Genomic DNA, 72,089 nt, shown 5'->3' on the forward strand with positions numbered 1-72,089 from the left:
TGAGGAGACTTATAAGCCATGCATGCTCCTCTGAATCGCTGCTTCCAATAGGTGGCACTAGAGTTCTAGTCCTCTTCCTCTCTGAAGAGACAATTTGAATATTTAATTTCCCAGAGGAGCATGCATGGCTAATAAAAAGTGTCTGATAAGTGGTGAAGGAGGCTGATTTATCTGATGAGATATATTACAAACTTCTTTTTTACAATGCCCTGTATTATTGGTTTATGTAAAGTTTGTTGATAGTATAATTCCGTATCAATATTAATCAATTATTATTTTTCTTTGTACATGTCAACAGACTACTGCTAATTACTTTGATAAGCCAATATATGACCTTGCTTTTTAAAATTAACCCCTCCCACCCCCCCAAGAAATATGTTGATTTCCTGCTGAATATTATTTGGAAGTCTAAAGTCCCCAATACACATAGAGTTAAAAGTCGTCCAAAACGGCCTATGTTGACCATAAAGATAGATCATCAGTAGTGATGAGCGAGCACTAAAATGCTCGGGTACTTGTTGCTCGGGTCGAGCAAATTGGAATACTCGGGTGCTCGACCTGAGCAACGAGCCCAATGTAAGTGTATGTGAAACTCGAGCATTTTCCAGGCAGCTCCCCCCGGCGGTCTGCAGAGGGCCTAAAAATTGCCCAAATTGATGGGAACAGTGCTCAAGTAACAATGGAACAGCATGGGGAAGACCCCTGAAAGCATCTCTGACTCCCAGATCACTGCTGTCAACAACGTTGTCAGAGTATTACGCCACTTTTACGGACTCACAATAAAACATAGAAAAACTAAACCAAAATGGATTTTCCTGGGAAATATGTTAAGGAACATTATTTCCAGGGTAATGACTTGTATATAAGGCAAAATAAATAACCAAAACCAAAAATACTCCTCCACACCTTGGGCTATGTTCATACATAGCGTTTTTGATGCGTTTTTGCACTTTTGCATTGCTTTCAAACAAGACAAACGCATTCATCAGGAAATGTCATTTTAACATTTTTCAACCTTATCTGGCCATGTGGTGTGTGACACATCATCAGACACATGCATACAGTGCTGAAAAGACATGGGAACAGCATGGGGAAGACCTCTGGAAGCATCTCTGACTCCCAGGTCACTGCCTAAAAGTGTGCCCATCATAAGTGATCCTTGGAGCCTCCCGCAATGCACCTGTCATTGCAAATCACCGTCCACGTCCTTGTCCCAGTGCAACGTTCAGTTGTCCCTACCCCATTCCTTGGAATGCAAGCGCAAGTATGCAGGCAGCCACCCACCCACCGGCTGCAATACTATACTGCCAAATTTTTGACAGCTGCTTGCACTTGAAATGTGGCCTTTTAGGCTCGTGGAGGCGGAAGCTTTTCGGAACCTCATGCCGGCGGCGGCCGGGTGTCCATACTCGGTCCCCAGCCGCCACTATATTTCCCGGTATCGCCTCCGCCTTCCACAAACACGAGTCCCACAACATTACCCGTGCCCTCCCCAGTGCACTTACTGGGAAGGACCGCCTAACCACAAACACGTGGACAGGTGAATGTGGCCAGGGACGGTACGGAGCCAGTCCACAACTTTTTTTTGCTAAGAGTTGTATTTAGCTCGGTGAAAGGACTGGCATAGAGGGAAACCATATCTACCCTGCGTGTCATTTCTCCCAGGAAGTCCTGTAATTGAGCTTGTTGCAGAAGCAATGGCAGCCCGTCCAACATCAACTTGCAGTTGTCGGTGGTGCTTTGACACACACACATATTGGAGGAGTACATACAGACTAGTTTTTTTCACATTATTTGGCTAAATCTAGCAAAGCTAATCCTTTTTGGCCTATTGCAGAGTGTGTTAGTCAGTGGAGTAGCCTATCTGTGATGCAAGCTACACCACCTGTGTATAGAATACCATTTTTTTTACTGCACCTAGTGAAGTAAAACCTTTTGGGCATAGCATCATTCTATTAGTCCATCTATACTGACCTCCATCAGGTAGCAAATTCAATATAATTTTTTTCTGCATCTAGCTCTGAAAAAATATTTGGGCTTCTAGCAGTGTGTGGGACTTGTTCTATTAGTCCATCTATACTGACCTCCACCAGGTTGCAAATTGAATATCATTTTTTTCTGCATCTAGCTCTGAAAAAAAAATTGGGCTTCTAGCAGTGTGTGGGACTTGGTCTATTAGTCCATCTATACTGACCTCCATCAGGTTGCAAATTAAAAATATTTTTTTTCTGCATCTAGCTCTGAAAAAATATTTGGGCTTCTAGCAGTGTGTGGGACTTGTTCTATTAGTCCATCTACACTGACCTCCATCAGGTTGCAAATTGAATATAATTTTTTTCTGCATCTAGCTCTGAAAAAAAATTTGGGCTTCTAGCAGTGTGTGGGACTTGGTCTATAAGTCCATCTATACTGACCTCCATCAGGTTGCAAATTAAAAATATTTTTTTTCTGCATCTAGCTCTGAAAAAATATTTGGGCTTCTAGCAGTGTGTGGGACTTGTTCTATTAGTCCATCTATACTGACCTCCATCAGGTTGCAAATTTAATATAATTTTTTTCTGCATCTAGCTCTGAAAAAAAATTTGGGCTTCTAGCAGTGTGTGGGACTTGGTCTATTAGTCCATCTATACTGACCTCCATCAGGTTGCAAATTAAAAGTATTTTTTTTTCTGCATCTAGCTCTGAAAAAATATTTGGGCTTCTAGCAGTGTGTGGGACTTGTTCTATTAGTCCATCTATATTGACCTCCATCAGGTTGCAAATTGAATATAATTTTTTTCTGCATCTAGCTCTGAAAAAAAATTTGGGCTTCTAGCAGTGTGTGGGACTTGGTCTATTAGTCCATCTATACTGACCTCCATCAGGTTGCAAATTAAAAGTATTTTTTTTTCTGCATCTAGCTCTGAAAAAATATTTGGGCTTCTAGCAGTGTGTGGGACTTGTTCTATTAGTCCATCTATATTGACCTCCATCAGGTTGCAAATTGAATATAATTTTTTTCTGCATCTAGCTCTGAAAAAATATTTGGGCTTCTAGCAGTGTGTGGGACTTGTTCTATTAGTCCATCTATACTGACCTCCATCAGGTTGCAAATTGAATATAATTTTTTTCTGCATCTAGCTCTGAAAAAAAATGTGGGCTTCTAGCAGTGTGTGGGACTTGGTCTATTAGTCCATCTATACTGACCTCCATCAGGTTGCAAATTAAAATAAATTTTTTTCTGCATCTAGCTCTGAAAAAATATTTGGGCTACTAGCAGTGTGTGGGACTTGTTCTATTAGTCCATCTATACTGACCGCCATCAGGTTGCAAATTGAATATAATTTTTTTCTGCATCTAGCTCTGAAAAAAAATGTGGGCTTCTAGCAGTGTGTGGGACTTGTTCTATTAGTCCATCTATACTGACCTCCATCAGGTTGCAAATTGAATCTAATTTTTTTCTGCATCTAGCTCTGAAAAAAAAATTGGGCTTCTAGCAGTGTGTGGGACTTGGTCTATTAGTCCATCTATACTGACCTCCATCAGGTTGCAAATTAAAAATAATTTTTTTCTGCATCTAGCTCTGAAAAAATATTTGGGCTTCTAGCAGTGTGTGGGACTTGCTCTATTAGTCCATCTATACTGACCTCCATCAGGTTGCAAATTCAATATCATTTTTATCTGCATCTAACCCAGCCAATAGTTTTAACCTAATACCACAGTTTGGCCACTCAGCTCTGCTCGGTTCCCATCCATTGTTTTTTTGTGCAAACAACTCCAGAGTTGTGAATTAGTTAACCACCAAAATGAGTGGAAAAAGACCTGCTGCTGGTGGAAAGGGGAATAGGCGTGTTGGGAAGGGGAAAAAAGGTTGTGTCCGTGGAGTAGGTGTTAAAGCAACAGTAACATCTGCAGAAGAAAGACCATCTTCCAGCCAAACTAAAATGTCTACTTCTTTTAGCGGACAATGCGATAAGATCCCTTTCTTACAGCCACGCCAATCGCTACAAATTCCAGATGAGGCACAAAAACAGCAGGTGCTTCAACGGATATCAAGTGCTCCTTTAAGTGGGCTCTCCTCCACCTCAACTTCAACATCACAAATTCTCCGGTCCTCAGAGGTGTCACCCCAATCGCACTTGCTTCCTCACAGCTCCCAAGTCTCCAGCTGCCCGTCTGAGTATGAGGTAGAACAGATGGTTGAGTCTGCAGAGCTGTTTACTCATACTATAGCCTGGGAATCAGAGGTCGGCTCCAAAGCTTCTGTGAATCCAGACGAGGAAATGATCTGCACTGATGCCCAGAATCTTTATGAGTCGGATCCAGGACCAGACGCAGAAGGTTCTGACCATAATGTAGACCCTCATTCCCAAACTGTAACTCCTGTTGGTAGAGACAATGAGGAAGACGATGATGAGACTCAAATACCTGATTGGAGCGACAACTTTAGTTTTTTGTCAGGACAGGAACAGGTTGGCTCTGAGGACGACGGGTGTGATAACACACAGGGTGATGATGATGAGGTTGGAGATCCCACTTGCTGTCAACCCACAGTCAGCCAGTCGATGAGGTCAGCAGAGGAGGTGGAGGAGGATGCTAGTGACGACGAGGTCAGGTTGCGCCTTCCTGGACAGAGACGTAGTACTGGAAGCACGTCGACAACTGCATCCTCAAACACAACTCTGCCTCTGGCCACAAGTCGTGGTGGCTCTTCAGGTCGCATGGGTGCTAAGCCTTGTGACTCGCCCCCTGGGCCGTGGGGCACTCGGATCCGGGCAATAGGGGGAACGATGGGAGTAGTAGTGGCAACCCGGTTCCGTGGCTCAGGGTGGTCAGGCCAGTGGTAGTCCGTTACGTGTTGTTGATTATGTCCGACTACGCCACCCGTGGATTTGCGGTCATTAGGAACCGCCGCTGCAAGGCAGACCGCTGGGGCTGATGATATGTGCAGCTGGGATGGTGTGACTCTCCACGGGAAGAGTGCGGCCCCAGGGCAGTGTAGTGGATGGTGGGAGTGATGGTGGTGAGAGTCCCAGTACCGGTAGTGCTGGAGGCGCGAAGGAGCACACAGACAATAGGTTGCAGTCCAGGGTCTTTACTGAAACAGGTAAACTGACCCATAAACAGTCCCAGCTAGGAGGGGACCTGGATGTCTGAGAGCAATGGGGAAATTGGCCCTGGTCAGGGTGAGGGTGTAGGCCTACCGTGCTTTCTGCGCTCCTTCTGGCTATCTCCTCGTTATAGGGTAACAGCCCACGTTTCCGAGCTTTCCATTTATTCTCGCCTGTATGGCCTGCGACGTGGGTTCCTTTCTGCTCCCAGCCTGGTACGGCTTTACTGGTCCCTTCGGTTGTGGTAGGGCCTCCAGGCTACTTAGGCCAAGGAATATACAGTCCCTTGCGGACTGGTTATCTGCTGGAGGATGTAGAATCCTCTCAGTCTCAGACACCAAAGTCTGGTAAATTAAGTCCTCTTTCTGCCAAGACAGGCTCTCTTCGCCTCTTGTCTCTGGCTTGTGGCTCTCCTCCTGCCACACTTCCTCTTAGGTGCAGTGCAACTGTCTGTCCCTGTTCTGCTCTGGGACAAGTCTCAATGCTGAGACAGGCCATCCAGTTCTCTCTAACCCTGCCCCCAGTACCAGCTTTTATAGGGGCAGCCAGCTCCCCCTACTGGCCTGAGACAGGAGGCATTGCATGCTAATGTTCCCCTGACTAGAGAACCTCCCCCTTGCTCTCAGACACAGCTTTAATTACACTTGTGGCATCCAGGCCAGGGTGACACATTCCCCCCTAGTGAAATTTAGTACTCCGGGACTAAACAATAAACAAAGACAATATGCATAACAATAAAACATTAATAGACAGACGACGCACAAATTGAGTTCTTAAGGTCACAGTGTGGCCTGTGACCAGGTGTCCATATCACCAACCCAACGGGGAGCCTTAACCAGGTGGGGGTCTGTCCTACCCCAAGTCCTTTACAGTCTTAGTTCATTCCTGGGTCAGGCTCCGAACGCAGTCCATACAAGGTCCCGGTTATAAAAAGTCCATAACCTTTGAGTCCTTACGGTAGCTGCAAGAAACTGAAACACACTATTAATAATCACGCAGGTAACTTGGCAAACATTTCAACATTTGGCAACAGGGTCATTTACACGTTTAGTACACTCTATATTTTCCAGCGAGCGGGTATCTGCCCTTGTGCTCCTGGTTGACCTACGTAGCCCACTGTCTGGTGGTGGACCAACCTGGCTTTCCCCACTAGCGTTAGGGGTACAGCTAACAGCTGGGTGTACAGGTAGGGCAGGCAGCTGTCTGCGGGTCCTTTGGCTTACCGCAGGCTCGGCAGGCTCACTGTCAGCAGAGGGTTGACTCTCCTGGGCTGCTGGTACAGGCTCTTCTGCCTCTGGAACTGCTTGCTCCTCTTCACCTTCCGGCTCTGGTGTTGGTTGTTGCTGTGCCGGTTGCAGGAAATGCAGGACGGGTACCACTATGGCATCATTTATACGAGTCCAGGACTGAGGGAACTCTCCGAGAACGGTGCTGATCATTTCTTCCTTGTCCTCTGCGGGTTCAAGGTCACTCTGATCCTCTTCTGCACTGCGGAGTTGCTCGGGGCACCTTTTGAGGTGGTCTCTGGAGACGGTGCTAGTGGTTTCTCCTCCGTCCTTGGTGATCACGCACACCTTCGGATTGTCGTGGTCAGACTGCAGTATGGTGTAGGGTTCCCGTTCCCACTGGTCGTCCAACTTATGTAGCCTTCTTTTTCGCTTTAGGACTTGCTCACCAGGTTCTAGGGGACCAGCAGGGGCGTGTTGATTGAAGAGTTTTTCTTGCCTCTCTCTCACCTGGGCCAGGCTCTTCTCCACACTCTCCTGTACCTTCTTGTACTGCAGTTGCCTTTCCGTATCCCAGTCCGCATCCGGGGAGGTGTCCTCAGGTATTAGGACTCCTATCTCCAGGTCTACGGGCAGCTTACCTGGTCTAGCTCGCATTAGGTAAGCTGGGGTGCAGTTTGTAGCATTCACCGGGATATTGTTGTATAGGTCTATCAGGTCCGGCAGTTTTTCTGGCCACAGGCTGCGTTCCTCCAGGGGCAACGTCTTCAGGAGATCAATGACTATATTGTACATCTTCTCACACATCCCGTTGGTTTGGGGGTGGTAAGGCGTTGTACGAATCTTCTTACAGCCATAGAGGTTGCAGAACTCCTGGAAGATTTCAGCCTCGAACGCTGGACCCTGGTCTGTCAGGACCTGTTCTGGATACCCGTGTGGACGGCAGAAGTATTGCTGGAAGGCTCTGGCCGCTGTTTGGGCTGTCAAGTCCTTTACCGGGACCACCACTAGAAAACGGGAATAGTGGTCCACGATTGTCAGGGCATAGATGTATCCAGACCGGCTTGGAGCCAATTTGACGTGGTCCGGAGCTACCAGCTCAAGAGGCTGCGTGGTGACGATGGGCCTCAAGGGTGTCTTCTGGCTGGTGCGGTCCTTCCTCCTCAGGTGACAAGGGCCACAGTCTCTGCACCATTTTTCTACAGCTCCTCTCATGCCGACCCAAAAGAACCTTCCTCTTAGTAGGAACTCCAGTTTCTTCCAACCGAAGTGTCCCGCTCTGTCATGGTAAGCCCCCAGGACCATAGCTGCATCTCGCCTTGGGACCACGACTTGCCAGGTCAGCTCGTGCGTCCGGTGGTTGACAATCCTTCTGCACAACTTGCCTTCGTAGAGGAACAGCTTGCTCTTCTCTTTCCATAGCTGCTTGGCTTCCTCTGGGGCATCTGGATCTAAGCGGGCATCTTCCCGGGTCAGCAGATCTTTCACCAGGCGGATTGCAGGGTCACTATCTTGGGTCTCGGTCCAGCTGTGGTGAGGTAGGGGATTGATCATCACGGTTGTTAGATCCTCCTCCTTCACGCGGTGAGAGTATTGAGCGGCTCCATACCGGTGAAACGCGGGGAGTTCTACCTCCTCCAGCTCTTCTGGGTCTTCGTCACCTTCAGGTAAGCGAGGCATCCTTGATAGGGCGTCCGCGTTGGCATTGGTTTTGCCTGCCCGGTACTTGATCACGAAGTCATAGTTGGAGAGACGGGCCATCCACCGCTGTTCCAGGGCACCCAGTCTTGCATTGTCCAGGTGTGTCAACGGGTTGTTATCCGTGTACACGGTGAACTTTGCGGAGGCCAGGTAATGCTTGAAGCATTCCGTCACGGCCCACACCACCGCCAAGAATTCTAGCTTGAAGGAGCTGTAATTCTCCGGGTTCCTCTCGGTGGGTCTCAGCTTCCGGCTGGCGTACGCGATCACCCTTTCTCTGCCCTGTTGGTTTTGGGACAGTACGGCTCCCAGTCCCACATTACTGGCGTCCGTGTGGAGAATAAAAGGCTGGCCATAATCAGGGTAGGCCAGGATCTCATCCCCCGTGAGGGCCATCTTCAACTGGCGGAAGGACTCCTCTTCCGGTTTATCCCATTTGAAGGGTGGCTTTTGACTTCTGGACTTAGACTGTCCGATCAGGAGGTCCTGCATTGGAGCTGCCATCTTGGTAAACCCGGGGATGAATCTTCGGTAGTAGCCTACCAACCCGAGAAACTGTCTCACCTCTTTGATGTTCAAGGGGCTTGGCCAGCTCTTGATTGCCGTGACCTTGTCAGGGTCGGGGGCTACTCCTTCCGCGCTTACCACGTGCCCTAGGTACTGGACCTTTGGTTTCAGCAGGTGACACTTCGATGGTTTCACCTTCAGGCCATAGCCTGCCAGGGCTTCGAACACCTCAGCCAGGTGTTTGAGATGGTCCTCGTAGGTCTTCGAATAGACGATCACGTCGTCCAGGTAAAGGAGGACCGTCTCGAAGTTTCGGTGCCCTAGACAGCATTCCATCAGCCGCTGGAAGGTCCCTGTTGCGTTGCAGAGCCCGAAAGGCATACAGTTGAACTCACTCAGTCCCATCGGGGTGGTGAAGGCGGTCTTCTCCTTGTCAGCCTCTGCCACAGGAACCTGCCAGTACCCGCTAGTAAGGTCCAAAGTAGAAAAGAAGTTAGCTGATTTTAGTGCGGCTAAAGACTCCTCTATTCTAGGCAGCGGATATGTGTCTTTGTGGGTGATACGGTTGATTTGTCTATAGTCTACGCACATTCTCATGGTGCCGTCTTTCTTTTTGACCAGAACCAAGGGGGCTGCCCAGGGGCTACAGCTGTCTCTAATGACCCCAGCTTCTTTCATCTCTCTTAGCATGCCCTTTGCGTTCTGATAATGTGCAGGGGGTACAGGTCTGTGTCTTTCTTTTATCGGTGGGTGGCTCCCTGTGGGGATGTGGTGTTCTATCCCTTTTACTCTGCCGAAGTCTAGCGGGTGCTTACTAAAGACTCTCTCGTACTCCTGTACCACCCGGTAGACTCCTTATTTTTGGTGCAGGGGAGTGGAGTCAGCACCCACATGGAGTTTCTGGCACCAGTCCTCCTTTTGTTTCTGGGAGCCATTACCCTCCGCCTGAGGAGATGGAGGCAAGGGTACCACGGCCCTGATAGCTTTGTGTTCGACAACAAACAGTTTGGCGAGTGTAGCGTACCTGGGTAAGTGTACTTCCCTCTCCCCAATGTTGAGGATGCGGACGGGCACCCTCCCATGACGGACATCAACCACCCCCCGGGCTGTCAAAATGGTGGGCCTGCTGTCTGAGTACACGGGTTCTACCATGGCTTGGTAGTCTCTACCTCTCAACCCGATTGCAGTCCGACACCAGATCATCATTTCACTTTTGGGAGGCATGGAAATGGGGAATGGGTCACTCAGTCTTGCGCTACCGATCTCACCACCAGACAGTTCTACCTGCTGCCGTCTCATCAGGGCTTTTATCTCCTTGTTCAGGACTCTCTGTTGGCTGGAACTAGCATTCACCGCCACCTGTTGTAGAATTACAATTACCTCTGAAAGACAATTTTCAATTACGTTAGTACCCACAGTTATTTTAGGGTGACTTTCACGACGGTCAATGTCCACAATAATCACCCCCTGTGCCGGCAGTTCAACTTTACCAATTTTAATGGTCATCTCCTTGAACCCCATCTGCGGCACGGGTAAGCCATTACTGGCGATGATGCTCAAGTTATTGTCTGGATACCGTGTGATATCAGCATCAGTCCAATACTGCTTAAAAAGTACATAAGGGATAGTGGTTACTTGCGACCCAGTATCCAGCAAGGCGCTCATGGGGATACCGTCCAGCACCACGGGTAAAACCGGGCGCCCCCCAACGTACTTATTACGCCAATTGTAAGGGCCTGGTGATCTTATGCCTGGGGGTTGGCCCTCTGCCCCAGGTTGGACCCGTTTAAATTACAGTACCTGGAAATGTGTCCGGCTGGTTGTATCGACGGCAAATGGGATGTCCATCCTCTGCGTAGCGGTCTGTGGGCCTCCCTCGGAACGACGGGATCCTCCTCTGTCGACGCCACGGGACATCCTCCGAACTTGAAGCCAGCTCGATGGGTCTTGACGGGTCCACTTGCAACGCCTGGACGGTCCTGGTCAACGCCGCGACGCTCCTGGTCAGCTCATGGACTTGGTGGTGCAGGTCTTTCGACGGGGCTTGGTTCAGGGCCTGTGCATCAGCCCCCACGGGGTCCATAGAGGAGGGCGCTGCCTCCAGGTGGTAGGTGAGAGCAGGGCGCCGGGGGTTTATAGCGCCACTGGTTGCAAATTCACGGAGCACCCTTATGGCCCTGTCCTTAAATTGGGCAAAGGTCAGGTCGGGGTTCTGAAAGAACATGAGGCGCAGTTGGGCCCTGTGGGCGCTAGACAGCAGACCTTCTATGAATTGTTCTGTTAGCAGCTTATCCGTTTCCTGCACACTGCCAGGGTCAGTTTGTTGAATAGCCCTCAAGGCTTCCTGCAGATTTAGGGCATAGTCTCTGATGCTGTCCTGTGCCCGCTGCTTACATCCATAGAACCTCATTTTAATCTCAGTGGAGGTACGTGTGTCAAAGGTACCCCGCAGCCGGGCCAGAATAACCTTCACAGTCCTTTTCTCCTCAGTGGGCCATGATTTTACCTCCCTTTGGGCTGCGCCAGTTAACTGCCCTGTCAATATGCTGACCTTCTGTTCCTCTGTCAGGGGGTAAACGTGGAACAAACTGAAGTCAGTTAGGGCATGGGGCTCCCCTGAGTATTTGGGCAGCCAGGCCGCTCCAGGGATGTAGGGCAGGGAAAAGGGCATCACCGCTGCTGCAGCTGTGTTGGTGGTAGTGGGCGCCTCTGTGTCCGACATCTTCCTCCCCCCTAGTTAAGCGTGGCCTACCTTCCGACGATCCTCTTCTGTAGGCCGCGGCTCCGCTGCTGCTGCTATGGACGAGGACCTGGCGTCGCGTCCTGATGACGTCAGCGTCGCTGTCTCTCCCTTCCAGGACCTTGCGCAGCGTTGGTGCGTGGGGCGGAGCTTCGCATCTCGCGCGGTTTTGACATCCACGCCCCTCTTCTTCCCGCGCGGCGTCCTGAAGATGGCGTCCGATGGCGGGAAGCAGCCGCGGATGGCGGGAAGACGGCAGAAGACGGCGGGAAACGGTCAAAGATGGCGTCCGATGGCGGGAAACGGCTCCGGACGGCGGGAAACTTCGCCACAGGTAAGTTACAAAAGTCTTTTTCAGGCACGCAGTACCCGGTAGTTGCGGGCACGAAATCCTGCCGACTACGCCAAAGCTGACTCGCCCCCTGGGCCGTGGGGCACTCCGATCCGGGCAATAGGGGGAACGATGGGAGTAGTAGTGGCAACCCGGTTCCATGGCTCAGAGTGGTCAGGCCAGTGGTAGTCCGTTACGTGTTGTTGATTATGTCCGACTACGCCACCCGTGGATTTGCTGTCATTAGGAACCGCCGCTGCAAGGCAGACCGCTGGGGCTGATGATATGTGCAGCTGGGATGGTGTGACTCCCCACGGGAAGAGTGCGGCCCCAGAGCAGTGTAGTGGATGGTGGGAGTGATGGTGGTGAGAGTCCCAGTACCGGTAGTGCTGGAGGCGCGAAGGAGCACACAGACAATAGGTTGCAGTCCAGGGTCTTTACTGAAACAGGTAAACTGACCCATAAACAGTCCCAGCTAGGAGGGGACCTGGATGTCTGAGAGCAACGGGGAAATTGGCCCTGGTCAGGGTGAGGGTGTAGGCCTACCGTGCTTTCTGCGCTCCTTCTGGCTATCTCCTCGTTATAGGGTAAAAGCCCACGTTTCCGAGCTTTCCATGTATTCTCGCCTGTATGGCCTGCGACGTGGGTTCCTTTCTGCTCCCAGCCTGGTACGGCTTTACTGGTCCCTTCGGTTGTGGCAGGGCCTCCAGGCTTCTTAGGCCAAGGAATATACAGTCCCTTGCGGACTGGTTATCTGCTGGAGGATGTAGAATCCTCTCAGCCTCAGACACCAAAGTCTGGTAAATTAAGTCCTCTTTCTGCCAAGACAGGCTCTCTTCGCCTCTTGTCTCTGGCTTGTGGCTCTCCTCCTGCCACACTTCCTCTTAGGTGCAGTGCAACTGTCTGTCCCTGTTCTGCTCTGGAACAAGTCTCAATGCTGAGACAGGCCATCCAGTTCTCTCTAACCCTGCCCCCAGTACCAGCTTTTATATGGGCAGCCAGCTCCCCCTACTGGCCTGAGACAGGAGGCATTGCATGCTAATGTTCCCCTGACTAGAGAACCTCCCCCTTGCTCTCAGACACAGCTTTAATTACACTTGTGGCATCCAGGCCAGGGTGACACACTTGCATAGCCTGGGCATTTTTTCAGATCGATAAAGATGACCCAACTAGTGTTATCTGTAACATTTGTCAGCAAATGCTAAGTAGAGGCCAAAAAATACATAGTTTGAGTACTTCATGCATGAACCGGCACATGGACATGAAGCATAAGTTGCAGTGGGAAGCTCACTGTGCTACAATGCGGCCTAGCCGGCCGAGCCAACCACTGTCTGCCACATCTTGTGCATCCGCGGCCTCTTCATCCTCTGTGACTGGGGGGACAGCAGTCACACCTGTTTTGGGACGCAGACCTGCCACCTCTTTACTCGCAACAGCCAGCGTGATTGGCAGGTCATCATTTTCTTTGGAGGTGGTAACACAAGCTGGTGTTGAGCGCTGTCTGACATCGATAGCACAACCTTTGGATCAAGGCAACCTAACAGGTCCGCCTGCATCTTCCTCACAGACCGGCAGTTTGCCGGGGACACCCTTATCAACCCCGTCTAAGCACAATAGTCAGCCCTCAGTCCCTCAGATGAGGACAAGTAAAAGACCATTTCCTCCTAGCCATGAGAAAGCTAAGAGGTTGAATTTCACCATCTGCAAGCTCTTGGCTACAGAAATGCTGCCTTTCCGCCTGGTGGACACAGAGGATTTTCGAGACCTTATGTCTGTCGCAGTGCCAAAGTACCAGATGCCCAGTCGGCACTACTTCTCAAAGAAAGGTGTGCCTGCGCTCCACCAGCATGTCGCACACAACATCACCGCTTCTTTGAGAAACTCTGGGTGTGACAGGGTGCATTTCACCACAGACACCTGGACGAGAAGGCATGGACAGGGGCGTTACATGTCGCTGACTGGACACTAGGTAACTATGGTGACAGCAGGACAAGGGGATGCTGTCCAAGTCTTGCCGTCCCCACGAGTTGTGCGTCAATCCTCTTTATCTCAAAGTTTCTCCACTGCTTCTGCCTCCTCAACCTCCTCTCGGTCCTCCACCTGCACCCAAAGCCTGTCTGGTCATGCCACAAGCTTTCTAACTGCGCAGAAGGGATCCTGAACACCTCCTTACTATGCTGGCAGTAGGGCTCAACGTCATCAGGCTGCTTTTACTTTGAAATGTCTGGGAAATGTGAGTCACACAGCTGAGGAGTTGTGGTCAGCTCTGGAGAACCAATTTCATGAATGGTTGTCTCCACTGGACCTGAAACCAGGGAAGGCCGTGTGCGACAATGCTGCAAACCTGGGTGCGGCCCTTCGCCGGGGCAATGTCACACACGTGCCTTGTATGGCTCACGTGTTGAACCTGGTTGTCCCGCAATTTTTAGCCCACTATCCCGGACTAATTGGCCTTTTTCAGAGGGCACGGTCGCTGTGTGCTCACTTCCGCCGTTCGCATCCCGCAACTCAGCGACTTACATCTCTACAGAAGTCGTTGGGCCTGCCACTTCACCGGCTAAAATGCGATGTGCCTACCCAGTGGAATTCAACTCTGCACATGTTGCAGCGACTGTGGCAGCACCGACAAACCCTGGTGCAATATGTTCTGACATATAGCCTGGGCCAACGAGATCCAGAGGTGGGGAAAATCACGGTGGAGGAGTGGTCTCAGATCAGGGACCTATGCACCCTTCTGCACAGTTTTGAAATGGCGACGAAGATGTTTAGTGCTGACGATGCCATTATCAGCATGACTATTCCGGTGATTTACATGCTGGAGCACATGTTAAACAGAATTCTGAGTCAGGTGGTGGCACAAGAGGAGGTGGAGGAAGTAGAGGAGGAGGAGTTGTATGCGGAAGGGCTAACATCTGCAAGGTCCAGACGGTCGGCAGCACCAAGGCGGCAGGCATGTGAGGGTGGGGGAGATGGTTTTACCAGGGCGCATGGTAGCAGCCAAACTAGTGAGGAAGGTGCAGGAGCCCAGGAAGAAGTGGAGGACGAACTGATGGAAGACTCAGCAGATGAGGGAGACCTTGATCACATTTCTGTTGTGCGAGGTTGGGGGGAGAGGGCAGAGGAAGGAAGCATGATTGTTACCTCGCCACCAACACAACAGGGACTTGGTGCTCCTGGATGCGCAAGACACATGAGTGCCTTCTTGCTGCACTACCTGCAACATGACCCTCGAATTGTGAGAATTAGAAATAATCCTGACTACTGGGTTGCCACACTGTTAGATCCCCGGTACAAAAGTAAATTTGCAGGAATTATTCCTGCCATAGAAAGGGATGCACGCATGCAGGAGTATCAGCAGAGACTGTTGCAGAATCTTACATGTGCTTTTCCACAAAACACCAGTGGAGCACGTAGTGAATCTCACAGTTCCAACTTGCCAACCGTGGGACCGTCGAGTGTTCAGCACTCAAACCGTAACAGAAACACAGTATCTGCTGGTAACATCAATTTTGCAGAATCATTTCACCACTTTTTTAGCCCATCCTTTGCAAGGCCACAGGAGACAAGAAGTCTGACACATAGTCAACGCCTAGAGACGATGGTACAGGAGTATCTCCAAGTAAACATTGAAGCCATGACTGTGTCACTGGACCCTTGCTCTTTTTGGGCTTCCAATCGGGATAAATGGCCAGAGCTCGCCACTTACGCCTTGGAGATCTTGTCATGCCCCGCAGCCAGCGTTCTGTCTGAACGTGTGTTCAGCGCTGCTGGTGGTTTGCTGACAGATAAGCGCACGCGGTTCTCCACTGATAATGTAGACAGACTCACGTTCATAAAGATGAACAAATCATGGATCCGAAATGACTTTTCTACCCCTGTGTCATCCTGGGGAGAGTAAAAGCTTGATGATTGGTTAAAATCACCTCACCAACCGTTTTAAGCTTTCAAATTACTAATCATGTTTATCTGTATCTTGGCTGGAAAATTATTTGGGCTTTGTAGCAGTGTGCAGTACTGATTCTATTAGGCCATCAATACTAAGCTCCACTAGATTTAAAATTACTAATCATGTTTATCTGTATCTTGGCTGGAAAATAATTTGGGCTTTATAGCAGTGTGCAGTAATGATTCTATTAGGCCATCTATACTAAGCTCCACCAGATTTAAAATTACTAATCATGTTTATCTGTATCTTGGCTGGAAAATAATTTGGGCTTTGTAGCAGTGTGCAGTAATGATTCTATTAGGCCATCTATACTAAGCTCCACCAGATTTAAAATTAATAATAATTTTTAGCTGCATCTAGCCCGGAAAATAATTTTGGGGCTCCTAGATGCGCAAGACACATGAGTGCCTTCTTGCTGCACTACCTGCAACATGACCCTCAGATTGTCAGAATTCGAAGTAATCCTGACTACTGGGTTGCCACACTCTTTGATCCCCCACACTCTTCGATCAACCTTTTCATTTTAATAAAGAACAAAAAAATGGTCATTTTTGAAATTATAAGCATTAGCAGGTTATTAGAAACTGAAATCAAACAGTTTTCAACTCAAAACTTTAATCTAGGTGATGTTACATTTGCACATAGGACCCCTTGTTCGAAAGGAGCTTCTGAACTCTGTCGTCCATTGAATTTGTCAGGTTTTGGATGGTTTCTGCTTCAATTGTTTTGCATGAGGACAGAATACCCTCCCAGAGCTGTTGCTTAGATGTGAACTGCCTCCCGCCATCATAGACACTCCTTTTGATGATGCTCCAGAGGTTCTGAATGGGGTTGAGGTCAGGGGAGCATGGGGGTCACACCATAAGTTTGTCCCCTTTTATGCCCATATCAGCCAGAGATGCAGATGTGTTATGTGCAGCATGAGACGGTGCATTATCATGCATGAAAATGATCTTGCTGTGGAATACACGGTTCTTCTTCTTGAACCATGGCAGGAAGTGCTGTTTGAGAAACTCCACATACATTATGGAGTTCATCTTTACCCCTTCAGGGATCCTAAAGGGGCCGACAATCTCTCTCCCCATGATTCCAGCCCAAAACATTACTCCACCTCCTCCTTGTTGGCGCTGTAGCCGTGTTTGCGTGGGGTGTCCATCAACCAGCCATCCTCCACTCCATCCATCTGGACCATCGAGTGTTGCACGGCACTCATCCGTGAACAAAACAGTTTTGAAGTCAGTCTTCATGTATTGTTTGGCCCACTGGAGCCGTTTCTGCTTGTGTGCAGTGGATAGAGGAGGTCGACAGGATGGCTTACGCACAGCTGCAAACCTCTGAAGGACCCTGCATCTTTTTGTTCGGGGGACGTTGGAGGCACCAGCAGCTTCAAAAGCTTGTCTGCTGCTATGACAAGGCTTTTTTGCCGCTGCTCTTTTAACCTGACGTAATTACCTGTAGGAAAGAGTCCTCAATTTCCCTTATCAGCACGCACACGTGTGTACTGTGAATCAGCTACATACTTCTTGATTGCCAAGACACTTCATCCTGATCATCGCACAATGTTGATTGTAGTCATGCCTTGACCTAAACACTCCACAATTTGTTGCTTCTCAGCAGCCGACACATCCTTTTTCTTTCCCATTTTGGCAGAAAATCTAGGCTGCTTAATAATGAGGGACAGCCTTCTTAAGTAGTCTTGTCTTTCATTGGACACACCTGCCAAACTAATTAGCACAGGTGTCTGCAATTGCTTACAGTGATATAAAGAGCCCTGACACACATCACCATCAATGAGTTTAACTGACAAACAAACAAATTCTTCCCTTATCACTCCGAAACACTTTTTGCATAATAATTTGGAACACAGTGTACATGTGCTTTTCCACAAAACACCAGTGGTTCACGTAGTGAATCTTACAGTTCTCACTTGCCAACCGTGGTCTGTATGGAGTTGTTCAATAAAGGGCCCAAAATTAAGAAAACATAGACGGGAGAGGTCTCTATGAATAGGAATTCCTAAGTATTTGATACCCTGTGAGGGCCAGGCAAAGGGAAAGTTGGACTGGATGGAATCCTGTATGGATTTGGGGAGGGAGACATCGAGGGCCTCAGACTTCGCTGCATTGATTTTAAAATTTGACCATGTAACAAAGTGATCTATTTCAGCCATAACAGCAGGGATGGATATATGTGATTGAGTGATATATACTAGGACATCATCAGCAAATGCAGAGCACTTGTACTCGGTGCCTCCCACCTCAATCCACCTAATATTGGGGTGATGGCGAATTGATGAGAGCAGGTGTTCCGTCACTAGGATGTATAAGAGAGGGGACAGAGGACATCCCTGCCTTGTCCCATTGGTGATTATTAAAGGTGATGAAAATGTTCTGACGTGCCCCCTGGGCCTTGGGACACCCGGAGCCGGACCCTTTTTGGTGGATGCTGGTGGTTGTAGTCTCCGTGGCGGCGACCCGGTTCCGTGGCTCAGGGTGGTCAAACCAGTGGCGGAACTATTTATGTGGTTTTGATGTTTAAATGTCCGACTATGCCACCCGTAGATTGCGGTCAGAGTGAACCGCCGCTGCAGGGCAGACCGCTGAGGCTGGTGTTGTGGGTGCAGCAGAGCGTAGTATAACTCCCCACGGGAGGAGTATAGTCTCAGGGCAGTGTATGTGGAGGATGGGGGTGATGGTGCAGGGCAGCAGCAGTAACGACACGGAGTCAGTTATGCAGTCCAGGGCCTTTACTCACAGTTCTTATTATCCAGACCACTTCTGCAGGTAACGGCTGTCCACGTCGTACTGTGCTCACCAGGTGAGGGGCTCAGACAACTCCCAGATAACTTTGGAGCGCTTCACATGACCCCCTTTGTGTGTCCTTTGTCTGGCCTTTCTTACCAACCCTTCTGTCCGGCTGCCTCGGGCCTCCTCTTGGTAAACTTGGCGCCAGTTTCCCTCACCCTATGTGGTGCCTCCCTAGTGGGTGTAGCGAGGGGCTGCGCCACATAAAATGTCACAGCCTCCGGTTTCTAGCTGAGGGTCGTTTCCCGCCTCCACTAGTTTCGGGGACCGGTCTCCCCCTTTGGCCTGACCCCTCCACGCAGGTGGATTCGGGTGTGCGGTGGCGACTCGCCCGTCTGCACCCCTGGGATCCCTTCGTTCCTCATTCCTGGAGCCTTCTCCGCTCCTCTTCCTTCCTTCTCCCTCTTCCAGGCCTGGGCCTCTGTTACTAAGCCCGCCTCCGGAGCAGAGCTCATGCAGAGCCCCTGCTCCCTGTCACTTCTGCTCAGACTTCTCTGCACTGAACTAAGATGGTGCCCACCTTTTATACTCCCGTCTCAATGCACCCAGGAACTGCTTCCTCCCTGCTCCTGCACTACAGGGTTCCCCTTCCTCAGTGTTCCCTCCCCCCACTCCAGCCAGGGACAGGGACTGTCGTACCCATCTCAGGGGCATATTGGTCACCTTGCCCCACGGCAATGTGGTGTAATGCATGCAGGTGTCGGGGTCCTGATCCACACTCCATCCTTACCTGAGAGTGAGATATCACACCTCTGGGTGAGGTGCAATACCTCTGTAGCAACCGAGCCGTCAGGGTGCTACAGTTCCATTTATCTTCAGCCTAGGTGACGTATTGCGATACAGGGCCGTGATTTTGGCTATAAAAGGGTCCCCTAGACCCCTACCCCAAGCTTTTTAAGAGAATAATATATGGCGTGCCAGGAGACTCTATGGAATGCTTTCTCAGCATCCAACGAGAGTACCTAATTACAAATTTTTAACTGCATCTAGCCCAGGAAATACTTTGTGCCTAGTAGCAGTGTCTGCTTGTCAGCGGATTATCCCAGCTCGATCCTTATAAAAGCTTTTTAACTGCAGCAGCTTTAGTGGACGCTACTGGAGCTGGAATTACGCAGCTGCTGGCATGAGACTTGCCCTCCAATAGATCCTTGTGAAAGGATTTAAAGTGTATTCATTCAAATTAGAGAGACAATTTAAATTAAAAAGCTTAGAGCTGCCTCCAGCACAGGGGGGCTCGCTTGACCCACCAGCGGACAGGCACCAGTATTGGGAGAGGGGGGCTGGCCGTCAGGGTCCACCGCGGCTCTGGCACAAACCCGGCGACACGGAGGTGGCACGGGCAGGAGCGGACTGGCCGTGTCGGCTTCTCACTTTTTGGATTTTAGAAGGGCATGACATGCCTATATCTGTGTCTCCCCCTCCTTTTACTCCTCCACCTCTTTCCTTTTCGCATGACTATATGTACTTGTCACTTTTCCATGTGTTAGTTATGTCTTCTGAGCAGTTTGTCAGCTTTTGGACACCTTTGAAGGTGTTTTCTATGTGTTTCTATGTGTTTTTGTTTTCCTGCCATTGGTTTTAACGGTGTTCGAAGGTGTTCGACGAACAGTTCGACGAACAGTTCGGCGAACACAAGGGTGTTCGACGAACCGAACCGAACTCGAACACTACGGGGGTGGCTCAACACTAGTCCCAACCCCATTAATAAGGCAAGAAATCCCACTTATTAAACCTGACAGGGCACACCTGTGAAGTGAAAACCATTTCCGGTGACTACCTCTTGAAGCTCATCAAGAGAATGCCAAGAGTGTGCAAAGCAGTCATCAAAGCAAAAGGTGGCTACTTTGAAGAACCTAGAATATAACACATATTTTCAGTTGTTTCACACTTTTTTGTTAAGTATATAATTCCACATGTGTTAATTCATAGTTTTGATGCCTTCAGTGTGAATGTACAATTTTCAAAGTCATGAAAATACAGAAAAATCTTTAAATGAGAAGGTGTGTCCAAACTTTTGCCCTGTACTGTATATATTTCTCTGCAGTATCTGTGCATCATGAATCGTGGTATGTGTTAAATGGGCCCACTGAGACTCTTTCGCCCAGGGCCCACAAAAACCTGGAGCCGGGCCTGATTAAGATCCTAAAGAAAATTATTCCTGGCCCCTGAGACCTGGGACTATTTCTAGAAATATCTAACAGCAGTAGCGGCAGACAAAACTAGAATGGATCCTCTTGTGCTATATGCACTGCAGTCTGCTATATACACTGCCTGCCTGCCTATATACACTGCCTGCCTGATATCTCTGCAGATGGATTAGTCCTGAGAAGGACTGTTTGTTGAGATGGATATGTGTCTCTAATATAGTTTGGTATACCTACACTAACTAGAAACAAGCAAATCTCTCCCTAGCTCAGCAGCACCTCTCCTTACACTGTCTGATTCCGGAGTGACTGTGACGAGCATGGCGGCGCCAGGTCTGATATAGACCTGATGACGCTGTGCGGCCATCCAATCAATGTAATGCCACAACCAACATGGCTGCGGCATTACAGTGAGTGGCAGACAATCCCTGCATGTTCATTGGCTCTGTAAAGAGCGCCAAACATGCAGGGAGGGGACACGAGCTCTCGTCGAGCAACCCCGGAAATACTTGGCGAGCGCCGAGCATCTTGAGCAGTGAGATACTCGGGCGAGCACCTAGAGGTAGCGAACATGCTCGATCATCACTACTAGACATCAGAAATACAAATAGCAGCAAATCAAAGCCAGCAAAAATCATTCTATGAAACAGTAGCTTACCACTAATGGTGGCAATCCACAAGGCCACTATGGGCCCTTGCATTTAGCCTGTGTTATTAAGACGCTTCAATAGGGGCAAAATTACTTTGTAAGTGCCACAAGACATGGGAGGTATGCCCTTCTACGTCGAAGCTTATGCACTGTGTCCAAACCTGCTTCAACAAATATTTTTTTTCTGGTGGGGGGCCTCATTAGGAATTTTGCTATGGGGCCCCATAATTTCTATGTATGCCCATGGCTGTGGGGGACATAATATCATCAATAGAGAGCTGTCGGGACCATCATAGTATATAAAGGGGATTGTTGAGATGACATACTATTTGTGCGGAGCTGTGGGCACCATTAGAGTATAAATAGGAACATGTAGAGCCTCATACTATATATAAGGGGCAGTGGGGATATAATATTGTATATAGGGGGCTATGTAGCCATTTTACTATAAATAGGGAGCTCTGGGGTCCTCAATGTATAATAAAGGGCTATGGGAACTTTCACATTGTGTATTAGGGGCTGTAGTACGACCATACTGTATATACAGAGCTGTGTGGGCACTCAGAGGACATTATTTGTTATAAATGGGACATTATTAGTTTTGATAGGGGCACTCAGGTTCCATTTCTATTTTTTGGGGGGGGAGAATTGTTAACTTTAAGTGGACACTCAAGGTTATTTGTTGTTCAAAGGGCCACTTGGGATAATATACTCTTCAAAGGAGCATACAGGACCTTTCTATGTAGCACAGTAGGGGCATTAATACTTTCTATGGGACACTATTTAATTTTTTGGGGGTGTAATCATAGTTTAACACAATTTTTTAAATTTTGGGGTCACGATTCCATGCCGCAGGTGCACACAGATTGAGGTGTTTGTGCAGGTTGGGAATAGATGAGGATGGGGCTGGAAAAGTGAGATGTCAGATGTGTTTTCGTTGTAATATCTGCAGACGAGTCGTGGCTGGCAGAAGTTGTCATGGAGGTCTGAACCAGTTAGAAAAGATGGGAAAAGTGAACGACTCCAATGAGAGACAGCGTCAGCAGTGATTCACTATCCGTAACTATACTGTAATCTCTTACATGTTCTGAAGGACTGGTATCTACCACTATATGGTTACTGTAAGGTGGTGATATTGCTCATTTTAGTAATTTTTTTTTTTTTTTTTAATCTAGTAACAACTTAATGTATTTCAGTCATTATGTAGTAGAAGGTGTATGATGGTATCATTGGTGTTTGTATAGATTGTTTTGTTATGTAGTGGTTATGGTGATATTATAATATTATGTATTCGCTGTGTAGTGTTAGTGGGCATTGTGTAGCCATATTGTTTTGGCCTTTTAAATGTATATATCCTCTTTTAAATGGCTGTAGGAGGGTTATATGAGGAGACATGCACTTTGGGGTTAGGACCCCTGATCTTTTAGGACCCTAGCAAAGCTCCTGATGAAGATAAATAGCTAGCTAGATAGATAGATATGTAGCTAGTAGTGATGAGCGAGTATGTTCTGTTAACCCTTTCGGCGAGTATGCTCGGGCCGAGCACCGAGTAGTTAGAGCTGCTCGGTGTTATGTTTGAATCACTCCCATGTGCATGATTTGCGACTGTTTGACAGCTTTAGTACATGTAAGGAATGTCTATTTCTTACACATTCCTCACATGTATTAAAGTTGTAGCCCTTACACAGCCTGGAGGTGTGTTTGCGGTCATTGTCCTGTTGAAAAATAAATGATGGTCCAACTAAACGCAAACCGGATGGAATAGCATGCCGCTGCAAGATGCTGTGGTAGCCATGCTGGTTCAGTATACCTTCAATTTTGAATAAATCCCCAACAGTGTCACCAGCAAAGCACCCCCACACGATCACACCTCCTCCTCCATGCTTCACAGTGGGAACCAGGCATGTAAAGTCCATCTGTTCACCTTTTCTGCGTCGCACAAAGACACGGTGGTTGGAACCAAAGATGTCAAATTTGGACTCATCAGACCAAAACACAGATTTTAACTGGTCTAATGTCCATTCCTTGTGTTCTTTAGCCCAAACAAGTCTCTTCTGCTTGTTGCCTGTCCTTAGCAGTGGTTTCCTAGCAGCTATTTTACCATGAAGGCCTGCTGCACAAAGTCTCCTCTTAACAGTTGTTGAAGAGATGTATCTGCTGCTAGAACTCTGTGTGGCATTGACCTGGTCTCTAATCTGAGCTGCTGTTAACCTGTGATTTCTGAGGCTGGTGACTCGGATAAACTTATCCTCAGAAGCACAGGTGACTCTTGGTCTTCCTTTCCTGGGACGGTCCTCATGTGAGCCAGTTTGTTTGTAGCGCTTGATGGTTTTTGCAACTGCACTTGGGGACACTTTCAAAGTTTTCCCAATTTTTCGCACTGACTGACCTTCATTTCTTAAAGTAATGATGGCCACTCATTTTTCTTTACTTAGCTGCTTTTTTCTTGCCATAATACAAATTCTAACAGTCTATTCAGTAGGACTATCAGCTGTGTATCTACCAGACTTCTGCACAGCACAACTGATGGTCCTATCCCCATTTATAAGGCAAGAAATCCCACTTATTAAACCTGACAGGGCACACCTGTGAAGTGAAAACCCTTTCCGGTGACTACCTCTTGAAACTCGCCAAGAGTGTGCAAAGCAGTCATCAAAGCAAAAGGTGGCTACTTTGAAGAACCTAGAATATAAGACATATTTTCAGTTGTTTCATACTTTTTTTGTTAAGTATATAATTCCACATGTGTTAATTCATAGTTTTGATGCCTTCAGTGTGAATGTACAATTTTCATAGTCATGAAAATACAGAAAAATCTTTAAATGAGAAGGTGTGTCCAAACTTTTAGTCTGTACTGTATATAACACACAACAGATCAGGTTTTCAGGATCTCTTTAGTATTGCACAGGTGAAGGAATTATTATCAAGGCATCAAAAATGCCACAGCTTCTCTCACCTGTTCAAAACTAAGGAGATCTTGAAAACATGATCTGTTGGGGGTTCCTGAGGACTGGAGTTGAGAAACACTGGTTTAAGAAGACAGCAGAAAGCTCTCCACTCAACATGGCCTATGGTGAAAACTGGCCACTCAACATGTAGTTGGTTAATTTTTTTTGGGCAACAAACTTTAAGTGTCCGGGCAGGTGTGATCTCCTGCCCAATTTGACAGCAGGCACAACCACGTGCTTTATGTTGGTGTTATGCTCAGTGAGTATCATGCACTTGTCCTATATTGTACTCGCTGAGCACTTTGAGCTGTTCTAAGTCTAGCATTAAGTCTTGTGTTGTTGAGTATAACATAAACTATTCCAAGCAGACATACTATAGATATAATTATAGTTACCTGTTCGTTATAAATTTCCAGCGTACTGAATGTTACCTGCAAAGAGTCAATGATTATATTAATATATCTATATTGCATCATTCCACTATTAAATTTAGAAAATAGTAGCTTTGTCCAGAACACTAAGGCCCCCATTCATCAAAGCTTTAATGCCAGAACACTGGGGTAAAAAGGCTTGAAAAATCTTTTGCTGTTTTCACGCCAGTTTCTCTCTGCCCTTCTGGTGAGGGAAGGGAAAGGGGACACGATAGGGTTTACTTTACACCAGAAATCTTTCTCCAGTGATTGGAGTAAAATTTATGGCAAGCCGCCAGGAGGCGCATGCTATTTGTCAGATGTGCCTGATTGACAAGCGCATGAATAACGCCAGTCTTGAGGAATCGTGGCCATAATTATTTAGTGACAGTGTTACATTGTAACCTGTATAAGCTTGAGAAACAATTGCATACACTTTGCATTACAAACCTAACAAAGCAAAAATATGATGCTGTCCACACAATGTATACAAAAGACATTTGCCTCTCTATAATGATGAACCCAAAGAAAACATAGAAAAATATGTCAGATAGAGAGGTTCCTAGTTGTAGCCAATCAAACATCTTAGGTGTTGTCCAAGAGTATTACAAAATAAAGTAACTGCTTGTAACAGGCTGGGTGGTGGAACCACTATGCTGTGATCCGAGGAGAGCCTGGAGGGGCGTGACAAGGGACCTCGGATGTACAGCAGCTTGAAGATACCATGATCCTAGGAGAGACTAGGGAGGCGGGACCAGGTGCTACTGGAATGACCTCAGCAGATGACAGCTGACCCCCAGGGGACAGGAGGCAGGTACGGCCAGGGATGGTAGATAGGCCGACACCACTGGTATGATGACTGGCATGCCTGACAAATGGCCAGGCAGGTACATACGGTACATACGGTCAAAATTGGAGTATAAGTAGGCTGGTTCAGGTGGAAACGGCTGATAGACAGACAGGCAGGCGGGCACATTTGGTATACAATCAGGCAGGTGCGGCTGATAGACAGGCAGGCAGGGGTATACCGTCCATAGTGGCAGCCCACGCAGCTGCTATAGGGCCCGTGAGACAGAGTGGCCCAGTGTGTAACAGCACCGGACCTCTCTATCCCCTCATCAGAATTTCAACAGTATCTGCATCATTAGGATGAAGATACAGTTTAAAACACTCAGGCTTGGTCAGAATCAGCAGAGGATTCGATGGGCCCAGAGTTGGGAGAAAGAGGCTCCCAGAGGACGCCTCACTGCTCTGTTAGAGCAGGAGAGGAGGCTCAGCCCGCCAGCTCTGGTTCCAGCAGAACAGAGAGAGGCTGCTTACAGTATGACCACTGCTCTCCCTGCCCCTCCCAGCTCTGTATAATAATACTCCGCTCTCTCCCTCCTGCCTTCTGCCCCGCAATTACAGCAGGAGAGCTCTGCGGTCGGGACCCAGAAGGAGGGGAAGCTGCACCACAGAGAAGACAGAAGTACAGGATACAGGAAGTCAGGAAGAAGAAGCTGGCAAGTGAGTGTCCCATTGCTTTCCAGGGCAGCATGCATCATCTGCAGAGAGGGTAAGTGCATGTGTAATTTGTGTTCATATATGTGTGTGTCTTTCTAATATGTTTCTATGTGTGTCATTGTAGTAGTGGGGAAGGACGTAGCCTTCCTTTGGCACTAAAGAGTTAAAAGAGAATGTTTCCATAGTTAGATCTCTCTGAGCTGCTGTTAGGTCCAGTTAAGGAGTTAGCTGTGATGATCCAGCCAGTAGAGTAGAGGGGGAACTTAGTGCCATGATCAAGCATAAATTGTGTATAAAGCTTGTTCCTGATATAATTCCTTGTGGGCTGTAGTATTGGTAACCAGCCAAAAGATGCCACTGTCCCAGGCACAGTTGATAGTGCAAGTCTGCTAGCAGGATTACAGACATGTATGACAGTGAAGAGTTAAATGTGTGTGAGGACAGGCCATAGAGGGTGTGCACTTTAGGAAACCTATGGTGAGTTTCCAGAAAGAACTCAGAGAGAGTTTGGACAGAGAACTGTACGGGCGGCATGAGTATAGTGGCTGCTAGGGCAAATGGGATCCCCATACTCCAGACAGTAGAATCACCAGAGCGAAGACTCCCTATGCAAGAATCCCCTTAGTCAGCTGGAGAAACTCAACAGGTATTGAGGACCTGGGGGCACATTCTGTCTACAGGCTGCAGAAGAAGCTAGGACTCAAGGCTAGGACGTGGGGAGCAATAGGATCCGGATATACTGCCAATGGTGAGAAAGATTATCTAGGGTTAGAGAATAGAGCCAACGAGATGCTTCACTTAAAGAGGGAACCAAGGTTGAAGTTATTTCCAGTACCTGCCAGAGAAATGACAACCCGTTGGGCCTTATCCATTATATCTGCCTGTAAATATTGTACATATTCCTCTTCCCCAAGTAAAGTCCCAGTTATGGTTAACAACCTTGTGTCCTCTGAATTTATTGCTGCCCTGGTTCCAGAAGAGAAATGCCTGGAGACAGCCGCGACCCGATGGTCCGACGTAAGTGGAGAGCACCACATACACTGCAGCAAATCAGAGGGAGGACACGCATTGTCTGTAGGGTGCTAGAGTGAGCGGGGGCCACAGCTTGCCCATGACTACCTCGCTGGGGCACCTTACATCATGTCTCTGTATCTGTGTACATATGTGTATGTAATGCACATGTACTTAGTACATCCATGTATTCACATATGGTCATATGCGGCATTTCAGCTCCATTACAAGTTTTAAGAAAGGCCCTTGTGGTGGGGCTGAAGTGCCACATGTGTACATACAGGTGAATAAATATATTTAAGGCTCGTTTCACACATCCTGATTTTTCCAGTACCGCAAAAGCCAGTACCAGAGATATCCGTTTCCGACTCCACCTGTGTGGCAACCGTGTGCCGCCCATCTGCCACATCAGGAGCACATGTACCGGTGCCGGGAATCAGTTAGCGATGTTCCCAAGTGTTGGGTGCTGAGCGCTGCCTTCATCTTTGTCCAGTGTCGGCGCAGTGATCAGCGCGGCAAGAGACAATGATGAGAGTAGTATTCTGCACCCACTGTGTCCTGGGGTAAAAATAAGAATAAGAATAAAATAAAAAAAATCTTTATACTCACCTGTCCGAAGGTGTCCCCTACTGTAATCTGACCGCTCACGCCGGGGAGAATGAATCGCTCCAGTGCACCGGCCCCTGACCTGCCCCTGAGGGCTGAGCTCAGTGAGTGTCAGGTCACCACTCAGTGAGCTCAGCGTAGCTCCGGGGCCCGTTTGCTGGAGCCAGTCATTCTCTCCAACTCTTCGGACAGGTGAGTATAAGTCACTGTGGGACGTTTTGTGGCCTGTGCAGCATGAAAAAAAAATGAACATGTCAGCGTGTTTTGCCCACGGACACACTGTCCGTGCGCAGAACTATAGATTTGAATGGGTCTGCGTGTGTCAGTGTCTCCAATACGTGTGGAAACTATCACCACACGTACTGGAAACACGGACATGTAAAAGAGGCCTAAAGTGAACCTGACACATGCTGCCCAAACTGTGGGCTCCATTTATCAAGCACCGGCTGTATGATCCCAGCCAGGAATTTCTGACTCCAAAACTGCGGCATTTCAGAGAAAAACATGCTTTATTAGCAGCCGGAGACCAAGCTGTGCTGTAGACTAGTCAGACAGGTGGGTCCCTGGCGGCTTCCCTCCCACCCGCTGTCATTGATTGACAGGTCTCTGCCTATGGCCATGTTCACATGTTCAATATTTGGTCATACAGCTGGTGCCTGATACATGCAGCCCGTGGATCGTAGGTATCAGTTGTTAACCCCTTTACAACCTTGGATGTATAAGTACACCCGCAGCTGTTAACATGTAAAATGCCGCTGTCAAACTCTGACAGCAGCATTTAACACGATTGCGCTCGGAGCACGTCAAAAGACCCGCCCGTGTCACATGACCGCTGGTTGCTGATGGGTTGGTGAGGGTCTACAGGAGATCCCTGCGGCTGTCATTGCCAGGAGGAAGCCCTGCTATGTGTAACACTGGCGATCAGATGATCGCAGCTTCTAGTCTCCAATATATATATAAAAAGTTTAAATCACCCCCTTTCAACCCATTCAAAATAAAGCCATTAAAAAATATATAGTGTGTATATATATATATATATATATATATATATATATATATATATATACAGTACAGACCAAAAGTTTGGATACACCTTCTCATTTAAAGATTTTTCTGTATTTTCATGACTATGAAAATTGTACATTCACACTGAAGGCATCAAAACTATGAATTAACACATGTGGAATTATATACTTAACAAAAAAGTGTGAAACAACTGAAAATATGTCTTATATTCTAGGTTCTTCAAAATAGCCACCTTTTGCTTTGATGACTGCTTTGCACACTCTTGTCATTCTCTTGATGAGCTTCAAGAGGTAGTCACCAGAAATGATTTTCACTTCACAGGTGTGCCCTGTCAGGTTTTATAAGTGGGATTTCTTGCCTTATAAATGGGGTTGGGACCATCAGTTGTGTTGTGCAGAAGTCTGGTGGATACACAGCTGATAGTCCTACTGAATAGACTGTTAGAATTTGTATTATGGCAAGAAAAAAGCAGCTAAGTAAAGAAAAACGAGTGGCCATCATTACTTTAAGAAATGAAGGTCAGTCAGTGCGAAAAATTGGGAAAACTTTGAAAGTGTCTCCAAGTGCAGTTGCAAAAACCATCAAGCGCTACAAAGAAACTGGCTCACATGAAGACCGCCCCAGGAAAGGAAGACCATGAGTCACCTCTGCTTCTGAGGATAAGTTTATCCGAGTCACCAGCCTCAGAAATCACAGGTCAACAGCAGCTCAGATTAGAGACCAGGTCAATGCCACACAGAGTTCTAGCAGCAGACACATCTCTTCAACAACTGTTAAGAGGAGACTTTGTGCAGCAGGCCTTCATGGTAAAATAGCTGCTAGGAAACCACTGCTAAGGACAGGCAACAAGCAGAAGAGACTTGTTTGGGCTAAAGAACACAAGGAATCTACAGTGGAAATCTGTGCTTTGGTCTGATGAGTCCAAATTTGAGATCTTTGGTTCCAACCACCGTGTCTTTGTGCGACGCAGAAAAGGTGAACGGATGGACTCTACATGCCTGGTTCCCACCGTGAGGCATGGAGGAGGAGGTGTGATGGTGTGGGGGTTCTTTGCTGGTGACACTGTTGGGGATTTATTCAAAATTGAGGGCATACTGAACCAGCATGACTACCACAGCATCTTGCAGCGGCATGCTATTTCATCCGGTTTGCGTTTAGTTGGACCATCATTTATTTTTCAACAGGACAATGACCTAATACACCTCCAGGCTGTGTAAGGGCTATTTGACCAAGAAGGAGAGTGATGGGGTGCTATGCCAGATGACTTGGCCTCCACAGTCACCAGACCTGAACCCAATCGAGATGGTTTGGGGTGAGCTGGAATTCAGAGTGAAGGCAAAAGGGCCAACAAGTGTTACGCATCTCTGGGAACTCCTTCAAGATTGTTGGAAGACCATTTCTGGTGACTACCTCTTGAAGCTCATCAAGAGAATGCCAACAGTGTGCAAAGCAGTCATCAAAGCAAAAGGTGGCTACTTTGAAGAACCTAGAATATAAGACATATTTTCAGTTGTTTCACACTTTTTTGTTAAGTATATAATTCCACATGTGTTAATTCATAGTTTTGATGCCTTCCGTGTGAATGTACAATTTTCATATTCAAGAAAATACAGAAAAATCTTTAAATGAGAAGGTGTCTCCAAACTTTTGGTCTGTACTGTATATATATATATATATATATATATATATATACGTTTGGTATCGCCGCTTTCAGAATCACCTGATCTATCAATATAAAAAAAGAATTAATCCAATTGGTAAACGGCATAACGAGTAAAAGAAATCAAAATGCCAGAATTACAGTTTTTTGGTTGCCGCAACATTGCAATAATATGCAATAACGGGCTATCAAAACATGATATCCACCCCAAAATGGTACCAATAAAAACGTCCGCCCAGAATGCAAAAAATAAGCCCTCACAAGACCCCAGATCCCGAAAAATGGAGACGCTACGGATCTTGGAAAATGGCCCCTTTTTTTTTTTATTACAAACTTTGTTGTTTTTTTCACCACTTCAATAAAAAAGAACCTATATATGTTTAGTATCTATGAACTTGTAATGACCTGGGGAATCATAATGCCTGGTCAGTTTTAGCATTTAGTGAACATGGTAAAAGAAAACCCAAAAAAACAATTGTGGAAATGAACTTTTTTTGCAATTTCACCGCACTTGGAATTTTTTTCCTTTTTCCAGTACACGATATGGAAAAACCAATGGTGTCGTTCAGAAGTACAACTCTGGGAAGAATTGGAGCAAAGAACGAAAACTCAAAAACGGAAAAACCCAAGGTGGTAAAGGGGTTTCAAAATAATGAAAGCGCTGCACACCAGAAGTAATACATGTATGTTAGATTGTCTGAGCAAAAGGTTCTAATGCGTTTAGATTCTGTACAAATAACAAAATAAATCATACTCGCCTGCTGTCACTCTTCTGGATCCAGCGCAGATTGATCTGTGGTCTTCGCCAGCATCAATGATGCCACCATTCTACCAGACACAGGAGCACTGCATTGTGTGATAGGCGGCAGCGGTCAGGTGACTTGAACTGTATGCATCACAAGCTGCACCAGTCCTGTGTGTGGTAGAATGGTGGTGTGTCACCCTAGGCCTGGATGCCACAAATATTAAAGGCTGTGTCTGAGAGCAGGAGGGAGGTTCCCTGGTTACGGACAATTAGCATACAGCACCTCCTGTCCCAGGCCAGTAGGGGGAGCTGGCTGCCCCTATAAAAGCTGGAACTGGGGGCAGTGTTAGAGAGAACTGGATGACCTAGCTCAGGACTGAGACTAGTCCCAGACAAGGAGGGACAGTTCAGCTGTAGCTGAGGAGTCCGTGAGGCAGAGGAGAAACTGCAAGCCAGGGACAGAGGCGACGAGAGCCGCTCCTGGCTGAGAGAATCACTCAACCGGACATTGGGGTCCGAGGCTGTCAGGGTTGTAAGCCCAGCAGCAGAGAACCAACCCGCAAGGGATTGCAGGTCCCTTGGCCTAAGAAGCCTGGAGGCTCCGCCACACAGAGGGACCAGTACAGCGAGGAGAAAGCAAAAGGTACCCAAGGCCCGAGTCGCAAGCCATACAGGCAAGAAGTACACGGCCAGCTCAGGGACGTGGGCTATTACACCACGAAGAGGGGGATAGTCAGAAAGAGCATAGAGAGAACGGTAGGCCTACACACTCACCCTGACCAGTGGGGCTCGCCCGAATGCTCTTAGACACCCAGGCCCATTCCTAACCAGTACTACTGTTGGGTCATTAATAATCCCTACAATAAAGACCCTGGACTGTTTGAAGCGGACTCTGAACTCTTACTATTGCGGCCTGCACTATCACCCCCAGCATTCACCTACCCTGCCCTGAGGCTACACTCTTCCCGTGGGGAGTTATCCTACCCCTGTGCTGCACACCAACACCAGCCTCAGTGGTCTGCCTTGCAGCGGCGGTTATCCCTGACCGCAATCCACGGGTGGCGTAGTCGGACATTCAAAACACTGATAAATAGACTGCCACAATTTGGTCTGACCACCCTGAGCCACGGGATTGGGTTGCCACTACTACCCCCATCAGCACCGTACACCAGATGGCCCGGTTCCGGGTACCCCACGGCCCAGGGGGCGAGTCAGCTTTTTGGCGTAGTAGGCAGGATTGTGACCAACCCACCACAAACGGGTATTGCGTGCCTGAAAAAGACTTTATACTTACCTGAGTGAAGTTTCCCGCCATTCGGGGCCATTTCCCGCCAATCGGAGCCGTTTCCTGCTATCGGGCGCCATCTTCGGGACGCCGCGTGGGAAGAAGAGGGGCGTGGACATCAAAACCGCGCAAGACCTGAAGCCCCGCCCTGCGTTGAGACGCTGCGCAAGGTCCCGGAAGGAGATCCTGTGGACGCCGACGTCATCACCCCGTGACGCAAGGTCCTCGCCCAGAGCATCGCGAGGGGAGCCGCGGCCTACAGAAGAGGATCGCCGGAAGGTAGGCCACGGTTAACTAGGGGGGAGGAAGATGTCGGAAACGGAGGTACCCTCTACCACCAGCGTAGCCGCTGCATCTGTGATGCCGTTTTCCATGCCCTATATCCCCGGAGCGGCCTGGCTGCCACAGTATGCCGGCGAGTCACATACCTTGGGCAACTTTAAAGAAAGCTGTATAGCCTGTTCAAAGTTTATCCCCTGACAGAAGAACAGAAAGTAAGCATACTGATAGGGCAGTTAACTGGTGCGGCCCAGCGGGAGGTAAAGTCTTGGACAGCTGAGGAGAAAAGGACTGTAAGAGGGGTTCTGATCCGTCTACGGGACACCTTTGATACCCGTACCTCAGCAGAAATCAAAATGCGGTTCTATGGATGTAAGCAGCGAGCTCAAGATAGCATCAGAGATTATGCCCTAAATTTACAGGAAGCCTTAGGAGCAATCAATGCAAGACTTGGTGCCCTGGAACAGGGGTGGATGGCGCGGCTATCGAACTATGACTTCACAGTCAAATACCGGACAGGCAGAACCAACGCCAATGCAGATGCCCTATAGAGAATGCCCCACCTACCCGAAGGGGATGAAGACTCGGAAGAGCTGGAGGAAGTAGAGCTCCCTGCGTTCCACCGGTATGGGGCCACTCAGTATCCTCACCGGGTAAGAGACAGAGACCTAACCACCGTCATGTTCAACCCCTTACCCCACCACGGCTGGGCTGAAACGCAAAATAGTGATCCTTCAATTCGCCTGGTGAAAGACCTGTTAACCCAGGCAGACACTAGCCCTGGCCCGGACGCTCCAGAGGAAGCCAAGCAGTTATGGAAGGAGAAAAGCAGGCTATTCCTTTAGGAAGGTAAGCTGTGCAGAAGGCTTGTCAACCACCGGACGCACGAGCTGACCTGGCAGGTAGTGGTCCCAAGACGAGATGCAGCAATGGTCCTGGAGGCCTACCATGACAGAGCGGGACACTTCGGGTGGAAGAAACTGGAGTTCCTACTGAGAGAGCGGTTCTACTGGGTCGGTATGAGAGGGGCCATAGAGAAGTGGTGCAGGGACTGCGGCCCATGTAACCTCAGAAAGAAGGACTGTACCTGTTAGAACTCTCCTGTTAGGTTTTTTCTATCTTGCTGGTCACATGACCTTTTTTGCCTATTTAGTCCTGCTCTGCCCTCCTGGCCTTGCTGGACTTCATTGTAATTTCTACTCTTAAGCTAGCTTGGTGCTAAGTACCTTTCTCAGTCAGTTTAGCTAGGTCTTCGGACCTTTATGTTCTATGTTGTGTGTTTGTCTTTTACTGCTACAATTTCTGCTAGGAGGTGTCCAACTTTATCCCAGTCCCTAGTTCTTGTAGGAATCCCTCCCTTGCATCTATAGGTCTTCGTACAGACTAGCCGAGGACTTTAGCGGGTCTGATCGCAGGATCAGGTTCCCCGTTACACCGTAGGGATCTAGCTTAGTTCTATTGTAGGGACAGATCTCCTTTCTTTCCTTAGTTTTTGTAGCAGATCATAACAGTACCAGGCAGAAGACATCCTTGAGTCCCATTTTCACCAGGCAGCCTCTTGAGCTGGTAGCTCTGGACCATGTGAAATTGGCTCCAAGCCAGTCGGGCTACGTCTATGCCCTGACAATAGTGGACCACTACTCCCGGTTCCTGGTGGTGGGTCCCGCTAAAGACCTGACAGCCCAAACAGCGGCCAGAGCCTTCCAACAACACTTCTGCCGTCCACATGGGTATCCGGAACAGGTCTTGACAGATCAAGGTCCAGCGTTCGAGGCAGAAATCTTCCAGGAGTTCTGCAACATCTACGGCTGTAAGAAGATTTGGACAACGCCTTACCACCAGCAAACCAACGGGCTGTGTGAGAAAATGAATAATATCGTCATTGATCTCCTCAAGACGTTGCCCCTGGAAGAACGCAACCTGTGGCCGGAGAAGCTGCCAGACCTGGTAGACTTGTACAACCATATCCCGGTGAATGCTACCAATTGCACCCCGGCTTACCTGATGCGAGCAAGACCAGGTAAGCTGCCGATAGACCTGGAGGTGGGAGTCCTGACACCCGAGGACACCTCCCCCGACGCGGACTGGGATACGGAACGGCGGCTACAGTACAAGAAGGTACAGGAGAGTGTGGGGAGGAGTCTGGCTCAAGCGAGAGAAAAGCAAGAGAGGCTCTTCAACCAACACGACCCTGCTGGTCCCCTGGAACCTGGCAAGCAGGTCCTGAAGTGGAAGAGAAAGCTTCACAAGCTGGATGACCAGTGGGAGAGAGACCCGTACACAGTACTGCCGTCCAACCACGACAACTCGAAGGTATGTGTAATTACCAAGTATGGAGGAGAAACCACTAGCACTGTCTCCAGAGACCACCTAAAACGGTGCCCCGAGCAACTACAGAGTGCAGGAGAAGATCAAGTTGACCTTGAGCCCGCAGTGGACAAGGAAGAAATGGTCAGCACCGTTCTCGGAGAGTTCCCCCGGTCCTGGAATCGGATAAACGACGCCATAGTGGTACCCGTCCTACACTTCCTTCAGCCAACCCAGCAGGAACCTACAGGAGAGCAGGAAGAACAAGAGGAACAAGCAGCCCTGGAGACAGAAGAACCCATGCCAGCAGCCCAGGAGAGTCAACCCTCCGCTGACAATGAGCATGCCATGCCTGCGGTAAGCCAAAGGACCCGCAGACAGCTGCCTGCCCTGCCTGTAAACCCAGCTAGTAGCTGTACCCTAAATGCTAGTGCGGAAAGCCAGGTTAGACCACCACCAGACAGTGGGTTACGCAGGTCAACCTGGAGCACTAGGGGTTAAATACCAGCTCGCTGGAAGATCTAAATGCAAAGTATATATTAACCAGTATATAGTTAATGTTTTATATTTGTTACCTGGTTATTAATACTGTTTTTCCAGTTTTTCCTAGTACAATGGACTGACAGGTCATGGACACTGAATGGCCGGAACTGTCTTGTAGATAGTTGCACTTGGCGCCCTCTTGCGAAGATGGCCACAGAAGAAAAACCTGTCCGGCGTGGCTCCCTTGTGGCCCAAAGTAGGTAGCTCAGCCTTGTCGCCACGCCCAAGGCCAGGAACTTGGGGTTTATGGAGACAGGTCCCCGCACCATTCGAAACTGCACCTTATTGGGTGATACGGACACCCGGTCACGGAAGCGCCGTGACCTTAAGGACAAAATGTACTTGTAAATATGTTATGTTGTCATTTATACCCTGTATTTGTGTTTCCTATTTAGTCCGGAGTACTAAATTTTACTAGGGGGGAATGTGTCACCCCAGGCCTGGATGCCACAAATATTAAAGGCTGTGTCTGAGAGCAGGAGGGAGGTTCCCTGGTTAGGGACAATTAGCATACAGCACCTCCTGTCCCAGGCCAGTAGTGGGAGCTGGCTGCCCCTATAAAAGCTGGAACTGGGGGCAGGGTTAGAGAGAACTGGACGACCTAGCTCAGGACTGAGACTAGTCCCAGAGAAGGAGGGACAGTTCAGCTGTAGCTGAGGAGTCCGTGAGGCAGAGGAGAAACTGCAAGCCAGGGACAGAGGTGACGAGAGCCGGTCCTGGCTGAGAGAATCACACAACCGGACATTGGGGTCCGAGGCTGTCAGGGTTGTAAGCCCAGCAGCAGAGAACCAACCCGCAAGGGATTGCAGGCCCCTTGGCCTAAGAAGCCTGGAGGCTCCGCCACACAGAGGGACCAGTACAGCGAGGAGAAAGCAAAAGGTACCCAAGGCCCGAGTCGCAAGCCATACAGGCGAGAAGTACACGGCCAGCTCAGGGACGTGGTCTATTACACCACGAAGAGGGGGATAGTCAGAAAGAGCATAGAGAGAACGGTAGGCCTACACACTCACCCTGACCAGTGGGGCTCACCCGAATGCTCTCAGACACCCAGGCCCATTCCTAACTACTGTTGGGTCATTAATAATCCCTACAATAAAGACCCTGGACTGTTTGAAGCGGACTCTGAACTCTTACTATTGCGGCCAGCACTATCACCCCCAGCATTCACCTACCCTGTCCTGAGGCTACACTCTTCCCGTGGGGAGTTATCCTACCCCTGTGCTGCACACCAACACCAGCCTCAGCGGCCTGCCTTGCAGCGGCGGTTATCCCTGACCGCAATCCACGGGTGGCGTAGTCGGACATTCAAAACACTGATAAATAGACTGCCACAATTTGGTGTGACCACCCTGAGCCACGGGATCGGATTGCCACTACTACCCCCATCAGCACCGTACACCAGAAGGCCCAGTTCCGGGTACCCCACGGCCCAGGGGGCGAGTCAGTGGCATCATTGATGCTAATGCAAACCACGAGGCAGACTGCGATGGATCCGGGAAGAGGATAACAGGGGAATATGATTTATTTTGTTATTTTTACAGAATCTGGCCTCCAGGTAATTAGCACCTTTTGTCCGGACAACCATGTAAATAAACTTATAAATGCTCATCTTTCTAGCTTCTGGCATCTCTAGAGTGGCATTCCCTGATACTTCTGTTTACAATGACTGCAGATCACTGGTCTCATGGTCTCGAGCTGAATGCCACTGACAAGCTGCAAAAAATGCATAGTCATCTGCAGCCCATGTGAATAGAAGCATCGGAGACATGGCACTGGAGCTGCCTCCAGCTACAAGGGTGAATATATATTGCTACCTGTGTGCATCATTTTATGTATTTAGGACAACTCCATTAAAGTTTTTTTCTATATAATAAACTTTTAGAACTATAGGACACACTTTTTAGCAAGAAAAAATATCTTGTTTAAAAGTCTGGTGTGACGATACAGCTTGAAATCTTAATAAGCCAGACGTTTAGATTTGTTAATCCAAGAGAAATACCCTATTATATTTGTGTCTGGTCAATAAGAACACACCAGTATTTGTATAACCCTGAAAGCTTTTGCCTAAAGCCCCCACAGCCCCTCCCCACACCTACTCAACCCTCTTCCTCCAAAACCACCTTCTCCACCATTTCTGAAGATCAACTTTCCTCCTTTCTCTCCAAATCACACCTCACCACCTGTAAACTTGACCCAATCCGGTCCCACCTCATCCCAAACCTTACCACTATCTTCATCCCAGCCCTAGCCCACCTCTTCAACCTGTCACTAACAACTGGTGTCTTCCCCTCATGCTTCAAACATGCCTCAATCACACCCATCCTCAAAAAGCCCTCCCTTGACCCATCCTCTGTGTCTAGCTATCGCCCCATATCACTTCTCCCCTATGCCTCAAAACTACTGGAACAACATGTCCATTCTGAACTGTCCTCCCACCTCTCCTCCTGCTACCTCTTTGACCGCCTACAATCTGGTTTCCAACCGCACCATTCTACTGAAACTGCACTGACTAAAGTCACCAACGACCTACTAACCGCCAAATCTAAGCGACACTACTCTGTCCTCCTCCTCCAAGACCTGTCATCTGCCTTTGACACAGTGGACCATTCCCTCTTACTACAGACTCTCTCATCTATCGGCATCACAGACTTGGCCCTATCCTGGATCTCCTCATACCTAACAGACAGGACATTCAGTGTCTCCCACTCACACACTACTTCCTCATCTCGCCCCCTATCTGTCGGTGTCCCCCAAGGTTCAGTTCTAGGACAGCTGCTCTTCTCCATCTACACCCTTGGCCTGGGACAGCTAATAGAGTCTCACGGCTTTCATTATCACCTCTATGCTGATGACACACAGATCTACCTCTCTGGACCCAATATCACCTCCTTACTAGCCAAAATCTCACAATGTCTGTCTGCTATTTCATCCTTCTTCTCTGCCAGATTTCTAAAACTTAACATGAACAAAACAGAATTCATCATCTTTCCGCCATCTCATTCAACCCCCCCAACTGAACTATCTATCAACGTCAATGGCTGCCCACTCTCCCCAGTCCCTCAAGCTCGCTGCCTTGGGGTAACCCTGGACTCTGAACTCTCCTTCAAACCACATATCCAAGCCCTTTCCACTTCCTGCCGACTCCAACTCAAAAATATCTCCCGGATCCGCACATTCCTCAACCATGAATCTGCGAAAACACTAGTGCACGCCCTCATCATCTCCAGCCTTGACTACTGCAACCTCCTGCTCTGTGGCCTCCCCTCTAACACTCTCGCACCCCTCCAATCTATCCTAAACTCTGCTGCTCGACTAATCAACCTGTCCCCCCGCTATTCCCCGGCCTCTCCACTCTGTCAATCTCTTCACTGGCTCCCCATCGCTCAGAGACTCCAGTTAAAAACCCTAACCATGACATACAAAGGCATTCACAACCTGTCTCCTCCATATATCTCTGACCTAGTCTCCCGTTACATACCCGCACGCAACCTCCGATCCTCACAAGATCTCCTTCTCTACTCCCCTCTTATCTCCTCCTCCCACAATCGCATACAAGATTTCTCCCGTGCTTCCCCCCTACTCTGGAACTCTCTACCCCAACGTATCAGACTCTCACCTACCGTGGAAACCTTCAAAAGGAACCTGAAGACCCACCTCTTCCGACAAGCCTACAACCTTCAGTAACCACCGCTCCACCATACTGCTGCACGATCAGCTCTACCCTCGCCTACTGTATCCTCACCCATCACTTGTAGATTGTGAGTACTCGCGGGCAGGGTCCTCGCTCCTCCTGTACCATTCGCTGTCAAATTGTGTTCAAGATTATTGTAATTGTTCTTGTATTATACCCCTTTTTAACATGTAAAGCGCCATGTAATAAATGGCGCTATAATAATAAATCATAATAATAATGTTTAATTATATTCCTTTGGAAACAATCATGTTTACTATGCTAATGGAAAATTGTACTAAATGTCAGCTAGATGTTTATTTACAATAGCCCCTGTGATACCAACTATGTAAATAGATTAGCTCAAACAATGATAGCTGAACCCTGCACCTTTACCTCTTACATGTGACTGATGACCTTGCACAGATGTAAATATAAAGAGGGATGTCTGTAGTGCTGAAGATAGAATCAAACGAGAATCAAGGAGAGTCAGAAAGCCTTTACAAGGAGAATGAAAGACATCCTTCAGGACAGCAGATGGATTGCATGGCATTACCCAAAGAGACACTGATTTGAATTATATATGATTCTAGCCTTAGGGTACGGCCCTGACTGGAACAATTCGGATCTGCTCCATTGACCATCAGAGAGACATGGATACATTTTGGGGAGACCAGGTTGGGACGAAGAAGTCACCTGGCCATGGATATGTTGTTTGGAGTTGCCAGGAGGGACCCACCGGTCGCCTGGAACTCATAGAGACATTCGAAGAAGCCAGATTGGGACCCACTGGTCATCTGGCTCCATGCAAACTCTCAGAGAGGCTAGTGTGAGACACTTGAGTCTCCTGGTCTTGTACCTCGCAGGGCGGTGGAGTTGGTAAACCAAACCTCCGACTCCTCAATTTCCATGACACCGACTCCGACTCCCTCATACATGGCTCATGTTTAAGTGATAAATTTACTGTAGCACAGATTCATCTCAGCTAAAAGTCTAGACCCTTAGATCAGGAATAGGACAGACCTTTATAGGACATTTCATAACTTTCCCAAATTCTTATGAAAAAAATATTCCAAACAAGCTGCATTGAACTGCTGTACCAAATTTATTATATATTTTAGGAGTTGGAGTCTGTCCATTTTATACCGACTCCGATTCTGACTCCGACTCCACCAAAATGGACACAGACTCCAATTCCGACTCCACAGCCCTGGTACCTCGATGGACTGCTAGCTTCCTAAGCTTGCCGCTAGCTTCCTAAGCTTGCGCTATCTTCTCCCAGTGAGGGTCCGCCAGAAGCAGGGGGGCCACTGGTTGAGGTAGTTGGCCCTAGAAGTCTCCAAAGTCGCAGCTGTTCTTTCCCAGGCGGGCGGAGAAAGAAGGGTGAGACTGTGTAATGTTGTACCATCTTGGGTATTATGCTGCGACTCTTCTATGTGTTTATTATCCGCTTTGTGATTCAAGTAATTATTGCCATGCTGTTTTACCCTCACCCTGTATTGTCTGAGTAGCGTTACGCCCACGGAAGACCCCAGGTCTTCACATCTGGATCTTATGGTTCCTGATCAGGGGGGCACAGCATTGCCAACCTCCTTGTTCATTTCTTGGGCAGAGCTCATGAAGCGTTCTGCCTGATCATTTAGCGTACTTTCCAAATGTTCATATTTGCACAATTCTCTTCTGCCTGACACTGATCTGCATGATGAGTGTAGGGCTGCAAGAGAAGCTAAAGTCCATATGTAAAATGTATTTATCTTCCCAACATGGAGGGAGCTCTTGGCCACAAATGGCTCTTCTATTTCCTGCCCCGCAACAATATGTATGAACAGAAGTGGAAGCTTAAAGCAATATGTACTTTGCGTTCCACTTCTAGGGCATTGTTATCATGTACGGCTAAGGTGGGCCCCAGGAATCAATGTCAATGGTGGATGTAAGTGATAGATCATTGGATTCAGCTTCTCTTTGCCTACATCAAGCTGCTCTCAGATGAGGTAGCAAAAATCCTTTTAAGTGGTGTCTACTCCATTAGGAAGTCACAGCACTGCTGCAGCCTGTAATTGGCTGCAGTGGTCAGGTGACTGGAAGGGTACATTGAATGTTTCCCTGATGACACATTCTTCTAGTGTTAAGTCTTCTAAAGGGGCAGACACCTCTTCTGAATCTGGTGGAGACCTCCAGAGCAGTCAGTGCTGAGTCCGCAGGAGTACTGGAAGATGAGTATGCATTTGTTTATAAAAATTGCTGTGGGCAACTGAGAGGAGGACAGTGCATGTGACTAGCCCAGGGGGATGGGGATGACTCGGTACCCGGGCCTTTAGCCTGGCCTTTAGGGATGTCGCGGTGGTCGGCTTCCGGGCCCGTACCCTGGGCCGCTCCTTTAAAAAGGGTTGGCGATTTGTAAAGTTTATAAAAGAAAGAGTTTGTGATGCCACCTGTGGCTTCTGGTGAGAATCACCAGCGCTGCGCAGTCCACTGAGGCTGGTGATAAGGCAGCTGGATGGTATAGCTCCCCACAGGTGGAGCTGGGCCTCAGGGCAGTATAGGAACGGGAATGCCAGACAAAGAGACTCCGCTGGGCCAGAGCAAGAACAGGGACGGACACGATAGTTACTTCAATACCTTTTACTGGTGGAATTTCAGGCACTCCCCGGAGCACTGTAGGGTGAAGGGTAGAGTACTTTGGTGGTTTTGAGGTACCTGTCCTAAACCCTCTACGTAGGCACTGGGGTGGCTGCAGGGCATGAAGATCCCGAGTTGGACCTCCAAGAGAGCCACTCCAGACAGGTTTTTCTTCTGAGGTCACTTGAAAGGGGCACTCCAGGGAGAACAATTATATACATCAAGAGTTTTTGGGCTGCACAAAGTTCTCAGCCACGCAGTTCTTTATGTAAAGAATTAATAGGAAAAATCACAAATTAATAAACATATGCATGAAGACACACAGTAATTCAACATTACCAATTAATACTCAATACCTCAGGGGTAACTATATATATATTTTCAGAAACTTTGACTATTTACTGAGCGTACCTAACAGGAGGTTTACCTCTTGTGCTGCGTACTGATCTGCGTAGTGCAATAGGTGGTGAGGTGTCAGTGTCTATATCCTCAGTTACTCTATCAGTTCTACGTGTAACCATGTTGTAAAACTGCCTTAACCTCTCTCTTGGACTGGCAAGTCTACCATTGGCTGGGCCCTCTTGCTCCGCTCCTGCCGGGGATCCTTCATCCGGGGATACTTCTTGAGCTGGCTCTTCTACAGTCCTTACAGGTTCAACTTGCTGTGGAGGGTTTTCTGGCTGTTCATAGAATTGGAGTACTGGAATGATTACTGCACCTCTTATTTGAGGCCAGTCCGCTGGGAAGTCTCCTAGATCAGTGTGGATCACTGTTTCTTTAGGTTCTTCCTGGGTTGTGAGAGGCACTTCTTCCTGAGTCTTTAGTAGATGTGGACACAATTTTAGATGGTCCCTGGACACTGTAGCAGATGTTCTTCCTCCATCACGACTAATTACCCAGGTCTTTTTGTTGTCAAACCTTGATGGTAACACAGTGTAGGGGTCTTTTTCCCACTGGTCGTCGAGTTTGTGATTGCGTCTTTTCCTTTTTAGTACTGTTTCACCAGGTGTGAAAGGTTCTGCGGGTGCGTTTTTGTTGTATTGAATTTCCTGTTTTTCTCTCACCCGAGTAAGACTGTCCTTGACACAAGCTTGTACCCTTCTGTACTGCTCTTGTCTGGTCTTGTCCCAGTCCTCAGTGGTCATATCAGCTTCAGGTTCAACAACACCAAGCTCCAGGTCCATGGGCAGCTTTCCTGGCCTTGCCCGCATGAGATATGCCGGAGTGTCATTGGTGGAACTTACTGGTATGTGATTATACAGATCCACTAGGTCAGGTAGTAGGTCTGGCCACTGGTTTCTCTCTTCAAGTGGTATGGTCTTCAGTAGGTCGATGATGATGTTGTTCATCTTTTCACAGAGACCGTTAGTTTGTGGGTGGTAAGGTGTAGTCCTGATCTTTTTACACCCGTACAGATGGCAGAACTCTTTGAACAATTTAGCCTCAAAGGCCGGGCACTGGTCCGTCAGCACCTGCTCAGGGTAGCCATGGGGTCTCATGTCATGCAGCATTTCTTTTGCCTTCTGGTAGTGAGCTGGGGGTATAGGCCTATAACGTTCTTTGATTGGGGAATGGTTGCCTGTGGGGATATGATGTTGAACCCCCTTAACCCTCCCGAAGTCAAGTGGATGTTTACTGAACACCTGCAAGTATTCTTGAACCACCCGGTGTACACCCTGTTTTTGATGGGCAGGAGTGGTGTCTGTCCCAACATGAAGCTGTTGACACCAATCCTCCACCTGGGTTGCAGGGTCATTATCCTCTACTTCATCTGGTGAGGTTAAGGACTCCGCCTCATGGATACAGTTGTTGTTGACAGCATGTAACTTGGCAACAGTGGCATAACGTGGCAGTTTAACCTCATCTTCCCCTAAATTGATAAGACGGACGGGCACCCTCCCATTACGTACGTCTACCACTCCTCTGGCGGTTAAGAGCGTGGGTCTGTGCTCGGAACAAAGGGGTTCTACTACCGCCTGGTAGCTCTGTCCTCTAAGACCTATGGCAGCTCTACACCAGATGAGCATTTCACTCATTGGGGGAACGACAATGGGTATTGGGTCTGTTACCCTCACGTTACCGATTTCACCATCTGTTAACTTTACTTGCTGTTGATACATCAGGACGCGGATCTCTCTCTGCAGCACCCTCCTCTGTCTCGGTCTGGCAGTGTCAGCGATCTGTTGGAGCAAGAACACAACCTCTCCCAAACAGTTACCAACAACATTAGTGCCTAGTACCATATATGGGTTGCTGTCATAAGGGTTAGTCTCCACTACAATTAGTCCCTGGTCCTTCAGCTCGTCCATGGACCAGAACCTCTTGTAGAGGACTTCAGGCATAATGGTTACCTGAGATCCTGTGTCCAGCAGGGCATGCGTCGGGATCCCGTCCAGTACAATAGACAGGAAAGGTCTTCCTCCGACGAACCTGTTGTACCAGTCTGATGGGCCTGGTGAGTCTACTCCTGGGTGTCGGCCCTCGGACCCAGGGTTTTCTCGTTTAAAGTACACTTCTGGGCGAGGTGTCCGGTCTTGCAGCAGCGGTAGCAGGTAGGTTCCCTCAGTGGACGGCGCTGGTCACTGGGTCACTGGTCCTCGGCGAGGGCGGTGTTGGCCTCCTCCTCCTTCGCATCCTGGGGACATCCTCAGCGCTATCGGCTAACAGGATCTTCCCTCCTTCCTCGGGCTCCGTCCGCAGCTGCAGGGCACTCAGCATGGTGGTCAGGGTTTTGCTCAACTGACGCACCTCAGAGCGCAGACTGTCCAGTTCTTTAGGAGACGTTGCTGGGACTTTAGCTTCAGCAGTCACTGGGGAAAAGGTGGGTGTAGCAGGCACTGGAGTAGCCCCACCCTGGTAACGTTGGATGGCATTTGTTTCCAGGGGCTGCAGTCCTTTTATAGCCATGTCCTTGAGATTGTCAAAGGTGGCATCTGGATGATCCAGGGACCACCAACGCACAGTCCTGCTCTCCTCTGGAGACTTCAGTCCCCGGACAAACTGTTCCTTCAGCATTTTGTTCTCATTCTCAAAGCTGGTTGGACTAACCTGGTTCAGAGCCCGCAGGGCCCCCTGCAGACGCCAGGCATAGTCCCAAACATTGTCCTCTGGTTGTTGGGAGCAGCTGTAGAACCTCATCCAGAGGTCCGCCTCAGTAAGGTCCTCAAATACAGTTTGTAGTTTTTGGAATATTGCGGACACTGTTTCCACTTCCCGTTCCGCAGCACCGGTCAGTTGTCCTAATACAATGGCGGCTCTTTGTTTGCCGGCCATAGAGTACATGTCTAAGATACCACATATCTTCCATTTGAATCCAGACAGGGTATCTGGTTTGCCGTTGTACTGAGGGAGCCACTTTGCTCCAGGGATGTACGGTAAAGTCATAGGAATGACAGGTGTTACAGGCGCTGCTGGTGGAGCGGCGGCTTCGGCCTGCCCATTATCGGGCGCGGGCTGAACTTCAGGGACGCGGACCGGTAGGTTGGCGTTCTGCTGCTCGACGGACATCTTAGCGCCCCCCTAGTTAACCGTGGCCTACCTTCTGGTTTTTCTTCCGGTAGGCCGCAGCCCCGCAGGTAACGGTTGTCTTCAGGACCTTGCATCGCTTGCGTCCTACGTCAGAGCATTTAGCGATGCTCCTTTCAGGACCTGGCGCTTCCTGATTTGATGTCGAGGCGTGGGGCGTGTCCGGGACTTCGTGCTCTTTTGCAGGTACGCCTCTTATTTTCCCGCGGTTACGCCCTTCTTCTCACTCAACAGCCCAACAATGGCGGCTATCTTCACCACAACTTTACGTACACAGTTCAAAATAAAGGCACACAGTACCCGGTGGAAACGGGCATAACACTTCGTCGTTGCAGCGGGCACGTAATCCTGTTTGTGACACCAGGAAAGAGCTGACTAGCCCAGGGGGATGGGGATGACTCGGTACCCGGGCCGTTAGCCTGGCCTTTAGGGATGTCGCGGTGGTCGGCTCCCGGGCCCGTACCCTGGGCCGCTCCTTTAAAAGGGGTTGGCGATTTGTAAAGTTTATAAAAGAAAGAGTTTGTGACGCCACCTGTGGCTTCTGGTGAGAATCACCAGCGCTGCGCAGTCCACTGAGGCTGGTGATAAGGCAGCTGGATGGTATAGCTCCCCACAGGTGGAGCTGGGCCTCAGGGCAGTATAGGAACGGGGATGCCAGACAAAGAGACTCCGCCGGGCCAGAGCAAGAACAGGGACGGACACGATAGTTACTTCAATACTTTTTACTGGTGAAATTTCAGGCACTCCCCGGAGCACTGTAGGGTGAAGGGTGTATGTCCGGATCCTCCCCAATGAGCAGGTTTTGGGCCTCCTGATTCTGGCTTCTGCATAGTAAGTTTCTGACCTGCCTGGAGCTAGGCCTAACTTTGTCTCTGTCCTGCGCTGGCTGACCTTGTGGTAGGGCCTCTTCTTGGATTACACGCTCCCGGACTACAGGGCCTATGTGTCTCCTGGCTCTGGTACGTATCAGCACTTTAGCGATCCTGGGACCTATAGTTCTCCAGGGATTCCGGTTTATCTTACTGGGTCGTGGAGATCCCGGCAAGCTTCGGACCCGGTGTCCGGTGACTACTTCTTCTTCGGGGTGAGCTAATTAAGCTCCTCTGCCCCCTATGAGCTAACTCTCTACTCTTTTGCCTTCGGCCTACTCGGACCCTCAATAGGCTACTCACACTAACGGCAGCGTGCCGCACTTCACAGATCTTATGGCGCCAGCACACCTAAGCTCACTTCTCTGAGCTACAACTGAGTCTAGAACGTGCTCCACTGCAGACTGACCTCTCTCAGGCTTTTACACTGCAGGAACTCTCTCAACAGGTTTGCATTCTGTCAACTCCATCTAGACTAACTGCTGCCTGGCTCCACCTTCCCTTATATATCTCCCTAACGGGCTCCCTCTGGTGGATTGAGTTGGAGATGTGTGTATGGTTATGGGGGCCTCTTGTGGAGGAATCTTTCAATACACCCTTCTAGAATCTGTGATACCAAGCACAGCTGGGCGTCACACATGTATGAATTCGCTACCTCTGAATTTAAGCAAGTGTTCTTATTCACTGAGAGCAAACACATCATTTCAAAATGGTGGTAAATTGAAAAACTGGGCATATTAGTTGTATTGTATACATTTATTTAATTGTATAAAATGAATAATGCTAATGAATGATAATAGAGCAGGATAAAAACTAGGGTATTCTTATTAAAGAGGTATTCTCAAGTTGTCTCTTGAGCAGCTCAGAGCTATGCAATTTCCTTACAGGGTTCATACTTCCTAGTGTCTGGCAGGGTGGGCTCTCCTCCTTGAGTAACAGTTCAGGTAAGTAGTAGAACTGTACTATTAGTAGAATTATAACGATCAGCATAAGTTCTGCTATAACATTCAGATGATAGTGGTTTGTTCTGGAATGTACACTGCATTTCACTATATTATCACTGTATTTACATATAGAGATAAAATAAAGTATCTGCGCTGTACTGAGTGGGTTCAAAGGAAATCTAAACAAATAGATTTGTTTTGATTTCCTTTGAGCCCACTCAGTACAGCCCAGATACTTTATTTTATTTCAGCACTAGTGTTGAGCGAGTATGTTCTATTAACCCTTTCGGCAAGTATGCTCGGGCCGAGCTCCGAGTATTTACAGCTGCTCGGTGATATGGTTGAATCGCTCCCGTGTGCATGATTTGCGACTGTTTGACAGTTTTATTACATGTGAGGAATGTCTATTTCTTACACATTCCTCACATGTAATAAAGCTGTCAAACAGTCGTAAATCATACACACGGGAGCGATTCAACCTGATCACTGAGCAGCTGTAAATACTCGGAGCTCGGCCCGAGCATACTCGGCGAAAGGGTTAACAGAACATACTCGCTCATCACTATTCAGCACCTATTTGCCGCAGCCCGTGGTAGCTGCCTTATCCGCTGCAGTTCTGAGTGGTATACTTACCAGCGCCCCTACTCTTACACTACTATTTAATACATATAGAGATGGTTAAAAAATATCAGGCCTGTTTTTTTTTTTTTTTTTTAATACATGTCTTGTCAATACAAAGAACTATCATGTGATTTATTATTTCCTCCAAGGATATTGCAAAGAACGAGGGGACATTCATTAGTAAATTTACACATCTAAATATGAAAAGGTTTTTTTCTACGCTTACAGTAGTCAGAGTGTGGAATGCCCTACCATAAGAAGTATGTAACAGATCTACCTTAATATGCTAATTTAAGACCCTTCTCTTAAAATCCACCAATGTTTTCTACCCCTCCATTTGTTGGCAATATGATAGAGACTGGTTGACTCTCTCAGTTCATTAACTAAGCCAACCCCTTATCTCACAGTTGTTGCAGAAAACCACAAAAGGGGTCTCTTTTAGCTACTAAACTGAACCAGACATCTAGTCCTTTTTAAGCACATCATCAACTCAGAGAAAGGGAGTGTTTCTGGAGGGGTCTGAAATCAGGATATTAGTCCAGATTCTATAAGGTCCTGTATATTGGTAGGTTTTAAATATTTACATTTTTAACTTGTTATGTTGTTGGGTAACCCCACATAAACCATTCTAAAAGCTAATTTATAAAAATGAGATCCACAGTTTTGGCTACTTAAGTTTACTATTAACATGGGGAATCATACAAAGTTAAATAATTTTCAATACTAGTGGCTTACTGGGGTTTTGGCGTGCCTTGACCATGAACAAGATAGCTAATGTACCGTAATTGTTTTTCAGATAACCAAAAATGTAAGTTTATTCAGGTATAAAGTTGACAACTTTCTTTGCATCCTGAGCCTATGTAACCTATACTGACCTGAAAACTTTTGGCATCATCATTTTTATTTTCAATAACTTGGAACAACTCTTCACAGACAACTGGAATTATGCCACGATTTGCTCCATATCCAATCATAGAATAACTCTTTCCCGAACCTGTCTGGCCATAAGCGAGTAAGGTAGCATTGTAGCCTTGCCAAGCGTTATCGAGCACCCCAAGGCCAAGGTCGCAAAATACTGCTTTCTAAAGAAGGTAAAAAAAAATTAACATGGTTAAATAAGGAGAGCAGAAATGAAAGTTGAAAAACATACAAAAAAGTTAATGTCTGCTCACCACCTCCTGGAGCGCACGGATCCTGCTGTGCGGCAAGTTTTCAGAACTTAGAAAGTAATAAGTCCAGCGCTATAAGTCCAAATAAAATCCATTCTTCATTTATTTCATGGCTTCAAATGGTATAAAATCCATTAAGTCACAGTCCTGACATTAAAAACATACGCGTTTCGACGCAAAGCAGTGCGTCTTAATCATTGACCTCAATCAATGATTAAGACGCACTGCTTTGCGTCGAAACGCATATGTTTTTAATGTCTACACTGTGATTTAATGGATTTTATACCATTTGAAGTTATGAAGTAAATGAAGAATGGATTTTATATGGACTTATAGTGCTGGACTTATTCCTTTCTAAGTTCAGAAATGAAATTCTTACATAAACTCTTACCCCTACTCAGAGTAGAGGTATAATTTATAGGGGGTTGGCCATTTTATTTTATCATTTGTGTTACACACTTGATTTTGTGGCATTTAGTAACATGTAAGTATTACATGTTCTCCTGTACACATCTCCCGTGTTCACAAAATAGCTGCTGGAGGAGAAGCATGTGGCCAAACTAGTCCATCAGCCTCATCCAATTGAAAAATACTGCACATGGCAAAGACATTTTACAATTGCAGGAGGTTGATAAACTGATGTGGTGACACGGTCCTCCATCATTTTGTGGATGGCATAGCTGTGCAGTATGTGAAGAAAGCTACACTAACAGGAGGAGAATCTGTAATACTTATACATTAGCAAGTGCCACAAAATCTTGACACCAACACATTTGTTATATTAAACATAAAACGGCCAACCCTCTTAAAGCCCATGGGCCCTGAGCTACTATGTACTATATGTAAAATATGTTTTAGCAAAGACATCCTTCAATAATTATTATGTTGGACCTCCTTTAATATTCAGAGCTGCAGTAATTTGTTGTGTATTAGATTTCAATAGGTGTTGAAACATTGGCACATCTGGACAGGTTAGCTTTTCACAATGGACACAAAATTAGGTACAGAAATGATCTGAAGAGCTCATTTTAATTTGTCTTCTCTATAAGATTAAGTACTTATAATTACTTTTGCAATATACTTGCCACATAAGTTTACCCATTTGGCAGTCTTATAACCGACTACCATGCGATATATTCTTCTTGGGATATTGTTGGAATAATACATATTAATCTGTATGTGTATTGCAACAACTACTGTGCTGTTTCATATGTTGTGCATATTGTGAGGTTGTTAACAAAGTTTAGTTAAAAAAAAAAAAACTCACACAGACAGGATGCCCCCTCCTTCTCTTCCTGTATTGTTGTTATATGTTTTGATTTCCTCATGCTGCAGTAACACCAGACTCCATGCTGTGCCTATGCTGGATATAAATAAACCTACATTCTGTGTTCTAAACTCTGGATGTCACGCGGATTAATCCTCTGCTAACAGGTTATGGGCCCAGATGTACCAGAGTCCCAGAGTCACAGATCCCCAGAACACAGAGGAAAGAAAAGAAAGAAAGACAGCAAACTGAGAAGAAGCAAAGATGGCCACCACCAGCAGCTCCATGAAATTTACAGTGCCAAGTCTCTCTAACCAGAATTATCAATCCTGGAAATTCAAAGTGAAAATGCTGCTGATAAGAGAAGGTACGTGGAAAAACACACAGGAGCCTAAACCTGACCCAGTGCCACAGGAGTGGACAGAGATGGATCAGAAAGCACAAAGTACCATATCACTCAGTATAGATGATGACCAGATTGTGCATGTGTGTAAATGTAATACTGCAAAGGAAATGTGGGAGCAGTTGCAAAAGGTACATGAGAGGATAAATTTAAGCAATAAGCTCTATCTCATGAGAAACCTGTACCAGTCTAAGCTACAGAAAGGTCAGGATATGCAGGATTACATAAGAAGTGTTCTGGAAGTTGTAGAACGCCTGAGAGGCATTGGGGAAGATCTAAAGGACTTTCATACGGCCGCATTACTGCTTAGTGGCCTTCCAGAGAACTATGATACGCTTGTAACCGCACTAGATGCGCGTCCAGATGATGAGCTTACACTGGAGTATGTCAGGGGGAAGCTCATAGATGAATATAAGCGAAAGGCAGAAGGTGTAAACAGTAGGAAATGCAACACAGAATCTGCTTTACAGACACAAAACCTAACTGATAACAGGAAGCACATAAAAGAAACACGTGAATGTTTTGTTTGCAAGAAATCAGGACATTTGAAAGCTGACTGCAGAGTCTGGAAAGCTAGAATGAATCAGCTGAAAAAGCAAAGCAGTCATCAAAGGGTTAAAAGTGCTGTATCTGGAGAAAATGATTCTGTGAATACTGAAACTGCATTTACTGTCAGTGCAAATACATCAAAGCATGCATGGTGTATAGACTCTCGAGCAACTAGTCACATAACTAATAATAGAGACTTCTTTTCTAAGCTTGACCAAAGTAAATCAGAGAAAGTGATTATGGCTAATGGTCAGTACATGACTTCAGAAGGCATAGGAGATGGTTATATTGATTGTCAAATCTCACCAAAACAAAGCAGGAAGATCCCAGTAAAGGATGTGCTGTATGTGCCTAGTCTTGAAAGTAATCTACTATCTGTGAAGAAACTCACAAAACAAGGAAATGAAGTTACATTTAAGCATGATAGCTGCATCATCTCAAAGGAAGGTCACACACTAGCAGAGGGAAACATCACAGATGAACTTTATCAGCTGAAATGCAAAGAGTGTGTGTATACAGCGCAACAAGAAGAGCATAAAAACTGTATTCATGTGTGGCATAGGCGTCTGGCACACAGAGACCCAGAAGCAATAAGAAAGTTAGTCCAAAAGCAACTAGCTGAGGATATTACAATTGATCTATGTAACCAGACAATGAAGTGTACTAGCTGCATCAAAGGGAAAATGTCTAGGAAAGCTTTTCCTAAGAGAATTAGTACAATAACAGCACAGCCACTAGATTTAATACACACAGATGTCTGTGGTCCAATGAGCACTCTGACTCCAGGGAAGAAGAAATATTTTCTCACATTTATTGATGATCATTCAAGATATACAGTTGTCCACCTGCTTCACAGCAAGAAGGAAGTTCCAGAGAAACTTGAAATATACCTAGCTGAAGTATATAATAAATTTGGAAGAATGACAAAGATTCTACGTGCAGATAATGGGACTGAATATACAAGTAATGAGACACAGAGCATTTTAAAGAAAAATGTAATCCTATTTCAGACCACTGTACCATACAACCCAGAGCAAAATGGTGTCGTGGAAAGAAGGAACCGAACACTATGTGAAAGTGGAAGAAGCATGTTATTTGATGCAAATCTGCCCACAGCATATTGGGGAGAAGCAATCATGACAGCTTGCTATCTTCAGAACAGACTACCAGGTAAAGCTAGAGAGAAAACTCCATTTGAGCAATGGAATAGCAGAAAGCCAAAACTACATCACATAAGAATATTCGGAAGTAAAGCATTTGTACATGTTCCCAAAGAAAAGCGAACTAAGTGGGAATCTCACGCTAAGGAAGGTATCCTGGTAGGCTACAGCGAAACCCAGAAAGGTTATAGGATTCTACACCCAGAAACAAACAAGATCACAATAAGTAGAGATGTAGTGATTGATGAGAACTTTGTATCACCCAAGTTTTGTGACATCACGCCAGTAGTCCAGCTGAAGTCACAATTACTAGACAGCAACAAGGAGGATGTAGAGGTCTGGCTGGATTCTTCAACTAATGAAGGAACAACAGAAAAATCAGGTGAATCTGAAATCAGGAGATCATCAAGATCAAACAAAGGTATACCAGCTAAACGTCTATCCTACATTGTCAAGACACTACCTGAGTCAGAGCCGCAGTCATGGGATGAAATGCAAGCACTACCTGTCCATGAAAGAACAAAGTGGATCGATGCCGCTAATGAGGAAATCAAATCGCTTCATCAACTCCAAACTTGGAAACTCACCAAGCTACCAAAGGGCAAAAAGGCAATCAAGTGCAAGTGGGTCTTCAAAACCAAATATGACTCTGAAGGTAAAGTCCACAGATTCAAAGCAAGGTTGGTCGCAAAAGGATATTCTCAAAAGTATGGCGAAGATTACGATGCTACATTTGCTCCAGTCGCTAAACAGACCACGTTCAGAGCTTTGTTAGCTGTAGCTGCTGTACAAAAGATGTATGTCAGGCATTTGGATATAAAAACTGCCTTTCTAAATGGTGACATTGAGGAGGACTTATACATGACTCAACCTGAAGGTTATGTAAAAAGAGGTGAAGAGAATCTTGTTTGCAAACTACAAAAATCTCTCTATGGTCTTAAGCAATCAGCAAGAGCATGGAACACCAAGATGAATAAAGTCTTGTTGGAAGAAGGATTTAAAAGAGGTCAATCAGATCCGTGCTTATGTACGAAATATACAGATGGGAAGTGGATGTATATTCTCTTATATGTGGACGACGTGATTGTTGTTCATCAAGACGACGCAGAAATTGGAAAAATGACTGAAATTCTGAATCAGCACTTTGAAACAAAAGACCTTGGAAGTGTGACATATTATCTAGGAATCCAAATCCAGAGAGAGGAAGATGGAAGTTTTCTTCTAAACCAAAGTGCAAAAATTAATTTGATTCTGAATCAGTTTAAAATGTCAGAGGCCAAAGGTATATCAACCCCAATGGAACCATCCTACCTGAAGCTGGAAGGAGAAGATGACCTGTTGCCTAACAATGAGAAATATCGTCAGGCAGTGGGGGCACTTCTATACATATCAACTATGACTCGACCGGATATCACAACAACAGTTGGAATCCTTTGCAGATATGTGGAAAAACCGTGCCAAAGAGACTGGAATGCTGTTAAGAGACTTTTCCGATGTTTGAAAGAAACGCAAGATGTAAATTTAAAACTATCTGCAGCAGGAGATCTAGAACTTACCGGCTATGTAGATGCGGATTGGGCTGGTGATTCGCGTGATCGTAAATCCACAAGTGGATACTTGTTTAAAGTTGGAGAAAGTTCAATCTCCTGGTCTAGTAGGAAACAAGTGTCTGTTGCCTTGTCATCTACAGAAGCGGAGTATGTGTCCGCAGCCTATGCAAGCCAGGAGGTTGTTTGGCTAAGACAATTGATGGACGATCTTGGCAAACCGACAACTCAGCCGACGGTGATTTATGAGAACAACCAAGGATGCATTAAACTTGCATGCAGTGGAAAGATCAGTGCTAGAACCAAGCACATTGACGTCAGACATCATCATCTACGTGATTTGATAGATCGTGGCATAATTCAGTTTGTCTATTGTGAAACTGATAAGATGGTAGCTGACATTATGACAAAGCAATTGCCACGAGCTAGGTTCCAAGAATTGAGAACCACAATGGGACTAAGAGGATAAGTAGTTGTTGAGTGAGGGTGTTGGAATAATACATATTAATCTGTATGTGTATTGCAACAACTACTGTGCTGTTTCATATGTTGTGCATATTGTGAGGTTGTTAACAAAGTTTAGTTTAAAAAAAAAAAACTCACACAGACAGGATGCCCCCTCCTTCTCTTCCTGTATTGTTGTTATATGTTTTGATTTCCTCATGCTGCAGTAACACCAGACTCCATGCTGTGCCTATGCTGGATATGAATAAACCTACATTCTGTGTTCTAAACTCTGGATGTCACGCGGATTAATCCTCTGCTAACAGATATACATTTGGTTATGCTACTTATTGCTACCCTACAACATTATTACAGTCTTCGGTTGTCTTGTCATATACAGTACAGACCAAAAGTTTGGACACACCTTTTCATTTAAAGATTTTTCTGTATTTTCATGACTATGAAAATTGTACATTCACACTGAAGGCATCAAAATTATGAATTAACACATGTGGAATTATATACTTAACAAAAAAGTGTGAAACAACTGAAAATATGTCTTATATTCTAGGTTCTTCAAAGTAGCCACCTTTTGCTTTGATGACTGCTTTGCACACTCTTGGCATTCTCTTGATGAGCTTCAAGAGGTAGTCACCGGAAATGGTTTTCACTTCACAGGTGTGCCCTGTCAGGTTTAATAAGTGGGATTTCTTGCCTTATAAATGTGGTTGGGACCATCAGTTGTGTTGTGCAGAAGTCTGGTGGATACACACCAGCCTCAGAAATCGCAGGTTAACAGCAGCTCAGATTAGAGACCAGGTCAATGCCACACAGAGTTCTAGCAGCAGACACATCTCTACAACAACTGTTAAGAGGAGACTTTGTGCAGCAGGCCTTCATGGTAAAATAGCTGCTAGGAAACCACTGCTAAGGACAGGCAACAAGCAGAGAGACTTGTTTGGGCTAAAGAACACAAGGAATGGACATTAGACCAGTGGAAATCTGTGCTTTGGTCTCATGAGTCCAAATTTGAGATCTTTGGTTCCAACCACCGTGTCTTTGTGCGACGCAGAAAAGGTGAACGGATGGACTCTACATGCCTTGTTCCCACCGTGAAGCATGGAGGAGGAGGTGTGATGGTATGGGGGTGCTGTGCTGGTGACACTGTTGGGGATTTATTCAAAATTGAAGGCATACTGAACCAGCATGGCTACCACAGCATCTTGCAGCGGCATGCTATTCCATCCGGTTTGCGTTTAGTTGAACCATCATTTATTATTCAACAGAAAAATGACCTCAAACACACCTCCAGGCTGTGTAAGGGCTATTTGACCAAGAGAGAGAGTGATGGGGTGCTACGCCAGATGACCTGGCTTCCACAGTCACCAGACCTGAACCCAATCGAAACGGTTTGGGGTGAGCTGGACCGCAGAGTGAAGGCAAAAGGGCCAACAAGTGCTAAGCATCTCTGGGAACTCCTTCAAGATTGTTGGAAGACCATTTCCGGTGACTACCTCTTGAAGCTCATCAAGAGAATGCCAAGAGTGTGCAAAGCAGTCATCAAAGCAAAAGGTGGCTACTTTGAAGATCCTAGAATATAAGACATATTTTCAGTTGTTTCACACTTTTTTATTAAGTATATAATTCCACATGTTTTAATTCATAGTTTTGATGCCTTCAGCGTGAATGTACAATTTTCATAGTCATGAAAATACAGAAAATCTTTAAATGAGAAGGTGTGTCCAAACTTTTGGTCTGTACTGTATGACTACTTGTGATTTTTACTATGTATGTGTTTTTTGCAGATTGTAATACACTAACTGGTATAATCACGGTTTTCTTTTATAAATTAGCAACCTTAGCATGTCGCATTTTCAATTTCCTTTATTGAAGCTTCTCATCAACTTTTTTTGCCATCATCTAATATGAACTGATTTCATAGAGTAGAATTGGGGCTCACAAGCAACATTCCCTATCAGTATGTCTATGGAGTGTGCAAGGAAGCTCACGCAAACATGGAGAGAATATACAAACTCATTGTAGATGTTGGCCTTGGTGGGATTTGACCCCAGGACCCCAGCACTAGGAAGACTATATTGCTAACCACTGAGCCATCGTGCTGCCTCAACAAATTACCAGTAGGAGTTTTCTCTATTAATTATTTATCAGTGCCATATGTGTGACATGCAGAAGTAGTGCTGTTGCTTTAATTGCATTCAGCAACTATTAGAACTAACACAAGCACAGGAGACAGGGAGTGTTGTGTTCCAGAAGCATCCAGCAACTAGAGGGGTTAACACAGTCACAGGAGAAGAGGAGGGTTTTAGCAGAGGCCCAAGGGGATTGTGGGGAAGTTGTTTACTGTCTGGCCACAGCTAAAAAGAAAGGTGGCTTATGATCTGTATCTCACAGAAGTCAAGGAACAGAGTTCAGGTAAGGAGGGAAGCTAAACAAAGGTCAGTTAGACTCCCTGAGCTAACAGTGTGGAGTATTATTGGCCAGGAAGATAAGGACTGGAAGGAAGATTGTCACAGAGATCATCTCCCTCATCACACCCTTCCCCCCCTCCATCTCCATGCAGGATAAAGAATGCTGTGTACTATTGAGTCCTTGTGAAGGAAAAGCCTGTGGTTGTGTATGCATTAAAACTGTGCTGTACTGTGCTACCGGATAATAGACTGTGTACTGCTGTGCTGCAAAGGAGACTGTACTGTTATTACTGGAGCCTGTTGCTCAAAGAAACATTAGCATTGCACTGGCCATGCCTCATTAAATGTTACTGTTCTACCGTTTATGAAGACTCTTGTCACATGTGTCTGGTCAGCAAGTGAATCTATCGTGTGCCTGAGAGAAACTGCAGCCTATGGTCGCCCTGAGTAATGGTTCCCCCAGGATTCCAACGAATTCATGTAACCGATCTCGCCCCTATCTAAACTTAGGCGGCGTGCGTGTAACATATAGATAGGTTGTATTTGGTTTGTTATGCTGCCATGTTCTGTCCACGTATATTATTCACACCTTTGCCCCTGTATCGGGGTCATTTGGATGTTTTTGGTTGTCATTAAGATTTAAAAAGAGAAAACACAGTAGTTTGACAATAAATGGCTTCACACAACCAATAACCATGAGTGGAGAAAAAGTTTTTTTGTTATCATTCATATTCTCTGAAACAAGGCCAAGAAAGGAAAAATTCTGCCGGGATATGTAAACTTTTGAGCACAACTGTATGTCCATATTCCATCTATGGGTATTGTTCACTCCTTTGCCCCTTCTTTATATACATTTTCATTCATGTAACAAACATGGTGTGACATACATTTGCACTTGTATCACACATATTGAATAACCTATATGGGTTATACTGCCATGCTTCTTCCGTGTGTGTCATTAAAGAAGTTGTCCACTACTATTTGGTAATATTTAAAATGCCCATTTTTATGGTGGAAATAAGATTATTTCTAATTACCTTCTGCTGTCCTTCTTGCCTGTGAGCTGTGCTATCGCTGGCCGCTCACAGGCATCACGTGACCCCTGGCTGCAGCCGCCTTTTGCTTCCGCTGATGTCACGTCAAGTGAGGCATGACATCAGTGACACGCTTCCCTCGGTGGATTCTGGGCTGTGGGTGGGGTTAGCATCCAGCGTGCGTTTTCCCTCTCCTGCATTCATTTGGAAAGTGCGCGGTGTATGATGAGCTGTGACGCGCGGGGTAACCCCACCCACAGCCCAGCATCCATCACGGGGAGCGCAGCACTGAGTCATGACCGGCTGCAGCCAGAAATTGACGTGACATCAGCGGATGTCAGAGCCGGCTGCAGCCGGGGGTCACATGATGCCTGTGAGCGGCCGGCGATAGCGCTGCTCACAGGAAAGAAGGACAGGACAAAGTAATTAGAAATAATCTTATTTCCACTATAAAAATACATTGGGGGCATTACCCATAGTAGTGGACAACCCCTTTAATTTCTTCCCTTTTTATATTTTTTTTTATACACTATATCACATAATTACTTTGGTTCTAGTTTATAAAATTCTCTCTCTTATCTAATAGATTTACATCACTTTAGTACATTTATTTATTAAACTTCCCTTTCATATCTCTTTGGATATTACATCATGTGAGTTTGGATAGAATTACATTGATGTTGTGTTTGTGCAATACAATTATACCATATATTCTTACGGTATGCATTTGCTCCATCCATGAAATTACATATCCTTCAATTTGTGTTAAATAAATAAAAAAATTCATTTATTCCATATATACAAAAAAACACACCTAAAAAAGGGGCAACAGTGTTTACCTGCCCAGATCTAAGAACTAATGCACTCAGGATGCAGCAAGCCCATACAACAAAGATGCCGGCAACACAGGTGCAAAATACTGACATCACTCACAACCTACCCAGTTCATGGAGGGGGTGATTGCTTAGCATTAAAATTGCACACAAAAATGGCTTGTATAGGGCGCTGTTCACACATGGGTAGTGCACAGCATCTGGCTTATAGCCTATTAGTGATGCCCATACTATTCGATTAAGCGGGCTGCCCAGTACTATCTTAGTGCAGCCCATGAGAACAGACACCCCAGTTTGCAATGCCAACACTGATGGGCCTGGCTGCACCCTGTAATAAAAAAGTGCAGAAGATACATATTCATAACATATCAGGTATTGGTCAATATTTTGGCCAAAATCCGCAAGTTCGCAATCCATCCATGAATTTACATATCTTTCAATTTGTGTTAAATAGATTCATTTATTCCATATATACAGAAAAGGTGTAGACATAAGCTTTGAAGCTTGTTATCATGCGTGCGCATACTATAACGGGTAACATGACATGATATTTGTATTTTTTGCCTTGTTCATTATGAGAACATTCTATTATGTCTTTTTATATTATGCATGCGCTTATTATCGTATTTGTTAAGGTGTCACTTCATTTATGTAGACCATCATTTTGGAATTGTGTTTAATTTATTTTGTTTTATTCGTTTATTTTTTAATTAAGGTCATGCTCCCTTATTCTTAATACTTGTGTAGGTATCGAGGATGATGGCCCAGCGGCAAGGACCAGGACAACAGGCTATGCTGGACGACAAGCAAGCAAGCAGAGTAGGACAGACTAGAAGTCACAGGAGAATGCAGAGATGATTGCAGCTAAATGTGAATGTAGCATCGGCGTCTCTGCCTCCTGCCGGGCAGAGACCCCGTTCCCCTCACCGCCGCAATCCCGGTCCAGCGTCTTCCTGCTCCCCTCCTGCTGCTGCTCTGGCGCGCACCGCGCGCAGCTTCCCGGGCACTATGCTTAGGGCGCACTCTCTCCCTCTTAAAGGGGCCGCGCGCCGTCCTGAAGAGTCCCCAGCCAATGGCCAGAGGACTTCCCCTTTATAAGGCACCTCTTCCAAAATGGAGGTGCCTGTGCAAGATTGTTGTTTTGTGTGCTAACACTTTCTTCATCCCTCAGGTCCCGCTGCCTGTCAGCCTTGCCCGCCAGTCTGTCTAACAGTCCTGTTCGCCAGTCAGTCTAACAGTGCTGCCCGTCAGTCTGTCTAACAGCCTTCCTACCCAGAGCACCTGCCAGTTACCTGCCGTGCCCGCCAGTCTGCCTGGAGCACCTGCCAGTAACCTGCCGTGCCCGCCAGCCTATGTAGCTTACCACGGGCTTAGGTGGTCTGATATTGGGACCCGGTTCTATTTGTCTACCCTTTTATATGCATTACTTCAACTTTGATATACAGTAAGGTTTTTAATATAGACAGTGTAGGACCGTCCCAATTTAGGGTCACCTTGTCGCTGGTGGGACGGCTTGTATACTTTTTTTGATCAGAAATAGTTCACTAAGTACCCTATATTTCATATGCAACTTTGCTTTACATTTATATATAATGATGGTAGGGTATGAGATATATTTTTTGTCTCTTGTAGGTTTTGCATCTTTTTGCTAGTGTGAACATGCTCCTATTTCTTGCATGTGTACCATCTTAGACCTCAGTTCACATTGCTTGTTTTTTTGTCTTGTTTGCATTCTGTGCAAATTAGGGGTGTGGCATGCCCCTTGTTGAGCTGGTTAGTATATATGTAGCTTACCACGGGCTTAGGTGGTCTGATATTGGGACCCGGTTCTATTTGTCTACCCTTTTATATGCATTACTTCAACTTTGATATACAGTAAGGTTTTTAATATAGACAGTGTAGGACCGTCCCAATTTAGGGTCACCTTGTCGCTGGTGGGACGGCTTGTATACTTTTTTTGATCAAAAATAGTTCACTAAGTACCCTATATTTGTGTTACCCCAGGCCTGGATGCCACAAACTTGTAAGGCTGTGTCTGAGAGCAGGAGGGAGGTTCTCTGGTCAGGGACCATTAGCATGCAGCACCTCCTGTCCCAGGCCAGTAGAGGGAGCAGGCTGCCCATATAAAAGCTGGAACTGATGGCAGAGTTAGAGAGACCAGGACCCACTTCTGAAGCATCCAGAAGGGTTCCCAGAAGAGAGGGACAGGTCAGCCGCAGCTGAGGAGTCCAGGAGGCAAGGAGGAACAGCAAGCCAGGGACAGAGGTGACGAGAGCCGGTCCTGGCAGAGAGAGAACTACACAACCGGACACTGGGGTCCGAGGCTGTCAGGGTTGCAAGCCCGGCAGCAGATAACCAACCAGCAAGGGATTTCAGGTCCCTTGGACTAAGAAGCCTGGGGGCTCCGCCACACAGAGGGACCGGTACAGCACAGAGAAGCAACAGGTACCTAAGGCCCGAGTCGCAAGCCATACAGGCATAGTACACGGCCAGCTCAGGGATGTGGGCTATCATACCACTAAAGGGGGAAATAGTCAGCAAGGGCAGAGAGAGAGAACGGTAGGCCTACCCACTCACCCTGACCAGTGGAGCTTTCCCGAATGCCCTCAGACACCCAGGTCCATTCCTACCCTGTACTCCTGGTGGGTCAGTGATAATATCTGCAGTAAAAGACCCTGGACTGCATTATTGGACTCTGTGTGATTTCTGCTGCGCCTGCATAATCACCCCCAGCATCCTATAACACTGCCCTGAGGCTACACTCTTCCCGTGGGGAGTTATCCTATCCCTGCGCTGCATATCTACATCAGCCTCAGCGGTCTGCCTTGCAGCGGCGGTCCTCTCTGACCGCAATCCACGGGTGGCTTAGTCGGACTTTCAAAACCTACAAATACACTGCCACAGCATTTGGTCTGACCACCCTGAGCCACGGGACCGGGTCACCACTACTACTCCCAGCATTGCCCTGAAGTCCGGTTCCGAGTGCCCCACGGCCCAGGGGGTGAGTCATATTTCATATGCAACTTTGCTTTTCATTTATATATAATGATGGTAGGGTATGAGATATATTTTTTGTCTTTTGTAGGTTTTGCCCGCCAGTCTGTCTAACAGTCCTGTTCGCCAGTCTGTCTAACAGTCCTGCCCGCCAGTCTGTCTAACAGCCTTCCTACCCAGAGCACCTGCCAGTTACCTGCCGTGCAAGCCAGTCTGCCTGGAGCACCTGCCAGTTACCTGCCGTGCCCGCCAGCCTGCCTACCTGGAGCACCTGCCAGTTACCTGCCGTGCCGCCAGCCTGCCTACCCGGAGCACCAGCCAGTTACCTGCCTTGCCCGCCTGCTTGCCTACCAGGAGCACCTGTCTGGCTATCCGTTGTACCCGCCTGCTTGCCTACCCGGAGCACCTGTCTGGCTATCAGCCACGCCTGCCTGCTTTTCTACCCAGATCACCTGACAGCCTTCCTGCCATGCTCATCCGCTGTACCGGTCAGTCCCAGCCATCTGACCCGTGGGAGTCACCCTTTCTCACACAAGGTCGGTCCCAGAGTGGCATCTGGTTCACCTGCCCGGTCCCTCCTGGTGGGTCAGTGATAATATCTGCAGTAAAAGACCATGGACTGCATTATTGGACTCTGTGTGATTTCTGCTGCGCCTGCTTAAACACCCCCAGCATCCTATAACACTGCCCTGAGGCTACACTCTTCCCGTGGGCAGTTATCCTATCCCTGCGCTGCATATCTACATCAGCCCCAGCGGTCTGCCTTGCAGTGGCGGTCCTCTCTGACCGCAATCCACGGGTGGCGTAGTCGGACTTTCAAAACCTACAAATACACTGCCACAGCATTTGGTCTGACCATCCTGAGCCACGGGACCGGGTCGCCACTACTACTCCCAGCATTAACCTGAAGTCCGGTTCCGAGTGCCCCACGGCCCAGGGGGTGAGTCAGCTTTGGCGTAGTCGGCAGGATTGTGACCAACCCGCCACAAACGGGTATTGCGCGCCTGATAAAGACTGTACACGTACCTTAAAAAGAGGTTTCCCGCCTTCCGGAGCCGTTTCCCGCCATCCGGAGCCGTCTCCCGCCATCTTCGGTCGTATCCCGCCATCTTCAGTCATTTCCCGCCATCTTCAGCCTTTTTCCCGCCATTGGACGCCATCTTCAGGACGCCACGCGGGAAGAAGAGGGGCGTGGACGTCCAAGCCGTGCGAGACCTGAGGTCCCGCCCTACGTACCGACGCTGCGCAAGGTCCTGGAAGGGAGAGAGGGCGACGCTGACGTCACCAGGACGCGACGCAAGGTCCTCGTCCGGAGCAGCACCAGCGGAGCCGCGGCCTACAGAAGAGGATTGTCGGAAGGTAGGCCACGCTTAACTAGGAGGGAGGAAGATGACGGACGCGGAGGGGCCTTCTACAACCAGCGTGGCTGCAGCAGCGGTGATGCCGTTCTCTATGCCCTACATCCCCGGAGCAGCCTGGCTGCCCCAATACTCAGGGGAATCCCATACCTTAACTGACTTTAGGGAAAGACTGCACAGTTTATTAAAAGTTTATCCCCTGACAGAAGAACAGAAAGTGAGCATTCTGACGGGGCAGCTAACCGGTGCAGCCCAGCGGGAAGTGAAATCATGGTCAGATGAGGAGAAAAGGACTGTAAAGGATATTCTGACCCGGCTGTGGAGTACCTTTGATACTCGTACCTCAGCAGAAATCAAAATGCGGTTCTATGGCTGTAAGCAGCGGGCCCAGGATAGTATCAGAGACTATGCCTTGAACCTGCAAGAAGCCCTGAGAGCTATCAAACAAGCTGACCCTGGTAGCGTGCAGGACACTGATAAACTGTTGACTGACCAGTTCATAGAAGGTCTGCTGTCCAGCGCCCACAGGACTCAGCTGCGCCTCATGGTACTACAGAACCCCGATTTGACTTTTGCGCAGTTCAAGGAAAGGGCCATCCGGGTGCTCAGAGAACCCGCACCAGGTGGCGCTGTAGCTTCCCGGTGCCCTGCCATCACTTACCACCAGGGAGTAGCGCCCTACCCCGCAGACCTTGTGGGGGCTGATGCACAGGCCCTAAATCCATCCCAGCCTGCAGCCCTGCACCATCAGGTCCAGGAGCTAACAAAGAGTGTGGCTGCATTGACCAGGACCGTATAGTCGTTGCAGGTGGAACCGTCAAGACCAATCAAGCTGGCTTCCAGTCCGGAGGATGTCCCGTGGCGTCGACAGAGGAGGATTCCGCTGTTCAGAGGGAGGCCCACCGACCGCTACACTGAGGATGGACAGCCGATTTGCCGCCGTTGCAGTCAGCCAGGACACATAGCAAGGTACTGTACTTTAAATGGGTCCGACCTGGGGCAGAGGGCCAACCCTCAGGCATAAGGTCATCAGGCCCGTCTAATTGGCGTGATAAGTACGTGGGGGGACGCCCGGTCTTACCCGTAGTGCTGGACGGTATCCCCATGAGTGCACTGCTGGACACCGGGTCTCAAGTGACTGCCATCCCCTACGTACTTTTCAAGCGGTACTGGAGTGACGCTGACATGGCCCGCTATCCAAATGATGACTTAAGCCTCATCGCCAGCAATGACCAACCTGTGCCGCAAGTGGGGTTCAGAGAGAGAGATGACCATTAAGATTGATATGGTTGAATTGCCGGCACAGGGAGTGATCATTGTGGACATTGATCGCCGTGAGAGTCACCCTAAAATAACTGTGGGTACTAAGGTGATTGAAAACTGTCTTTCAGAAGTAATTATGATTTTGCAGCAGGTGGCGATGAATGTGAGCTCCAGCCAACAGAGGGTCCTCCAGAAAGAAATTAGAGCCCTGATGAGGCGGCAACAGGTAGAACTGTCTGGTGGTGAGATTGGTAGCGTGAGGATGAGCGACCTGTTCCCCATTGCCATGCCTCCCAAAAGTGAAATGATGATCTGGTGTCGGACTGCAATCGGGTTAAGAGGGAGAGACTACCAAGCCATGGTAGAACCCATGTACTCAGACAGCAGGCCCACCATTTTGACAGCCCGGGGGGTGGTTGATGTCCGTCATGGGAGGGTGCCCGTTCGCATTCTCAACATTGGGGAGAGGGAGGTACACTTACCCAGGTGCGCTACACTTGCCAAACTGTGTGCTGTTGAGCACAAAGCTATCAGGGCCGTGGAGCCGTTGCCTCCATCTCCACAGGCGGAGGGTAATGGCTCCCAGAAACAAAAGGAGGACTGGTGCCAGAAACTCCATGTGGGTGCTGACTCCACTCCCCTGCACCAAAAACAAGGAGTCTACCGGGTGGTTCAGGAGTACGAGAGAATCTTTAGTAAACACCCGCTAGACTTCGGCAGAGTAAGAGGGATAGAACACCATATTCCCACGGGGAGCCACCCACCAATAAAAGAGAGACACAGGCCTGTACCCCCTGCACATTATCAGAATGCCAAGGGTATGCCGAGAGAAATGAAAGAAGCTGGGGTCATTAGAGATAGCTGTAGCCCCTGGGCAGCTCCCTTAGTTTTGGTAAAAAAAAGATGGTACCATGAGAATGTGCGTGGACTATAGACAAATCAATCGTATCACCCATAAAGATGCGTACCCGTTACCTAGGATAGAGGAGTCTTTAGCAGCTCTAAAACCAGCTAATTTCTTCTCTACTTTGGACCTTACTAGCGGGTACTGGCAGGTTCCTGTGGCAGAGGCTGACAAGGAGAAGACCGCCTTCACCACCCCGATGGGATTGAGCGAGTTCAACTGTATGCCCTTCGGGCTCTGCAACGCACCAGGGACCTTCCAGAGGCTGATGGAATGCTGTCTAGGGCACCGAAACTTCGAGACGGTCCTCCTTTACCTGGACGACGTGATCGTCTATTCGAAGACTTACAAGGACCATCTAAAGCACCTGGCCAAGGTGTTCGAAGCCCTGGCAGGCTATGGCCTGAAAGTGAAGCCTTCAAAGTGCCACCTGTTAAAACCGAAGGTCCAATACCTCGGACTCGTGGTGAGTGCAGAAGGAGTAGCCCCCGACCCCGACAAAGTTACAGCCATCAAGAGCTGGCCAAGCCCCTCTAACATCAAAGAAGTGAGGCAATTCCTCGGGTTGGTAGCCTACTACCGAAGGTTCATCCCCGGGTTCACTAAGATGGCAGCCCCTATGCAGGACCTCCTGATAGGGCAATCTAAATCCAGAAGTCACAAGCCACCCTTCAAGTGGGACAAGCCAGAAGAGGAGTCCTTCCGCCAGTTGAAGATGGCCCTCACGGGGGATGAGATCCTGGCCTACCCCGATTATGGCCAGCCTTTTATCCTCCACACAGACGCCAGTAATGTGGGGCAGGGAGCCGTACTGTCACAGAACCAACAGGGCAGAGAAAGGATGATCGCGTATGCCAGCCGGAAGCTGAGGCCCACTGAAAGAAACCCGGAGAATTACAGCTCCTTCAAGCTAGAATTCTTGGCAGTGGTGTGGGCCGTCACAGAACTGTTTAAGCATTACCTGGCCTCCGCAAAGTTCACCGTGTACACGGACAACAACCCGTTGACACATCTGGACAATGCAAGACTAGGTGCCCTAGAACAGCGGTGGATGGCCCGGCTATCCAATTATGACTTCACAATCAAATACCGGGCAGGCAGAACCAACGCTGATGCCCTATCAAGAATGCCCCACCTACCTGAAGGAGAAGACGACTCGGAAGAGCTGGAGGAAATAGAGCTCCCTGCGTTCCACCGGTATGGGGCCACTCAGTATTCTCACGGGGTAAGAGACAAAGACTTAACTACCGTCATGTTCAACCCCTTACCCCACCACGGCTGGGCGGAAACGCAAGATAGCGACCCTGCAATATGCCTGGTGAAAGACATGTTAACCCAGGAAGACGCTAGCCCTGGCCCGGACGCTCCAGAGGAAGCCAAGCAGATATGGAAGGAGAAAAGCAGGCTATTCCTCTACGAGGGTAAGCTGTGCAAAAGGCTTGTCAATCACCGGACGCATGAGCTGACCTGGCAGATAGTGGTCCCAAGACGAGATGCAGCAATGGTCCTGGAGGCCTACCATGACAGAGCGGGACACTTCGGGTGGAAGAAACTGGAGTTCCTACTGAGAGAGCGGTTCTACTGGGTTGGCATGAGAAGGGCCATCGAGAAGTGGAGCAGGGACTGTGGCCCATGTCACCTCAGAAGGAAGGACCATTCCAGCCAGCAGACACCCTTGAGGCCCATCGTCACCAGGCAGCCTCTTGAGCTGGTAGCTCTGGACCATGTGAAATTGGCTCCAAGCTGGTCGGGCTACGTCTATGCCCTGACAATTGTGGACCATTACTCCCAGTTCCTGGTAGTGGTTCCTGTTAAAGACCTGACAGCCCAAACAGCGGCCAGAGCCTTCCAGCAACACTTCTGCCGTCCACATGGGTATCCGGAACAAGTCTTGACAGATCAAGGTCCAGCGTTTGAGGCTGAAGTATTCCAGGAGTTCTGCAACCTCTACGGCTGTAGGAAGATTCGGACCACACCTTACCACCAGCAAACCAAGGGGCTGTGTGAAAAAATGAACAATATCGTCATCGATCTCCTCAAGACGTTACCCCTGGAAGAACGCGGCCTGTGGCCGGAGAAGCTGCCAGACCTGATTGACTTGTACAACCATATCCCGGTGAATGCTACAAATTGCACCCCGGCTTACCTGATGCAAGCAAGACCAGGTAAGCCACCGATAGACCTGGAGATGGGAGTCCTGACACCCAAGGACACCTCCCCAGATGCGGACTGGGATACGGAACGGCAGCTACAGTACAAGAAGGTACAGGAGAGTGTGGAGAGGAGTATGGCTCAAGCGAGAGAAAAGCAAGAGAGGCTCTTCAACCAACACGCCCCTGCTGGTCCCCTGGAACCTGGTGAGCAGGTCCTGAAGCGGAAGAGAAGGCTTCACAAGCTGGATGACCAGTGGGAGAGAAACCCATACACAGTACTGCAGTCCGACCACAACAACCCGAAGGTATGTGTGATTACCAAGGATGGAGGAGAAACCACTAGCACCGTCTCCAGAGACCACCTAAAACGGTGCCCCGAGCAACTACAGAGTCCAAGTGAAGATCAAGATGACCTTGAACCCGCAGAGGACAAGGAAGAGATGATCAGCACGGTTCTCGGAGAGTTCCCCCGGACCTGGACTCAGATAAATGGCGCAATAGTGGTACCCGTCCTACACTTCCTTCAGCCTACCCAGCAGGAGCCTACAGGAGGGCAGGAAGAACAAGAAGAGCAAGCAGCCCCAGAGGCAGAAGAACCCATGCCAGCAGCCCAGGAGAGTCAACCCTCTGCTGACAGTGAGCCTGCCATGCCTGCGGCAAGCCAAAGAACCTGCGCACAGCTGCCTGCCCTGCCTATGAACCTCGCTAGTAGCGGTACCCTCAATGATAGTGGGGAAAGCCAGGTTGGTCCACCACCAGACAGTGGGTTAAGGAGGTCAACCAGGAGCACTAGGGGACAAGCACCAGCTCGCTGGAGGATATAAGTACAAGCTCTAAATGTACCATGTATATATTTAACATGTTTGTTACCTGTAACTAATAGTGTTTTCTCCAGTTTTTCTAGATATATGGACTGACAGGTTATGAACTTTGGATAACCGGAACTACATTGTAAATAGTTGCACTTGGTGTCTCTTGCGAAGACGGCCATGGAAGAAAAACCTGTCTGGCGTGGCCCCGTGTGGTCTAAAGTGGATAGCTTCACCTTGCAGCCACGCCTAGGGCCAATGCTTGGGGTTTGCTTTGGACAGGTCCCCGCACCGTTTAAGACTTCGCCTTATTGGGTGAAATGGACACCCGGTCACAGACCACACTGTGACCTAAAGAACTCAATATGTGGTGTTGTTTGTTATTTCTTTCCCTGTTTTTATGTTATAATTTATACCCTGTATTCGTGTTTCTTGTTTAGTCCCAGAGTACTAAGCTTTACTAGGGGGAATGTGTCACCCCAGGCCTGGATGCCACAAACTTGTAAGGCTGTGTCTGAGAGCAGGAGGGAGGTTCTCTGGTCAGGGACCATTAGCATGCAGCACTTCCTGTCCCAGGCCAGTAGCGGGAGCAGGCTGCCCCTATAAAAGCTGGAACTGAGGGCAGGGTTAGAGAGACCAGGACCCACTTCTGAAGCATTCAGAAGGGTTCCCAGAAGAGAGGGACAGGTCAGCCGCAGCTGAGGAGTCCAGGAGGCAAGGAGGAACAGCAAGCCAGGGACAGAGGCGACGAGAGCCGGTCCTGGCAGAGAGAGAACTACACAACCGGACACTGGGGTCCGAGGCTGTCAGGGTTGCAAGCCCGGCAGCAGATAACCAACCAGCAAGGGATTTCAGGTCCCTTGGCCTAAGAAGCCTGGAGGCTCCGCCACACAGAGGGACCGGTACAGCACAGAGAAGCAACAGGTACCTAAGGCCCGAGTCGCAAGCCATACAGGCGTAGTACACGGCCAGCTCAGGGACGTGGGCTATCATACCACTAAAGGGGGATATAGTCAGCAAGGGCAGAGAGAGAACGGTAGGCCTACCCACTCACCCTGACCAGTGGAACTTGCCCGAATGCCCTCAGACACCCAGGTCCATTCCTACCCTGTACTCCTGGTGGGTCAGTGATAATATCTGCAGTAAAAGACCCTGAACTGCATTATTGGACTCTGTGTGATTTCTGCTGCGCCTGCATAATCACCCCCAGCATCCTATAACACAGCCCTGAGGCTACACTCTTCCCGTGGGGAGTTATCCTATCCCTGCGCTGCATATCTACATCAGCCTCAGCGGTCTGCCTTGCAGCGGCGGTCCTCTCTGACCACCCTGAGCCACGGGACCGGGTCACCACTACTACTCCTAGCATTGCCCTGAAGTCCGGTTCCGAGTGCCCCACGGCCCAGGGGGTGAGTCATATTTCATATGCAACTTTGCTTTACATTTATATATAATGATGGTAGGGTATGAGATATATTTTTTGTCTTTTGTAGGTTTTGCCCGCCAGTCTGTCTAACAGTCCTGTTCGCCAGTCTGTCTAACAGTCCTGCCCGCCAGTCTGTCTAACAGCCTTCCTACCCAGAGCACCTGCCAGTTACCTGCCGTGCAAGCCAGTCTGCCTGGAGCACCTGCCAGTTACCTGCCGTGCCCGCCAGCCTGCCTACCCAAAGCACCTGCCAGTTACCTGCCATGCCCACTAGTCTGCCTACCTGGAGCACCTGCCAGTTACCTGCCGTGCCCGCCAGCCTGCCTACCCGGAGCACCAGCCAATTACCTGCCTTGCCCGCCTGCTTGCCTACCAGGAGCACCTGTCTGGCTATCCGTTGTACCCGCCTGCTTGCCTACCCGGAGCACCTGTCTGGCTATCAGCCACGCCTGCCTGCTTTTCTACCCAGATCACCTGACAGCCTTCCTGCCATGCTCATCCGCTGTACCGGTCAGTCCCAGCCATCTGACTCGTGGGAGTCACCCGCTCTCACACAAGGTCGGTCCCAGAGTGGCATCTGGTTCACCTGCCCGGTCCCTCCCTGGTTCACGGAGTCAACTAAGCTGCCATGTGACCTGGGTCGGTCCGAGTAGGCACTTAGTTACGCCCCTCTGGTCCCTCCTTGCACCGAAGTACAGAGGTTCCACCACCCGGACCCGTAACAGTGAATAGTCTCTAAATAGCAAACAATGAATTAACGAGCAGGTGTGAAGAGCAATAGATGCTAGCTGTAGAAACCACTGGTGACTGTAGAGATAATTTCAGCATTATGTGAATAATCTTTAAATAACAGTTCAAAATGCTGAAAGCAAATATTGGTTAACCAGCAAGTTTGAGAAGTAATATATGCAAGTTTTAAAAATCACCGGAGTTTGAAGAGATGTTGTAGGGAAATGATGATGGCAAACTCCAAGAGAAATGGCAACTGACCACACAGACTGAATACTCAGACACCATATGTGTGTCTATGTGGACCTTAGAAGGCTTTGGATGATGATGTCAGTGAGATACGTCAAGCAACTTGTGCAATTTGGTGTGGAGAACAACAAAGGGAGATGGCCATAGGAAAGAAGAGAAGGGCCTGATACTAGAGTCGAGACAGGTGCATAAAATATATATTGGTGTAACGGGGCCGGGTGGTGGAACCTCTGTGCCCTGGAGCAAGGAGGGACCCCGAGGGGCAGGTGTTATACTGAAGACAACCTTGTATTAGAGCAGGTGGCTCCCACGGGTCAGATAGCTGGGACTGACCGGAGTAGCGGGTGGACACAACAGGTAGGTAGCAGTCTCTGGGTGAGCAGGCGGGTGGTCACGGGAAGTGACGGAAGAGCAGGTAAGAGTCTCTCGGCTGGCAGGCAGGTGGTCACGGCATGTGACGTCGGAGCCTCCAGGTAGACTAGCAGGCGGGTAGCAGGTGAGCGCTCCCAGGTGAGGGGGTAAGAGTCTCTTGGCTGGCAGGCAGGTGGTCACGGCAAGTGACAGCGGAGCCTCCAGGTAGGCTAGCAGGCGGGTAGCACGTGAGCGCTCCCAGGTGAGCGGGTAAGAGTCTCTTGGCTGGCAGGCAGGTGGTTACGGCAAGTGATGGCGGAGCCTCCAGGGAGGCTAGCAGGCGGGTAGCAGGTGAGCGCTCCCAGGTGAGCTGGCTAGCAGGTACGGCAGGTAGCAGGCAGGTACTGGCAGGTGGACTTGCCCATAGACAGACTGGCGGATGCAGGAGACAGACTGTCGGGCTGAAGGGAAGACAAGCAGGCAGACAGGACTGGAAGTCTGTAACGGGTCTGGGAGGCGGAACCTCTGGGCTACTATACAAGGGAGCGGTCCTTTTAAGGGAGCGGGTGGCGACCAGGCAGGCAGTCACAGCAGGTGACCGGGACAGTCTCTGGGTGTACGGGCAGGAGGTCACGGCAAGTGATTAGGGCAGTCTCTGGAAGAACGGGCTGGAGGTCACGGCAAGTGACCGGGGCAGTCTCTGGAAGAACGGGCTGGAGGTCACGGCAAGTGACCGGGGCAGTCTCTAGGTAAGGGGTAGGTACGACCTGTGATGGCTGAACCTCCAGGTAGGCTAGCAAGGCAGATGGAGGATGTGTGCTCCCAGGTGAGCAAGCGAGAGTCTCTGGAATAGCAGGTGGTCACAGCACGTGACGGCGGAGCCTCCAGGTAGGCAAGCAGGCAGGTAGCGGAGAAGTGTTCCCAGGTGAGCGGGCAAGAGTCTGGAATAGCTGGTGGTCACAGCACGTGACAGCGGAGCCTCCGGGCAGGCAAGCAGGCAGGTAGCGGAGAAGCGCTCCCAGGTGAGCGGGCAAGCTGGTCCATAGACAGACTGACCGAAGTTGTAAGGCAGACCGTCGGACCTCAGGCAGGCAGGCAGGTAACAGGAAATCAGGCAGGATTAGGACAGCAAGCTGGCAGGAATCTGGCAGGTAACTGGCAGGTAACTGGCAACGGGACCTGAGGGCTGAAGCAGAGTAGAACGGTGCAACAACATTGCTCGGGCACCTCCATTTTGGAGGAGGTGCCTTATATATGGTAAAGTCCTCCGGCCATTGGCCGGGGTCTCCTTAGGACGGCGCGCGCGGCC

Source organism: Phyllobates terribilis, unplaced genomic scaffold (genome assembly GCF_046119375.1).
Source record: "Phyllobates terribilis strain yellow unplaced genomic scaffold, ASM4611937v1 Scaffold_260__1_contigs__length_2691941, whole genome shotgun sequence".
Taxonomy (NCBI): Eukaryota; Metazoa; Chordata; class Amphibia; order Anura; family Dendrobatidae; genus Phyllobates; species Phyllobates terribilis.